The following is a 62,715-nucleotide window of genomic DNA, read 5'->3' as shown; positions in this document are numbered from 1 at the left end:
GCCTAATTTTACATAGGATCACACAAAAATATAAAACTTTTAAGATAAATGCCACTAAGAATCTTATTTGTAAATATGAATTAAAGATTCATATCCCATCTACTGATAGAATAATTTCATTAATATATTTAAATAATTAAGAAATTCTTGTAGTTCCAATTATTTACAGCAATCCCTAGAGCAGACTGTTATAGCTTCTTGTGCTGATAACATTTATTTGGTTTCTCCTGACTGAAATTGGTATTATGGTTGTTCTTTGGTGTTTGGAATGATATTTATTTCATAATAAGATTATAAAAACAAAACCGTAAAAGACAGCCAAGAATGCAAATTAAAATAAGCAAAAATAAGGTAAGAGAACACCTGTCATCTCTTGACAGATTCAAATCTCTGGGTCCTAATGGATTACATCCCAGAATTTTGAAGGAACTGACAGACATGATCTCAGAACCACTGAATCATATCTTTCAAAGTTCTTGGAACGCTAGAGATAGTTTTTGATCTTCAGAGATGCATATGAAATGTGCTGTCTTCTCATACTCAACATGTATGGGTCCTTAGATTTCTCTTCTTAAAGCTTTGCTTTTAGTACCGTAACTATAATTATAAACCATCTTTGAACATATTCTAAGTCGTTAAAGAGATAGAGTTTGATAATAAAGTACATGGAGGTGTGACCTATTCAGAGAAACTATTACTTTCAGTGTAATATCTTTGATAAAGCATGTTTACGTTTTTTTTGTAAGCACATAGCACTCTGAGTATTTTCTGCTTGAAATTAACTCCTATTCCAAAATTTACAGTTGATTACTTATATTCAAATCTTATATTCAAGAGGAAACAATCACATAAGATTATGAAGAAAATATGACTGTATATGAAAGGTCATTCTTGACAACCACAGTAGTATGGTAGTTAAAGTGCTGGACTGTCACAGGGTGACCTAGGCTGTGGTCTACTCAGCCACATAAACTCACTGGCTTTGGATCAACCACACTCTTGCAGCCCAGCTCACTTCTCAGAATTATTGATGAGGGGAAAGGGGAAGGAGGAGCCTGCAGCTGAGTTATTATATGGTATGTAATCTAACAAAACAGTCTGTACCAACAGTCATTGAAAAAACAAGTACATGGCTTTTATATGTAAAAAGCCATAGATGTAGTGGGTCAGATCAAAGTCCACAATGTTCCTGGTAAACCAAGCAGGACAGGAGGGAAAATAACTTGCTAAATTGATCTGACCAACAACAGATGTTTTAAGAATATTGGATCTTACACAATATTTATGTTTGGGGAAATAGTGACCCATTCTCATCCTTCTCTTAGAAAAACTATCCTCAACATTTTAGAATAGAAATCCAGTTAATGACACAAGATTATATACTCCAGTTCATACATGGTCCTGGTGAATCAGTAACCTTACGTTTAATTTGGTGATATCTGAAGAGGTGGGAAAAAATTTTGCTTAGCAAAATATGTAGCCCTTTCCTCCATAATAGTTTGCATATCCATCAAATCATGTCACTATAAACCACATGCAAATTAAGTGACATGAAGTCATCGTCGAATCTTAGCAACCACCTACATAGATTTTCTCCATGACATCCAAATCCATTGTGAAAGTAATTTTCAATTTTATCAGAGCCCCAGATAAAATGCACAGTTCGGAATGGTTGAAAGTAGGGCATAATTTATGTTTTAATAGAAAAACATTTTAGTTATCTGATCAACTAACACTTTATTTCCGTCAGAAACAAGCGGACGTCAACTGTATCCGCGCAAAAAACACAAGCGGCGATCCTTCATCAGAATAACTGCATAAATGTCAGCATATGGTACAACTTTTGAAGTTATGAACAGTGAGAAGTCGGTAGATTTAGAGAAACGCGACCGCTGCTTCCCCACCCTTAGAAAATATTAATATTTACGTATTAACCGCGCCTTAAGTCCCTTGGCATAGGGACAGATTCCTTTGACTCCGCCCTTGCCTGGTAACGTCATAAAACTGCTGCCTTATTCACCTCCCGGAAACGCGATGCCGAGATGTGGACTTTTTTAGACCGCTCTTTCCTTTACAGGCTGTAGTTTTCGAGTGTTCTGGAGGCGTTTTGTCGCATTGGTCCCCGCACTTTCTGTTCTCGGCGCGCAACTACGTAATGTGGAAAAGACCTTCCGGACCGTCAGATACGCTGGGCGGAAGATAAGGTGGAGTTGCTCCTGTAATCTGGATCAGCCTAAGTTCTGGGAACTGCTGCAAGCGAGTTTTAGGAAACTCGGCTGGCGCTCATTGGCTTCCCCGGACAGTTTGGGCTCTCGGCCGCTCATTTCATCGGTATCATTAGGTAGGCTGTGAAAATGTTCGCTGTGAAATCCCATAGAGCAACTACTAAATCCTCGGGAAAAGAGCCAGTAGGCTCTGACCACGTGTTAGTCTTTCCAATCTGAGTGAGTCACCAGATGTGTTGCGATTCCCAGAATTCCGGTACTAACTGGAAGTTTGGAGTTTTCAAGGAGCACATCTGGAGAACAGGTTTCAGGAAAGCATGCCATTTCTTACCTATAAGTTTTCTTTTTAAAGTGTTGCAGTGCTGTTGTGATGGTAGCTAATATATTAACTGCATTTTATTTTTTTTAGCTTTAATTGAATTTCAATGCATTTCAGTTTGGAGGGTTTTGTGCAACTTTTTTTTGGAGCTCCCAATATTCACTGAATGGCCAATTGCAAGTTTTCTTTAAAAAAAAGCTGTATGTTTTTGCTGAGGGCAGTATGCCTCCAGGTGTCATGTATGTCAATCCCTTCAGCCCTACCTAGGTATATGGTTAATAATATAGGATGGTGGGAATTGGAGTCCAACATTTGTAAGGCAACTCTGGCCTACAAGGTTCTAACTATTTTCAGAGGAATTTTCAGGCGTTTAGAATGACTGAGATGTTATTGCAGAACCATTGCACCATATCTTCCAAAAATCCTGGAGCACCGGAAAAATACCTGAGGATTGGAAAAGGACTGATGTGGTTCCCATCTTCAAGAAAGGAAAAAAAAACACCCAGGAAATTACAGACCAATCTGTCTAACTTCAATACCTGGGAAGATCCTGGAAAAGATAATCAAAAAACAGATCTGCGAACAATTAGAAGCAAACAAATCATAACCAGTAGCCAGCATGGGCTTGTTAAAAACAGATCACGCCAAACCAATCTTATTTCATTCTTTGATAAAGTGACTAAACTAATAAACCAGTGAAATACTGTGGACGTAGTATATCTAGACTTCCGCAAGGCATTTGATAAGGTAGAGCACAACCTACTCCTAGGCAAGCTAGAAAAAGGTGGAATAGAGAATATCACCACCAGATGTATCTGTAGCTGGCTGGAAAACGAACACCCCAGAAGACAAACTTGGGATCCAAAAAGATCTTGACAAACTTGAACAATGGACCCTGTCCAACAAAATGAGTTGGAGAAAGCAAAGTGTTAGATTTAGGCAGGAAGAATCAAAGGGACAAGTACAGACTGGGTGAGACCTGGCTTAAAAACAGTAACTGTGAGAGGGATCTTGGAGTACTTGACTATGAGCCAGCAGTGTGCAGCAACCACTAAAAAAAAAGCTAATAAAATCCTGGGTTGTATAAACAGGCATAGAATCAAGATCATGCGAAATATTAATACTGCTTTATAAAACCCTACTAAGATCACACCTGGAATACTGCAGCCAATTTTGGTCACCATATCACAAAAAAGATGTTGAGAGTTTGAAAAAAATTCAGAAGAGGAACTAAGATGATCAAAGGCCTGGAGATTAAAACATATGAAGAATGGCTACAGGACTTGGGTTTGGATAGTCTAAAGAAAAGAAGAAATAGGGGAGACATGATAGTAGTATTCCAGTACTTGAGGGGCTGCCACAAAGAGGGGGGGGTCACGTTATTCACCAAAGCACCAGAGGGAAGGATGAGAAACAATGGAAACTGAACAAAGAGAGAAGCAGCCTAGAATTAAGGAGAAACTTCCTGACAATGAAGACAATTAACCAGTGGAACAGCTTGCCTCCAGAAATCGTGGGTGCTCCATCACTGGAGATTTTGAGGAAGGTACTAGTCAGTCACTTGTCTGAGATGGTATAGGTTCTCCTGCTTGAGTGGGGAGCTGAACTAGAAGATCTGCAAGGTCCCTTCCAGCTGTATTCTATTAAGATGAGCCTCTGCTTCCTTTCTCACTTGGTGATACAGTTGCAAAATTGGACATCATGTGCCATTCTGAAAAAAGAAGTAAGCAAGCAACAGTTCTCCCTGCTGAGATGCATATAATTCATGACTTAACTACTTGCCTTCCATCTTAGTTTGGTGGATATTATGGTTAAATATGGAGCAGCCATCGTTAAGTAGGAATACCATCTCTGCCAAGAAAAGAGTGTATGTGGTTAAGGGTATACCTTTACTCAGATGTTCTAGTCTGATCAATTTGTGGACTGGGCTTTAGGTTGATCATTCTTTATTTGGTATAAATTCTGGCTTTTTGATACTTAGAAGAACCATTAATGAAACTTTTTACCTTATCTGTTCCCATTAGGAAAAACTCTTTGTTTTCCTTTTGGAAAAAAAACTAATGGCAGAGGACATTAACAGGAAGTAAAAAAGCCATCTTGTAACTATAATTGAGAGCTGCCTACCTTTGCTGGATTGCACTAAATCAAAAGAAGGCATCATCTGTTTATCCATTTTAAAAAGTAGTGTAACCCTGCTCTATCAGCAGCTTTTTCATCTTAACAAATTCAAGAATTGCAGCTGCTACCTGAGCCGGTCAGGTACTTCCATACAGATAAAAACTTTGGTAATTAGCTGGAAACAGCTGATCTCTGATAGGCCAATCAGCCAGCACTCCCTGATTGGCTGCAATATGGCCCCTTGAACTGAGAACAGGAAGGGGGGGTAAGGAACTGGAGGAAAAAGGCCTTTGGGGGGGGGAAAAAGGATTTACATGGAGTAGGGGAGAAGCAGAGGGTCACACTGTTAAGGCTGTGGACACGTTCCTAGCGAGAACTGCTGCATCTTGGGCTGTGGACTGCATCCCTCTGCAACAGTCCTAAAACAATGGCGGAGTTCAGGAGTGACTGCATTCCTGATCCAACGCGGTTTCCTGATTCATCATCTCTGGCTAGAGAGGTGGGCCCCATAAACCATCTTGCCAATCTGCAGAGGGAGTGCCCGGGAGGAAGTCAGAAGGATTGGCCATTTGACCATGAAACACTTTCTGTGACTTATTTGTGTCTTCTATTTGAGACCTCTAACGTTTTGGGCCCATACATTGGCTGCCACTTAACCACTGACCAGTAGGTAGGTAGGGATTGTGCCTCAGTTAAGATCCATTAGCATTAGAGACATTAGGACATTCAGTTTAAATGACATTGCCTAACATAAAGGGTAATTTCTTACTGTACTATCTATATTCACTGTATTTTGCTGCATTATTGACTGTATTCTCACTGCTCTAGTATTTATTGCTGCTACCTTAGTTGTACTTAATCTCATTTTATCTTAAGGGCTATATCTTAATTAAAGCCCCACAAATCTCACAAAGTGTGTTGGTGTGTTTGGTCAGGCGGGCTGTGTATCTGAGAAGAGAAAAAGAAGGTTCTGATCTTCAGCGTCTACTTTGGGGTGAGCACCTTAATAGTTTTTATTATCAAACATAATTTGTACCAAACTGCAACTGTGAGCCCTATCCTCAGTCGGTTACACCTTTTTTGTGTTAAACAGCAGAAAGTATTTCTTGGTGGAACAGAAGCTCCACCTACCTGCTGTAATAGAGTTGCTCACGTAAACCAAGGGATTTTTCCACCATTTTCCATAACAGCAGGCATGTAGCCTATGCCATTTAGAAAGCTCTGGTTCCGCATGATCGTCGTGCTCTACAAAGCATCTGCTACATTTTTGTTACTTTTTGGAATGAAATATACAGTAAAATTTGTGACGTTTTAGTGCTTCCATAATCAAGCGTTAGAAGCTCTTCCTGCTATTGGCTCAGAATTAGGTCACTTTCCTTGTACAGTGATCAGATGATTGTCTCCTCATTGATTAAATGTTGAGATGCTATGTCAAAATTCCTCTATAAATTAAGAACATAAACAGGAAGCATTGTAGGATAGCCTGCCTTCTTTTGCTGGTGTAAGCTTTTGAAAGAAGAAATACAGTAAATTATAATTTTCATAAGCTGATATTTCTATGCAGCTATAACTATTATAATCAGATTGAATCTATCAATGGCAGTAAGCATATGGATTTTACAGGAGGATTTGGATGAGGCCATGACAAGATGGGCTCGAGCAAGGGTCACGCATAACAAGAAGGCTCTAGACGCAACACCCTGGGATGATCTGAAAAATGGGCCTGCTGGAGCCGTAGAAACAAATAAAAAGCAGAGCTTTCCAGATAGTTTTTCTTTAAAGAACAACCAAGTGAAAAAGAAAAATAAGAAGAAAAAAGACTACCTGAATGAAGATGTCAATGGCTTTATGGAATACTTAAAACAGAACTCACAGATGTTGCACAATGGCCAGTTGATTGATAGTCATCAGACAGAGGAAGAAATAGCAACAGCTTTGAAAAAGGACAAGCGGCGAGAACAGAGGAGAGTGAAACGCCAGGAAATTAAGAAGAATATAATGGTAAGATACTCTCTTATTTTACTTTTTTTGCCTCCAAAAGAGGCACCAGGTCTTATTTGTGTGTGTGTGTGTGTGTGTGTGTGCGTTTTCCATTCACCTCCAGTCCCAACAGCCCTGCCCTGCGGGCCCACTTATTCTGCACTGAAGGAGCAGCTTCATTCTGCAGCTGAGAATGGAGCTCAGCCTACATTTCACAGTCAGAGGGCTTTCCGAAAGCTCTGTGAAGCCGAGAACTGAGCTATGGATTGAATCCATAGCTTGGTTCTGGGCTGCACAGGCTTCTGGAATGCAGGCCGGAGCTCCATTCTCAGCTGCAGAATGAAGCTGCTCCTTCAGCCCCAGAAGAAGTAGGCTGGTCCATGGGAGGCCTAGTTGCAGTGGTAAGCCCTAACCCCCCCACCCCCACCCTAGCTTGATTTTTAGCCATGCCCCCCACCCAAAAACTAGGGCATATTTTGGGGGTAGGGCTTATACGTTTACGTTTACGTTTTACGTTTTATTTAATTTATATACCGCCCTTCTCCCTGGGGACTCAGGGCGGTTCACAGGGCATATAAATAAAAATACAGTACTATACAAAAGTTAAAACAAAGATTAAATCAGTGCCCAAATTAAAAAACAATAATGCAATCTAAAATGACAATTTAAAACCCAGCGCCCCCATCAGGCCAGACCAGCCAATTCAAACAAATGGGTCTTCAGGCCACGACGGAAAGTTCGGAGGTCCGATGCCGTCCGGAGCTCCACCGGCAGTTGGTTCCACAAAGCCGGGGCACCCACAGAGAAGGCTCTCCCCCTGGGGGCCGCCAGTCGGCATTCCCTGACTGGAGGCACCCTGAGGAGGCCCTCTCTGTGGGAACGCACAGGGCGGAGGGGAGTTGAAGCCGGCAGCAGGTGGTCCCCGAGGTAACCCGGACCCATGCCATGTAGGGACTTAAAGATCATAACCAAGACCTTGTACTTTCAGGGGTACACGGTATATCATTCAAGGGAAATTGCATTAAAAACAAGTACTGATTTTTTTCAACTGGATATTTTTCAAGAATATTATGTCATGGTTCCGATGAATAAGACAAATCAAACGAATTGCAGGCATATTATTTATCTAAAAAGTCTTAGTAATGAAACGAAACATCGGCACTCATGGAGGGATGCCAGAATCTGAAATCTCCTCCCCCCAAACCCATCGTCACACACACACAATCCCCGCCCTTATCTACATGTCATAAATCACATTATCCAATTAGTTTCACATAGGAGGTCTCTCCTCCCATTCTGTACCATGCTTATCTTCTCAAAATAGACGTTAGAAAAATTCCCTCCCTTCAAGATTCAAAGTGAAGCAGTTTAAACAAAAGGCTGTCTCTGACATTGTCAGTGCAAAAACATGTCAATATTTGCAGCATTGACATATTACTTGCTGTTTCTAAAACCTGCTCTGAACAATTGGCACATAAAATTCTTAATTTGGCACTTAATCTCTAAGCTGATTTTATATTTTCTGCCAGATAAGCTGAGTTGAAAGGAGGCTTTTATTTGTAAAAGAACAAAATGTGAACAATTGTGTTCTACTCTTAACAAGTATTTTCTGGCTGATAAAAAAAATGCCGTAGCCTGACAATAACTTTGATTAATCAGTCTCACTTTTATTTGTTGTTTCATTTTTGTGAGGATACATCAGGGCCAGACAGAGCGCAAGAAGTAGGAGCAGTACTGGAAAGAAACAAATTTGTTCAGTATTGATTATTGATTGCATGCCATTAAGTTGGTGTTGACTTTTAGTTACCACTTATAGACTTTCTCCATGATGATCCTTACCAAACCTTGACCCATCATCAGTATAATTGAGTGTGCCCACCATGCTGATGGTTGTCATCTTTTTCTTTCTACCTTTCCCAGCATTAGAGACTTTTCCAGAGAGCTGAATCTTTACATAATATAAAGTAGGCTAATTTGAACTTGGTCATTTGTGCCTCAAGTGAGAAGTTGGGTTGATTTGTTCAATGATCCATTGGTTTGGTTTCTTGGCTCGCTATTGTTTAATATGCAGCTTCTGTGTTCTGTAAGAAACTCATAATAGCAGATAGTTCCTGGTCATAAGAAAGTTCCTATACAGAAATGAGTAAAATCAGAAGAATGCTGTCTGTATATTAGTGCATGCAGCTTCTAAATACCTCCAAGTGCTATTACCAGATTGGAAGGGCAAGTTGTTTAAATGGTTGGAAACTAATCACATTAAATATATTTAAGTTTAATGACATTTAAATAATATGAAATGTTATTTTTTGTTCTGGCCTACTCATCACTAGTGTTCTGGAACTTATATATATATATATATATAGATATAGATATATAATTTACAATGCTTAAAAAAAAAGGTGCCGGAACTCAGAGGTGCTGTCACTGGAAGTGATGCCGGTGTCTTGCTACGGTGTCGCCACCCATCCTTTGCACCCCCACCCCTGCGGCTCGGAGCCTTATGCCGTGGGGATTTCCCTCCCCACAGCGGCCGTGGGGATTCCCCTCCCCGCAGTTGCCATGCCACGGCCCGTGCTGAGCCCCTACCCGGAGCTGCTCCGAACCCCGACCCAGAGCTGTGTTCCTCGTGGCAGTGGTCTCTGGCACCAAACAGCCTGTTTCCAACCACATCCAGAAAAATTTGTAACAAATATTGGAATTCTCAAGGCCATGTTTGGTATTTCCCAGCAATCTGTTACTGGAAGGAAAAAGCAATCCCTGCTGCGTTACTTATCCCAGAGAAGCATTTGCATGTATGCAGGTATCCTTAGGGTGCCATAGTTAAGGATGAGAAATATTGGTTGCAAAGTTAGCATTTCTAGATATAATACAGATATTTTGGACTTATTTTTGTTTCTTTGCATGTTTGATATTTTTAAAAAGGCATATGCTACTGACTACACTTATGCACATATGTAACATCTTTTGCTAGGATGCATGACCACTGCTTGTCCAGAATGTGAAAAGTGAAAGATTGTGACTAAACAAACTTTTAATGTACAGATAATACCACCAGAAATTATTTTAGCCTTTTTAATAAATGTTGTTATTGATGTTAAGCTCACCATGGAAAACATTGTATATTGTTATGTATATACTAGGTTAATTATTTAAAGACTGAAGTGCACCATAACTAGATTCTAAAGAATCTATTTTTCAAAACACACAACAGTCCAAACAGTAAAAGTAAAGTCCAAATTAAGAATATTTCATTCCTAAGAATTGTTTAATTTAAAGTGGTTTAGTTGAAATAAATTGTTATAGATTCAAAATAGTTTTCAAGAGTATTTACAAAAGATACTTTTTTTTCTAGCATCAGCTAAATTAGACGTATTGCATTGAGAAAAATGTTTGTCATTTCTTTCCTGTTACCTTTATTGATTTCATTGCAGAGATGTTAACATAGGAAATAGATTATTTTGTTATCTAATTTTACCTTCCAAAAGGCAGAAGCAGATGAAAAATGTGAGGTTCTTTCCTCCTGGCTTTTTTGAATTAGCTGTTTTAGATTCTAAAAGTTTAGTTCCTAAAGAAGTAACCTTGTAAATAATTTTAATGTCCTCCTCTAGTGCAGGGTAGGCAACCTTGGCTCTTTTATGACTCAAGGACTTCAACTCCCAGAATTCCCGAGCCAGCATGGCTCAGCTTGGAAACCTCTCTCTTTCCCCTCAGTGTGTCTGGCTCAGGATTTCTGGGAGTTGAAGTCCATGAGTCATAAAAAAGAGCCAAGATTGCCTACTCCTAAAGACAATAGAGGGAGTTTTTTTTTTTTTTTGCAAAAAAAGGTGCTGGAATGCTGTTCTGAGCGTTCTATGAGAAAAAAGCCCTGTATGTATGTGTGTACTCAGAGGCAATCGAACTCCACAAGAACGAGTGCGAAGCAGCTCGAGAGAATACGGCCGATGGAAACAAACAGACCAGTTAAACGCTTGGCACGACTTTTAAAAATCAACCAGAGACCGGCCTTTTCCAACAAAGCCGGAACCACTGTGATTATACATGAATGAGCTTGTCACAAATAGGCCACACAAACATTCCACAATTTGACCATTATAACTGCCATATAAGTGTATGTACTGACTCCCTTATCATTCAGCCCTTGCTCTGATGATGTCAACAGCTTGTTGATGAAAGCTCAGCAATAAAGGAAGAATTTTTTCTTATATCCCAGAGTTCATTGTTTTTAGTTTATTTTTACTGATTTCAAATGTCTACTTCACCTGGGATTCCAGTTTTAAAATTTATTAAATATACATACACACACACACACACACACACACACACACACACACACACATACACACGAATGATCAGGTGAGATGAATGGCTTTTCACTTGAAAAAATCTTCAGAGTAAGGGTTAAATTACAATTTTTAAATGAAATGCAAATGTAATTAGTACAGAAGTGAATAGTAATGGATTCAGACAGTGCTATGAAGAGGAAGTCTTCTGAGAAAAATCCTTTCCCTGAAGCATTTCTATTGGGAAACTGATTATATATGTATGTGGCTTCTACTTATAATATGTCATGGTAAGATTAGGTTGAAAAGTGGTTAGTGTAAAAATGTCTTTAGTCCATAATGGATTCACATGGTAATTCTCCTTTTACTATCAAAGGTGTGCTTCCACTGTCGAAAACCAGGACATGGGGTTGCAGATTGTCCAGCTGTCCTAGAAAGCCAAGATATGGGAACTGGAATTTGTTACCGATGTGGCTCTACTGAACATGAAATCAACAAATGCAAAGCAAAAATAGATCCATCTCTTGGTATGTGTAATAACTATGGCTCTCAGCATGATAAATGTTTATCATCAATTATAAGGGTAATATTGATTTAAATATTCCAAATTAGGATTATGACACAAAGTATGTGAATTTCTTTCAGGGGAATTTCCATATGCAAAATGCTTTATTTGTGGGGAAATGGGCCATCTGTCAAGGTCATGTCCTGATAATCCTAAAGGACTTTATGCTGAAGGTAAGGCTACTTTTTTGTTTGAAATCCCCCTTTAAAAATAAATAAATAATGGATTGTTGACATGCTTCAGAATATTTCTCTTATCTTGACAGCTTGAGTGAATGCAGTTGCTTTATAAAGAAATACATTGTGTAGATCTCTCCTCTTTTGATAAATTCTACAAATTCTCTCTTTTGAAGAATTCTGCAAGAAATTACTTTACACAATTATTTTATACATGAGCAACATCCAATGATCTTTTCCATGTTAGTTCTATTCCAAGAAAAACTTTGTATCCTTTTTGGAGATTAGATCATATATGTGGGTTTTATTTACCTTTTCAAGTTGAATTCATTTAATCCTGCAGCAACATGAAAAGTTTTGAAATTGTCTTAATACAATTGGAGAGTTAAAGGTTCACATATGTGTATCTTATTGTGCTTATTTAGTGCATCTTTTAGCATATATTGAAAGAATGAGGGCTGGATATGTTTGACAAGTTACTTAGTAAAGACAATACTAGCTAAATAATTTTAATGAACTTTCAGTAGTACATTCTATTTATATGATAGATTTTCCAGGAATAGAAATGTTAGAAATTACTATATGAGAACGGTAATTGACAAAGCAATCCTGGGATGTTTGTATTAACTTATATCTTTAGAATGTCAGGAATTTTTCAGAATTTAAACAGGACAAATACAGCAAACAGTTTAATTTGCATTTCCTTTCTTAAAATGTTTTAAAAAGATTTGCAAAGAACATAAAAACCAAGAGTAAAAAAAACAAAGTAATAAGAAAAAGTACTTTCAAATTTTTGCAACAATAAATTTCAGAAAAAAAGAATTGGGTAAAATTCTTATTAATTTAAACTTCAGGGAAGAATTTAATTTGGCAAAAAAAAATTAAGCAGAAAGAAATCTTTGATTTAGTCTTTTCAAGAAAAGAAATCTTTTAATCTTTAATCTCCTTAGTCAAAGTGAACAGCTATCGGGAAGGATTTTCACAAAGTACCTTTTCTGTATCCTTTCCCCCTCCTCTTTTATATTTAAGCATCTGAAAATGCCCACCTAGAGGAAGTAGTAGGTGAAGATGTAGTAGATATAACTGTTAAAATAGCTAAGCAATGGGATAGATTAGGCTGGGTTAAAAATAAAGTAAAACACATCTTAAAATTCACTTGTTTTTCCTTACTGTGTACATTGTGTGGCTGTGATGGTGGAAAACAGATCATGGATATTGAAATAAGTAGATAAAAGGAAAGGGGTCTTCATAATCTTGGAAACTTCTCCAGAACTATAGTTAGGAGTATGGGCATGGGGCTGCTATTCAAAAATAATGTGTCTTTATCCAGCCAATGTTAGGCATAGAATTGCCAAAGATGTTATTGTCTATCTGAATTTCTTTCCTTTTCTCCTGTACATGATAAATGCTAATCTACAGAAAGTGTTTCATCAACTGTTATAGTCTGTTACTAATTATAAATAATTATGAGTCTTATGTTAAAGGCCAGAATCTTTAGATGCTGAAGTAGAATATATTGTAATTTTCATTGGCAAATACATTTATGTTAAAAAAATCAGTTTCTCCCCCATTGTAATTTATGCTTCATTAAAAAAAATAAAGGTACAGTTATCATACATGGCATATGCAATCCAAATATATTTCATTAAATTCAATTATTTATATTTATGCTTTTATAGGAGGGTCTTGTCGGATTTGCGGATCTGTGGAGCATTTTAAAAGAGACTGTCCAGAAAATCAAAGCTTAGGTGAGAAGCTTGAAACTTCTGTTTCTTAAGAAGGCAGTTATATAGAGAGAGGTTTCTGTAATGAACTCTGGCTAGATAATTACAAAACTCACTGAACCATCCTTGTTTCAGGTTGTATCGATAAATTTAATGTGTGCCACTCAATATTATCCAACTTTTAACACGTCATTAGATATCTATTCCATTTAAATGTGTTCTAAGACATATTGGCTATTACAGCTGGAGAACAACACTCACAATTCTGTGTGTGTGCACGTGCAGGGTAGCCCTCAATGTACAACAATTCATTTAGTGACCAAAGTTACAACTCCAATGAGAAAAATGACTTATGACTGCTTTTTACACTTATGACCACTGCAGCAGCCCCATGGTCATATGATCAAATTCAGATGCTTGGTGACTGACTCAGATTTATGACGGTTCCAGTGTCCTGGGGTCATGTGATCATCTTTTGTACAAAGTCAATGGGGAAGCCAGATTCACTTAACCATGTACGTGTGCGCACACGCACACACACACACACACTGAAGAATTTCAGAAGTGGAATATCTTGTTCATAGTAATAGTATCAAGAAATTGATTAGCCACACATTGTGGAATTCTTGTTACAAATTGTTGAAGGAGTCATCTACATAAGTTTTATTTTTGAGTAGAAAGAACAAAATTGGAATAAAATAATACCATTGTAGCTTTTGGTTTATCAATTGCGTGTAAAGGCTGGAAATGTTAGAAAATATAAATACTGATATTTTAATCAACTTGAATTCTTAGAAAGCTTATAAGTTGATCTAACTTTAACATGGATAAAAATAAAATATTTAATCACTATTGCATCAAGTACAAATTACTGGATTATATATCCTGGAATAAAAGACAGTTGATTTCTCATACATTTTTTCCCCTTCCTCCCCCCCTTCCCCCAAATAGATCGAGCAGTAACTGTTGGTCGATGGATAAAAGGAATGAGTGCAGATTATCAAGATGTTCTAGAAAACCCTGGGCCACAAAAAGGAAAACCAAAAGTACCTAAGATTGTTCATTTTTGACCATTCTTGTTCTCTATAATACTTCTCAATTTATGACTTAAAATAAAAACCATACGCTTTTGGAGATCCCAAAACTACGTGTTGTTTTCTAAGTATTGATCTAGTGATAAAATTTAGCCTAAATAGAAACAACCTGCAGAAGAACGAAAAGCCTTTCAACAGGATATGGCGAAAACTGGCTGGCCCGTTAACTTTGAAGTGGAAAGAAATCTTTCCAAATATTACATAAATTATTTGGCCTTTGCTCAGTACAGGTAATATTCATCCTGGACCACAACTGGAATTGGAATTTTGGTCGCTCAAGTGGTGTGGTCATTAAGCGAATATTTACTTATGAAAATGCTATTTCTAAATAAACGATGGCTAGAACCTAACAGAATGTTGTGTAAACTTTATTATCATATTGATCAGGTATTATAATATAAAATTATAATTAACAATCATTTTTATTAAAGCTAGCACATTTTTTAACTAGCCTGATTCAATATACAGAACTTTTGTGCCAAAATGACTTGCACAGAAACACAGTTGCAAGGTTGTGAACTTTATATGGTTTAGGCTGTCCTAATATACACACACATTATAATAAATATCAGGTTTAAGTTCATTTTAAAATAAACATTTGCATCTAAAATAATATTTGTAATAATATAGATTGCATTTACAAGGATTTTTTTAAATCATTTTTAAGATGGTTGTAAAATTTGGAAAATGGTTAGATGGACAAACATTCAGTTAGTCTTGGATGATACTGCAATTGTCATAGTGATGATTTCAAATAAGTAGATAGCAATAGCTCTATTAGACTGAAAGTTCATCCACAAAGTTTTCAATGATTTTTAGCATTTTCAGTACTGTATTGGTGTACTAAATGTAGCTCGTTTTGCTGCTCTCCGATTCTAAGAACTGGATGCACATAGATGCCATATCTTCAATTGATTCCCATAGAGAAGCCAGGTTTCCAGCACAGTAAGGCATGATATTATGTATACCATGGAAGAAGACAGAAACCTTTAAAATATATAGAAGGTCACTGTGATTTAATCCATGCTATAACCAGCACTCACATTGCACTAAATATGGACGATTCTAAACTTCATATGGTTACTTAGCTTCTTTCTAAACATGACAGGCATATTAGTTTTAATCATTTCCTAAGGGCTCCATTTTTAGAATGCTAGTGTTCATTGGAAGGCCAAATTTAAGTTTATGCTTGGATATGAAAGTTCACTGATAATCAGATGGTTCAACCCAGCTAATCTCAAAAAGATTTTGTAATGAGATAATTACAATATGAAAAATTATATGGAAAGGAAATTTAAATATTTCTGCACTCAAAAAGCAACTTATTCACACAGATGCTACTTTGAGAAGTTTAATAGCTTCCCTTTAAAAAAATTTCAAGTTATATCATCCCCTTTCTTTTGTACTGTAACTTGTAAACTAATATATAAATATTTCATTTATGTAACAGTTCTAAAAGTGATAAAAAGGAAAAATGTGTCATTTTGAATGTACTTCTTTATAAAATCATGGAGATTATTTTAAAAAAAACATGATTGTGTATCAAATACTTCAAGAATCAAGTCTAATTCATAGTATATTTGGTGAATATTTCCAATATAATCACCAAGAATGCGTATGGAAATTTAAAACCCCCCACAAATGCTGGTGAGAAAGAGACAGGAATTGAAAGAGTCCATTCAGCATTTTCCTTTCTCCATTAGAACAATTTCTTTAGTTGAAAAGCAGAATCACAGCTCTGTGTGCTGTTGTCTTGAATTGAATTATTTTTATATCTCAATTGGGCGGGGGGGGGGAGAGAGAGAGAGAGAGAGAGAGAGAGAGAAACCAAAACCTACAAAAAGATTGTAACTTCAAACCACTTACCAAAGAGGAATCCTCATGGGTGTGGATGAGGAATCCTGCACACTGGATTTCATTCTGGTGGTAGTTCTGATTAGCAGGCAGAGCTTCATTTAAAGCAATTGACTTCACAGCTATTATGTAAGGATCTCTAAATTGAATAAGTAGTATTATGACCATTAAGAACAAAAATATGTTCATAACGTGGGGAACAGCTAGTTCAAGGCTGTAATTTTAATTATAAGGCAAGATAAATGTCTTTGCTTATGTAGCTGCACATTAAGTGGACAAATGTATGACAGTTGTAATGTGCATAGATTGGTGGCCAAGATTAAAGAAAGACCTTTCTACTATTACTTTCTTTTTCTCTCTCCATTTCTTCTACTGCTGCTCAGCACTGCATCTTGAAAAGTAGCCATGGTTGCCTCTATAATGCATTACTAAAGAAATGGCTAAATGAAGAATTAAGTATACAATTATAGCCAGAAGACTGGTTTGCTGGGATAGTTGCCCTGGGTTCACTTTTTTGGATTGCTAACAAAGAATTAAGGGAGACTGATAGCAATTTACACAAATATGAGCTGTCACTACTGTGACCACTGCCTGTGGATGGCCTTGGGTTAGGCTGAAACAGGAAATAAAGATTTGTCCCATGTTTGGGGCCTAGCAAGGTAATCTAAATACTTAAATATATATATCAACTCTAGGGGCTGGTGCTCATCTCTGTTTCAAAGCCGAAGAGCCAGCGCTTGTCTGAGGATGTCTCCGTGGTCATGTGGCCGGCATGACTAGACGCCAAAGGCGCACGGAGCGCTGTTACCTTCCCACTGTAGTGGTCCCTATTTTTCTACTTGCATTTTTACATGCTTTCGAACTGCTAGGTTGGCAGAAGCTGGGACAAGTAACAGGCGCTCACTCTGTTATGCGGCACTTGGGATTTGACCCGCCAAACTGCCGACCTTATCGACAAGCTCAACGTCCTAACCACTGAGCCACCGCGTCCCTAACACACACATACATACACACACGCATACATCAAAGATTTTCAAATTTGATACTTACTCTGTTTTAGAAGGTTCCCTCTGAGACACAAGAATTAAAAAATCTCTCTGTTTATTTCTGTTAGCTGATGCAGAGGATGTAATGTGGTATATTTTGTCCTCTTCAGTGACACACTCCACGACTCTACAATTTCTACAAGCATATAAGGCACATAGAAATGTTTGCATATCACTGAAAAGTCATTGACATTATGTAACCTTTAGATCTCAATTTGTGGAAATTAGTTCTATTACAGGTTACATTGTTGAAGCTACATTGCCTCAGGCTTTTTTTGTTGGAGGAATTAAAGAGAGTTTTTTTTTACAAATCCAGTCATTTATTTCAAATTAAAATATTGCTGTGATTTCACATATCATGCTCAGTCTTCTTTATTTGTATTCTCATTAAACTAGTGCACATTATTGAAGATTTGTCAAAATGCCATCTTTTTTAAAAATCAGACTATAAGAACTAATACTAAACAAAAGATACAAAATTATGCTTACAAGTGGTATTTAGTCCAATGCTTATGAAGTGAGAAGTTAGATAAAAGGAAGAATGCCAGTTTTGAAGGTATCTGTATTTGCATTTCAACCTTGATTGACAGAGCATTTTCCTCCTCCTCCAAAGTGTACATTTTTGTCTAGGGAAAAATGTATTTTTAATGCTGAATTATGCAATCACTCAAACTAAGGTTACAAATCATTTAGTTTTAAAAAGCAATTTCCAAATAAGTATGCACCATTCCCTAAAAAGGAGTACCGGTAAGTCAAGTATTATACAACAATAAAATATAATATTGTGACCAATAATTCAGTTTTTATAGATAAAATAGATTTAGGTCAGAATCTGATATATAGATTAAGGAATTGTGCCAAGAGAATAAATAAATAAGTAGAAGAATTGCATTCAGTGTAAAGTAGCTGTTTTACCTTGATTTAAAAAAAACGTTAACAATGGGACTAATACCATGTATAGATATGGAGATAAAAATATGAAAGTTTCTATTAGGAATAACCTGCTCCCTAGCAATTTGACCAACTTTTAAAATAGTCTGCTGAAGATTTGCTTTGTATTCCCACATGAATGGGAATACAAACCTATCACCAATAATTTCTTTTATATGGGGGAGAAACTAAGGAGTTGTCAAAAGAGGACTTTCAGGTTATATCACATATTAGCATATTAGAATGCAAGATTAAGATGGATTTTTTAAGATGTTCCTTTACATTTAGTTTTTAGTAATAGCACACTGGCTAGGGAATTCTGGAGTTGAAGTCCATAGATCTTAAGTTGTAATTGTTGAGAAACTGTCTAAGAGACTAGTCTCTGGAATCAGCAACAATTCTGTCTTATCTGAATTCAGCTTCACCTTGTTCTCCATCCATATTGCATCAGCATACATATAATTAGTGCAGGTTCGCATCCCACCAGGCTCAAGGTTGACTCAGCCTTCCATCCTTCCGAGGTAGGTAAAATGAGGACCCAGATTGTTGGGGGCAATTAAGCTGACTTTGTAATAATGCCGCTTGGGGGTGTGTGAAAGCCCTAATAAGGAGGCATATACATAGAATGAAGGCTACTGCTAAGCTTGTAAGCCGCCCTGAGTCTTTGGAGAAGGGCGGGATATAAATGGAATTTTGTTGTTGTTAGCTGCGAAGTCGTGTCCGACCCATCGCGACCCTATGGACAACATTCCTCCAGGCCTTCCTGTCCTCTACCATCTTCTGGAGTCCATTTAAGCTCACGCCTACTGCTTCAGTGACTCCATCCAGCCACCTCATTCTCTGTCGTCCCCTTCTTCTATTGCCCTCGATCTTCCCCAGCATTAGGCTCTTCTCCAGGGAGTCCTTCCTTCTCATTAGTCGTGTCCGACCCATCGCGACCCTATGGACAACATTCCTCCAGGCCTTCCTGTCCTCTACCATCTTCTGGAGTCCATTTAAGCTCACGCCTACTGCTTCAGTGACTCCATCCAGCCACCTCATTCTCTGTCGTCCCCTTCTTCTATTGCCCTCGATCTTCCCCAGCATTAGGCTCTTCTCCAGGGAGTCCTTCCTTCTCATTAGGTGGCCAAAGTACTTGAGTTTTAGCTTCAGGATCTGGCCTTCTAAAGAGCAGTCAGGATTGATCTCCTCTAGGACTGACCGGTTTGATCGCCTTGCAGTCCAAGGGACTCGCAGGAGTCTTCTCCAGCACCACAGTTCAAAGGCCTCAATTCTTTGGCGCTCAGCCTTTCTTATGGTCCAACTTTCACTACCATACATTGCAACTGGAAAGACCATAGCCTTGACTATACGCACTTTTGTTGACAGGGTGATGTCTCTGCTTTTTAGTGTGCTGTCTAGATTTGCCATGGCTTTCCTCCCCAGGAGCAAGCGTCTTTTAATTTCTTGGCTACAGTCCCCATCTGCAGTGATCTTGGAGCCCAGGAAAATAAAATCTGTCACTACCTCCATTTCTTCCCCATCTATTTGCCAGGAATTGAGAGGGCCAGATGCCATGATCTTGGTTTTCTTAATGTTAAGTTTCAACCCAAGTTTTGCACTCTCCTTCTTCACCTGCAACAAGAGGCTCTTTAGTTCTTCTTCACTTTCTGCCATTAGAGTGGTATCATCTGCGTATCTTAGGTTGTTGATATTTCTTCCGGCAATCTTAATTCCAACTTTTGATTCATCTAGCCCTGCCTTTCTCATGATGTGCTCTGCATATAAGTTAAATAGGCAGGGCGACAGTATACAGCCTTGCCGGACTCCTTTCCCAATTTTGAACCAATCAGTGGTTCCGTGTCCAGTTCTCACTGTTGCTTCTTGACCCGCATATAGGTTTCTCAAGAGACAAATAAGATGGTCTGGTACTCCCATCTCTTTAAGAACTTGCCACAGTTTGTTATGATCCACACAATCAAAGGCTTTAGCATAGTCAATGAAGCAGAAGTAGATGTTTTTCTGGAACTCCCTAGCTTTCTCCATGATCCAGCATATGTTGGCAATTTGATCTCTAGTTCCTCTGCCTCTTCGAAATCCTGCCTGCACTTCTGGTAGTTCTCGATCCACATACTGCTGAAGTCTAGCTTGTAGGATTTTAAGCATGACTTTACTAGCATGAGAAATGAGTGCAATGGTGCGATAGTTTGAACATTCTTTGGCACTGCCTTTCTTAGGAATTGGAATGTAAACTGATCTTTTCCAATCCTGTGGCCACTGTTGAGTTTTCCAAATTTGCTGGCAAATTGAGTGTAGCACTTTTACTGCATTGTCTTTTAAGATTTTGAATAGCTCAGCTGGAATACTGTCACCTCCACTAGCTTTGTTGTTGCTCAGCTTTTCTAAGGCCCACTTCACTTCACATTCTAGGATGTCTGGCTCGAGGTCAGTGACCACCTCATTGTGATTATCAGGGACGTTAAGCTCATTCTTGTATAGTTCTTCTGTGTAATTTTGCCACCTCTTCTTAATCTCTTCTGCCTCTGTTAGGTCCCTGCCATTTTGGTCCTTTATCATGCCCATTTTTGCATTAAACGTTCCCTTCATTTCTCCAATTTTCTTGAAAAGATCTCTGGTCCTCCCTATTCTATTGTTTTCTTCTATTTCTTTGCACTGTTCATTTAAGAAGGCATTCTTATCTCTTCTAGCTATTCTCTGGAATTCTGCATTCAATTGGGTGTATCTTTCTTTTTCTCCCTTGCCTTTCGCTTCCCTCCTTTCCTCAGCTATTTGCAAAGCTTCCTCAGACAGCCATTTTGCTTTCTTGCATTTCTTTTTCTTTGGGATGGTTTTGGTTGCTACCTGTTGTACAATGTCACAAACCTCTGTCCATAGTTCTTCAGGCACTCTGTCTATCAGATCTAATTCCTTAAATCTATTTGTCACCTCTACTGTATATTCAACAGGGATATGGTTTAATTCATACCTGACTGGCCTAGTGCTTTTCCCTACTTTCTTCAGTTTAAACCTAAACTTTGCAAGGAGAAGCTCATGGTCTGAGCCACAGTCAGCTCCTGGTCTTGTTTTTACTGGCTGTATAGAGCTTCTCCATCTTTGGCTGCAGAGCATATAGTCAATCTGATTTCTGTGTTGACCATCTGGTGATGTCCATGTGTAGAGCCGTCTCTTGGGTTGTTGGAAAAGAGTGTTTGCTATGACCATCGTATTCTCTTGACAGAATTCTATCAGCCTGTGCCCTGCTTCATTTTGCACTCCAAGGCCAAACTTGCCTGTTATTCCAGTTATCTTTTGGCTTCCTACTTTAGCATTCCAATCCCCCATGATGATAAGAACATCATTTTTTGGTGTTAGTTCTATAAGGTGCTGTAGTGCTTCATAGAACTGGTCAATTTCATCCTCTTCAGCACTGGTGGTTGGGGCATAGACTTGGACTACTGTGATATTGAATGGTTTGCCTTGGATTCGAACTGAGATCATTCTGTCATTTTGAGGATTGTATCCCAGTATTGCTTTTCCTACTCTTTTATTGACTATGAAGGCTACTCCATTTCTTCTGAAGGATTCTTGCCCACAGTAGTATACCTCATGGTCATCTGAATTAAATTCACCCATTCCTGTCCATTTTAGTTCGCTGATACCTAAGATGTCAATGTTCAGTCTTGTCATCTCTTGTTTGACCACGTCCAGTTTTCCTTGATTCATGGATCTTACATTCCAGGTTCCTATGGAGAAAAAATCTTTACAGCATCAGACTTTCCTTTCACCACCAGACACATCCACAGCTGAGCGTCCTTTCGGCTTTGGCCCAGTCGCTTCATTCTTTCTGGCGCTACTAGTACTAGCCCTCTGCTCTTCCCCAGTAGCATATTGGACGCCTTCCGACCTGAGGGGCTCATCTTCCAGCGTCATATCGTTTTGCCTTTTGGTACTGTCCATAGGGTTTTCATGGCAAAGATACTGGAGTGGGTTGCCATTTCCTTCTCCAGTGGATCACGTTTTGTCAGAACTCTCTGCTATGACCTGTCCGTCTTGGGTGGCCCTGCACGGCATAGCTCATAGCTTCATTGAATTACGCAAGCCCCTTCGCCACGACAAGGCAGTAATCCATGAAGGGGATAAATGGAATTAAAAAATAATAATAATGATCTTTTCCAACAACTTTAAATGGGCATTAAATCACAGGAGAGATAAGACAGAACCTTCCTCCCTCCTGTGAAAATTCCTAGGGTGCTATGCAGATGTCTCACAGTAGCACCTAAAAAACGTAAGAGCAGGCAATACTTTTCCCCTGCAATTCTGAGCTCATTCAAGTGTTTCAAAAGGATTATAGCATGAAAAGCCATGGAGAGATTCATGAACACATAACGGGGCCATAACGCTTCCATTAGAGCAGCCAAAACTATCTCTGTGCCAAGGCTGGGTTTAGATCCAGACATAAAATTCAGCATCCTTTACGAATTCCTGACATTGCAGTCCCTTTGTCACAAACTTGTCAAAATGCAGAATACTGAACTTTAGTTTACAATTGTTTGTCTTTTAATGTGGTGGTAAACTTCAAGTACTTAAAGAAGAATGAATAATCTCAGGGATCATTAGTAGAATAAAGTTTTATAAGCCAAGGCAGGGTATGATCCAATAGACAAGTAATAACTCATTTTATTACTTTAATAGGTATCACAGAAATATTGAAAATTTATCTTTAATATGTAATTTACAGATTCAAAAAACTCATTTAATGGGCAAATTTTTTCTCCTTAAATTAAGCATAGCTTATGTTATCTACTTATTCTTCTATGTTTAGTAATCACAGTGAACTTCTAGAAGACCCTTGTTTAATTTTATTCATATATATGAATCTCTGCAGTGAATACACTAGAACTATCTTCCTCAATTTGAACCCTTACACATGAAATATGTTGGGATTTCAATATGCACTAGCCAAGAATGATAGTATTTGTAACCTTAAAACATATCAAGGGCATTAAATTGGGGAAAATTATTCTGAAAATTCTGATCAACTTTCTGCCACTGTTTCCTGCAGATTTGGGGTCTTTAAGTTTACTTGCTACTAACATGAAAGGGAATTAATTATATTTATTTTAGCAATTTTTTTCTTACAAAATGTTTTACTAAGATAATGAAATATTTTATTTCCTATGCTTAGCAAATAAAACATTTTCCCCGAACTATATAAATAAGACTAATAAGAATCATAGTACAATATATCAATGATTATATTTTTCTCAATTACAGGTAGTCCTTGAGTTACGAGTGTAATGGAGCCTGCCCATTCCACTTGTAACTCAAAAACTCGTAGAATCTTGTTCGAGATCATTCCCTTGCTCATTAAGCGAACGGGAGGTATCTTAGGATGGGGAAGGCCACGGAGGGCCTAGTGCTGGAACAGCCCCCAAGGCCTCCCCGACCCACTAAGATACTACATGCTTCCCCCTCCCTGCTGTGCTGGACTCATCTGGAAAAGATCCGTCTTCTCTCTGCTGTGGTTCCTGCTGCCTGCCTGAATTTGAGGCCGGGGAATACTTCTGCGACCCCCCCTCCCCGCTGCCTGATCTGGGCTCCGGAGGCCTTTTCCAGGCCCAACTGGGCCGCAAGGGGGCTGCAGAAGCATTCTACGGCCTCAAATACGAGTGGCAGTGGCCTGGAAAAGGCCTCCAGAGCCTGCATCAGGCTGCGTAGGGTGCATGGAAGCAATTTCAGGCGGCAGCAGCCTGGAAAAGGCCTCCGGAGCCCAAATCGGGCCGCAGGGGGCAGAAGCCTCCCCTGGCCTTAGATCTGGCCTGCAGCGACCTGGAAAAGGCCTCCAGAGCCTGGAACAGGCTGCGTAAGGTGCATGGAAGCATTCCCCAACCTCAATTTCAGGCAGCAGCAGCCTGGAAAAGGCTTCCGGAGCCCAGATCTCGCCGCGGGGCCCCCCGGAAGCCTCCCCTGGCCTTAGATCTGGCCTGCAATGGCCTGGAAAAGGCCTCCAGAGCCCCAGTCCAGCCTCTGGAGGCACGTGAAAGCATCCCACAGCTTCGGTTCCATTCTCTGTTGCAGAGAACAGAGGCCTAAAGTACCATGAGATCATGCGAGATCAGTAGCGTAAGATCTTGCCCCACTGATCTCGCGTGATCTTGCGTTACCTTAGGCCTCCATTCTCTGTGAATGCACCGAAGGCCTAGAACAGCCAAGAAAGCGAAGAATCTCAATCTTCACAGGGTGAGTTTTGAAGGCCTGGTGCTTAGGGAGACCCAGGTGGGGGTGGGGAGGGAGGGAATAACCAAGGTGAATGTTGCTGAGCCACTGTAGTTGCTTGTAAGGGCAAATGACTACCGTGGTGCTGCAATATTGGTAACTTTGGGACTTGCTCATAAGCACTAGGGGCATCATCATGTAACTTTGAACAAGCGTTAGGTGAACACTCGTCACTCCGGTATTACCTGCATCTTTCACCTTTTTAGGTTAATTCTACAAAAGTAAAAGTCTACAGCAAACCCTAAACAGTTATATCTTATGGACTGCAAAGAAATTAGTTTGTGTTAGTTCTAGCTCAACTCCATTGTCTTAATGTAAAGATAAACAAATTCATGCCTGTAGAAAGTATTTTCTATAGTGGCTGAAGTAATGTGATGGTTCTTAATCACATCATTTTTCAGCCTTTATTATTCCTAACCCGTAGGTACTGAAAAGGCATGTTTTGAACATTGAATAGTTTAGTAATGATCATATTTTGCTTTACAATATATTCTTGGTAAGTGAATCCAATGGGAAAGAGTACAGTTCTGTTATTTGATGAATATTTCTGCAGTTCTCTATAGTGTAAGAGATTGATCAGAAGCAGGAAGGTAATGGATCTTTTGTGATTGAAAGGGACTTTTGTTGTCATCACGAAGAAAAATAGGAGAAACCATGAACAGATGACCAAGGGAGGGAAAAGAGTGCTTCTGTAATGCATGTAATCTCCTTTATGTTAATTCTCATGTCTTCAGTTACTTTTACTCCCAGTAAAAGAATTCTTTTTTTTTTAAAAAAAGAAACAATTAAAACTCTGGCCTTTACATGCACACAATTCTTAAGACTATTGTAAGAAAATACATGGGTAGTACCTACACGATTTAGAGTCATACATATCTCCCATCCAGGCTTTACTGCCAAGAATGTCAATGCTGTAACATTGCTTTTGATTATGAGTGACTGAAATTTAAAACAGACAATAATTAATTGTAGCCAGGTAGAAAATACAGATTTTTTTCTCTCTACAGTGTTGAGAAAGATAGTGATCCAGCTTGCGATCTTTTAAATGATAAAGACAATACAAATTAAAAGTAAACCTCTTATCTGTTTCTCTGATAAATTAAATAAACATGCTAACAGGACATTCTTTAAGTTGCAGTCTTGTTGATATGTGACAGTGCCAGGTTGAAGAAGCCTGCAGTAAGTGATGGACTAAATCTGAGCCCTAAGAAGATGCTCAGAATTAAATTTGACTGCATTCAATACAATAGAGCTAATTTTAAAAAAGTATAGAATTGCCACCATAATTTGCACAATTTGCACATTAGGAACACATATAACAAAATCCTGATACAGACTTCTCTGCATCACATGCCTCTGATGGAAGATTTTAATTTCCATTACTTAGTCACAAAATCAGTGCTATAAAACATACTTACTGTCTTCTCTGCTTTCAGCATTATATTAAAACTTGTTAATTTTAAAACAATTCTGATAATAAGTAAACCCAGTTTGGTAGGACATAAGAATATTCCAAAAACACAGTACTAAGCCCTAGATTTTTGATGTTTTGCAAAAAATATATTAAATCAGGGTTGGCCAGCTTAGGGCTTCTAAACACAGCTTCATTTTTCATGCTTCCAAAAAAATACGCCACCTACTTTCCCCCCCCCCAAAAAAAGGATTTCCATGCCAAAAAAAGCGGTGTGTGGGAAGAAAGGCATAAACTTTCAGCCTTGGAACTTCCTGTAACATCACTTCCACATCCCTGGCAATTGAGGCCAAAAATTTAAAAAGGAGTCCTAACTTTAAAATGATTGCTCATCCTGCCCTAAATGAACCAATTTATTTGGTGGATATCATTGTGAAAATAATATAAATAGTACCTTGCTGCTAATGTCCCAGAAATCAGGTGTGAAATTGGTTTCTTTCTTTAAAAGAGCATATCTCCTGAAGGTAATACAGAAATGGAAAGCCAAAAGTAAATTAAGGAAATACATGGATTTCAAAGAGCATCCTATACTTCCAAATAGATTTAAACTACCCTAACCAAATATTTTTAAATTACTGTTTATAAATGTTAATTTTTGTTTACATTTACAAATGTGACAAACAATCACTGTAATAACAATCAATGAAAAATACAGAACTGTAATTGCTAAAACCTATCTTGTGCTGATTAAATCCAGCATGCAAGGTGAGGATAAAGCTCTCAGAAATGAATGTGTAAATCTGAATGTTCATTAGATAGTAAGAAATTATTACCACCATCTATGTCTATCCTGATTTTTGCAGCTGAAATTTAACAGTACTAGATAAAAAAAATGGCAATCTTAATTAAGCATTAAAATATGTCTATTGCTGATTTTTAAGAACACATAGTAATAAAGAAGACTATCTGGCAAAACTGGAAGCATTACAAAACCACAATACATATTTTGTCCCCTTTCACTTATAACCCCATACACGGGAATATGTTCCTGAATCTGTTCTGCTCCAACATTCCAAAATATTTTCCATACAGCCTATCAGGAATATGCTTCAAACTGAATATTTGTTTGATATTACATGAATTAAGTAGTCATTTCTGGAAGAACTGAGAAATAACAGTGATTCCATTATAAATAAGTTATTAAACATGTAATCTTTTACCTGAATAATCGAATTTTCTTACGTGCAATAGCTCCATGGTACCTTCTTAAGCCATCCTCCAAATGAACAAAGCAGGAAAACAAGAAATTAGCTATAATATGTGAACTTTTCTTAAAAAAATAATATTAGTTAAATGTCATTGTTCTTAACTTTCATGTTCTTAACTTTGTTCTTAACTTTTCACAATTTGTCATGTAACAAATTGTGTGTGACATAAACATTACAATAAAACAAAGCAGGGGATGAAAACAACCATTTGAATAAAATGTATAAGTAAACTATGAAGCACTCTGGAAAGCTTAAGACCACACTATAATTAATAAAACAAAATTAATTAGCTCTTTTTCACTGACCTAAATGATTATTCAAGTAAAAATTAATCTAAACAACTTTAGAATCAATGCCTCACAAAGAATTCAAATCAAGAAAACCTTTCATTTTGTTATTTACAATATATCTTAATTTCCTCTGCTAGTCTATTATTGTTGCAATTATAAAATTCCAAAAAGCAATAATCTTGCTTTATCTAGTCATTATCTATAGTCTTCCTTTCCAGCTGAAAAAGAACTCACCTTGGTCATGGAACTTATTCGGGGAATAAGAACATTTCCTTGTTTATTTATAGCATTGAAAATAAGAAAGGCACTGTTAATATGCCGTGCTTGACCATTGGCCCATTCTTCACAATTATATGCTTCAACCCGAACTCCAACCTCAATACTGGAAAAAAAGTGTTTACTTAGTTTTAAAAAATGGGATGAAGTCTTCAGCAGTGATTTATTGGTCAGTAGAATGCAGCCATCCTGTAAGAACTAATTGAAATAGGTAGATAGCTTTAAGAGAGAATAGAAGAGAACATGCCATTATTTTTCAAATACAAAGAAAACAGAAGAAAGGACAAGTTATTAACAGGTTTCAGTTACAGTAGAATTGGTGTTAAATGTCTGTTCAGATAATTGTCTTAAGATGACTCTGTTACTGGAGAAGTGGTAGATTGTCTTTTGTGGGATATCTTCAGACAGAAACTCAACAGCCAAGTTTTAGAGACAGCCTCACTGGATTTCCTATTTCAAGGAAATGATTGGCTTAGATAACCTAACACATGAAGTTAGGTTCAAAACAAAGGTTAAAAGACTTGGTTTAATACAGGCCAAAATAACTTGTAAAGGGGAAAGGGCCACATTACTACTGAAAATTGTGGGCTACAAAACAATAGCTGAGGTGCCAAGTAGCTGTTTGGTGACTAGCAATGTGGCTGCAGTGATGCATCTGGCAGTCTTGCTGAAACCTGAAGATTTTAGAGGTGCTCAGCAACATCTTTTGGGGCTGCAAAATTGGCAGCAGTGGATCCTTTCTGGCAGTGGATCCAATTTGGAAGAAGTGGATTTGTTGAGTTTTCAAAAGGCACTGAAGGCACACAAAGAAGTAAATAAGTTCTACAATAAGATGCAAATTTCACTGAGTAAAATTGCACAGAATTTAAAATCTCTATTAGTATTAATTTTTTGAATATGCAGAAGTATATTTCATGTAAATACAGATTTGCATTATCTATCCATTATCTGTCTCTTTCCTTTTTCTGTGTTTCTTTTAAATACCAAAAACTTCCATGTAAATGTTTTGTTAACTTAAAAATATTATCAGAAAGAGACAGAAAAATATGGTATAATAAATAAAAATTCCTGCAAGTCTTTCTATACATTTCCTTCCCAAAAACACTGAATCATTTTCAATTATGTCAGTTAAAATAATCCAAAAAGATTTAAATCTACAACTGTACTTGATAAAATCTATTTCCTCTGGAGACTATTTCATATTTTATAATACGTGAATACAGTATGTTTGGTTCCATGATTATAGTGACAAAGCTTAAATAATTTACGTACATCTTTAATCCTTTCTATATTTAGAAGCAGAATTAATTTTGCAAACTATGCACATTTACTTAACAAGAATTATTTTTTTAGTGCAGAATACATTTAAACTATCTGATTTATACACAACTTTACCAGTAGATGTTTATTAAGATGAAAAACAGATTACAGTATTTAATCAGTGTCATTGTATAATATTATATTCTAATTTGTGATATTAGGTGCCTAGATAAATGATTTTCTTTGCTATCTAAAGCACCACATAGTATATCAAATATAAAAAGTAGGGCCTGGTAACAAATATATTCTGCAAATATCTTCTCTTATCATAATTAGATTTGGTGATGTGCTGGATTCTGCTGATACGCTAATAAAATTCAGAACAGAAACTGGACTTATTAATAGGCTGTAGCACTATGCAAAGTATCATAGAATCATAAAACTGTATAATTGGATTGGATTTTAGGGAAATCTAGTCCAATGTTTCTCAACCTCAGCAACTTTAAGATATGTGTGGATTTCAACTCCCAGAATACTGCATCCAGTTTTGGTCACCACAATGTAAAAAAGATGTTGAGAATCTAGAATGAGTACAGAGAAGAGCAACAAAGATGATTAGGGGACTGGCTAAAACATATAAGTAACGGCTGCTGGAATTGGGTATGTCTAATTTAATGAAGAGAAGTTCTAGGTGTTACACGATAGCAGTGTTCCAATGTCTCAGGGGTTGCCACAAAGAAGAGGGAGTCAAGCTATTCTCTAAAGCACCTGAAGGCAGGACAAGAACCAATGGATGAAAACTAACCAAAGAGAGAAGCAATTTAGAATTAAGGAGAAATTTCCTGACAGTTAGAACAATTAATCAGTGGAACAACCTGCTTCCAGAAGCTGTGAATGCTCCAACTCAGGAAGTTTTTAAGAAGAGACTGGACATCCCTTTTTCTGAAATGGTATAGGGTTTTCCTGCCTGAGCAGGGTGGTTGTACTAGAACTAGATGACGTCCAAAGTCCCTTCCAATTTTATTATTATTATTAATTCCCCAGTAATAATTCTGGGCCATCTCCCAGAATTCCCCAGCAATCTTTCTGGGGCATTTTATGTTCCTTATGGATTGTCCTGAATTACCTACAGTATAAGAAAGACAGCCATACAAGTCCAATGAATAAATAAATGTCCACATAAGACAAAATTGCTGAGGTTGATCTACTCCAGTCCTTTCCAGTGCACAGGAAAACCAATTATTCTGTTGGAAAAATGCAAAATTACAATGCAAATAGGGATAGTCTTGCTTGAAACTTGAAGCTTTGACATTGAAGCATTCTGTACAAGACAGTATAAGATTTGTATGGATGGATACATAGATATCAAGATAGATAGATATCAAGATAGATAGAAATAGATTGATAAATGGTGAATATTCATAATATAAAGATACAGTATTTTACCTTTTCTGAAAAGTATTATTAACTATAGCATTGAAAACAAGGCGATCACCAACAGTTGAAGGTCCTCGGAATTTAAACATATCTACAGATTTCAGAGTTGGATGCAGATGACAAAGGCGGCTGAATCAAAGCAAACAAAATATGTCAATGCAACTTTTTAAGATTTCTACATAAATACGGCACAAAACTAGAGACTAGACAGTCACTTGTCTGAAATGGTATTGGTTCTCCTGCTTGATCAGGACTGGACTAGAAGGCCTCCAAGGTCCCTTACAGCTCTATTCTATTCTAAACTTAATTTCAAGTTTAAACTAGCTCTGAGAAAATAAAATATTCAATGGGAAGTTGTGAAGTTTAAGAATTGTGTTTTAATGTTCATATTTGGGAACAATCCTATATCATTTTTATAGATACAACATATTCTCTCTTAAATTTTAATGCAATCTCATAATTATTCAATATTGCTTGGCTAATAAATCCAAAGGGATTTTAATGAAGTTTATTTGGGGCTACTCCACATTTAACAAGATTTACTGAATCTTTTAGAAATGTTGTATATAAACAGTTGTAGCCTCCAGTGATTTACATAAAAATAATTTTTAAAAAATGGCCCAATGCCATAGAAGAGGTATTTAATGTCTACAAAGAGAAAGTCATATGAAAACAACGAAATGGGAACTTCCCATGCCAATGTAAGTAGCCCAGCTGGAAAAAGGACTGGGATTTTATTTTTCCAATGAATAATTAGCAGACTAGTAATGGCACATCACCAACTATGTTGCTCAGTTTTCTATTACTCAAGTTTCTTGAAAAGTTTGGTGAAATCAAAGGAAAATGTTGACCAATAAGGGAATTTGTCAGTAACAAATTCTTAAGCAGTGACTAACATCTATATCATTAATGATCACACAATCATCTTTTGTATTTTTACAAATAGTCACCAATCATTTCATTTATATGTGAAAATAAATCTTCCGTTTATATTTATTTTAATACATAAATGTTCTATAACATTTGGGCTAAGAACCTACTGTTTGTGTAAGTCTGAAATTTTTAACCTTTGTTTAGCAATGACATTGTTTTGGGCCATTATTTATCCTTAGTGGAACTCAATTACCTCTTTATGATGTACCAGAATTCTTAAATGTGCACAATTATCTATTTCTAATTAATATAACTAAGCATCATTATATTGCATTCAAATTACTTTGGATTTCATTAGGAATAATTTGCTCCTCCTATTTAAATGCTAAATATCTAATTTGCAACACTCACAGTTAAAGACACCAGCAGATTAATATCAGACTAGATGTGAAGGATATTTAGGTTTGTTGTTTATTTTATTCTTAACATTTTTATTGAAAGTTAAAATAATTTTATTAAAGTAAGCCTTCGTGCTTTTATATAGATGTTATTATAAATGATTACTTCCAGATCTAATGTTTGCTTGGTATTATGATGGTTAAAAACGAACAAAGGATAAAATTCCTCACCAATGGACTTTTATTTGTATAGTAGAAATATTCTTCACAGCTCCCTAAACTGACCAGTCCTCTAGGGTAGATTTTAATGCTGGGAAACAACAAGGCAGATGAGAAACTACTCTTTTTTATTGATGGTATTAGTTCCATCACTTGATAAACTGTGCTACATATCATCCATAAACTTTAGATAAACCATTCTGAGCTTAACTTCACTTTGTGTCTTGAGAACAGCCTTTTATTTTTAACAGCCTTTTTTTATTCCCCGGCAGCCATAGCAACTCTGCCACTTTCCAAAGATCAAATCTAATTGTCAGTTGTTTTACAAAAGCTTTGCAGCAAGGTCATTTATTTCTCAAGCAGAATAGACAGTTTTTGGTTACCATTTAGCAATATTTTTAATGCATTTGCATAAAATACAGAAGAATTTTAACCTTACAGGTAGCGCTCCTTATTTTTCTTGTTACAACTATTTAGTTTTTTACAGCCAAATATGACCCCTTTTTTGTCCAATCAGATTTATTCCAGATATTGGTGTATATGCTTAATATTGCTTTCTTGGGTCTCTGATGTCTAGAACTTTTGATAGGCTTACAATTTTAATAAAATGATTTATTTATCTGGTAACGAAGCAAAAGCAGTTATAATTGTGCATAAGTTCAGGTTACAAATCAGAGCTACATGAATAATGAATGGGAATGACACTTCCAACATCCTAACAATGAATCTGGCCCACTGGAGTGTGAAGGGAATTCTAATAGAAATTCATGTCTCTCACATACAAAGAGAGAGCTGCATGTACCCAGCAATTGGTGGCGGCGGGGGGAGGGGCGGATAATGGAATTCTCTGTGTGATGAGATGAACATTCAGTGAGACACTCTTTCCTCTTATTTTTGCATAGTAACTAAATGTGTCTGATAATATCTAATACAGAAGAATGTTCTATAAAAAGGCACCTTGCTGAAATAGTAGCCACTGCTTCCATCCAAGCCATAATTTGACCACCAAATGTGTTTCCTTGATGATTGGCATGAGGAGGCAGGACAAGTTCAATGCTCTGCACATGAGTGCAATCGGAGTAAACCACATCTTCCTCTTTACTGCAAACATAGTCTAGAACATATGATTCTGATGTTAGGAAAATTACCAAACACTCCAGGTACATTTACATTTCAACCAAAGTTACAATGTTTTATCCTAGTACAGCCTTTCAGAAATTCATAGACATTGATAATATTTATATTGCATTAGAAAAATCCTATCACTCCCAAATTCTTTTAGAGCACAGACATTTCTTATTTAATTTAATTTAATTTAATAATATTTCTATACCGCCCTTCTCCCTGAGGACTCAGGGCGGTTCACAGGGCGAAAGTAGAATACAAAATACAAACATTAAAAAGAAATTAAATAATTTCCCAAGTTTAAAACAATTACTATTCAATTATAAAACCCCAAAGATAAAATTAAGAATACAAAAAATAAAAAACCCCACCAATCCCCATCAGGCTAGGCCGGCTTGTACAAACAAAAATGTCTTGAGATCGCGACGAAAGGAGCGAAGATCGGGCGCCATCCGGAGCTCTACTGGTAACTGATTCCACAGCTCCGGAGCGCCCACAGAGAAGGATCTCCCCCTGGGGGCCACCAATCGACATTCTCTGATCGGTGGCACCCTGAGGAGGCCCTCTCTGTGGGAACGCACAGGGCGCAGGGAGCTTGATGCCGGCAGCAGATGTTCCCTGAGGTACTCCGGCCCCATGCCATGGAGAGCTTTGAACACCATTACTAGTACCTTGAATCTCACCCGGAAGGCAACTGGTAACCAATGCAGCTCACGGAGCAAAGGTGTAACGTGGGAGTATCGGGAGACTCCCAACACAACTCTCGCGGCTGCATTCTGTACCAGTTGGAGCTTCCGGGTGGTCCTCAAGGGCAGCCCCATGTAGAGAGCATTGCAGTAGTCCAGACGAGAGGCCACGAGCGCATGAGTGACCGTGCATAAATCATCCCGGCTTAGATAGGGCCGCAACTGGCGCACCAGGCGAACCTGGGCGAAAGCCCCCCTAGTCACAGCTCCTATATGGTCTTCCAAGGTGAGCCGTGAATCTAGGAGGACTCCCAAGTTGCGAGCCCTATCTACGGGGGGTAATAGTTCACCCCCCATAGCAAGAGGTGGAATGTCCGAATAAACCTGAGATGAAGGTATGCAAAGCCAATCAGTCTTGTCGGGGTTGAGTTGAAGTTTGTTTCTCCCCATCCAGACCCGAACCGCCTCCAGGCAATGGGACATCACGGTGAGGGCATCACTGGGGTGGTTTGGGGTCGAAAGAAAAAGTTGGGTATCATCAGCATACTGATGATACCCAACTCCAAAACCACGAATGATCTCACCCAGCGGTTTCATGTAGATGTTGAACAGGAGAGGCGAGAGGACCGACCCCTGAGGAACTCCACAAACGAGAGACCTCGCGGTCGACCTCTGCCCTCCTGCCAACACCGACTGCGAACGTCCCTGGAGATAGGAGGAGAACCACTGTAAGACCGTGCCTCCCACTCCCAATCCCCTGAGACGCCGCAGCAAGATACCATGGTCGATGGTATCGAAAGCCGCTGAGAGGTCTAATAGGACTAGAACAGAGGAATGTCCCCTGTCCTGAGCCCTCCAGAGATCATTCACCAGCGCGACCAATGCCGTCTCCGTGCTGTGCCCGGGCCTGAAACCCGATTGGTACGGGTCTAGATAATCCGCTTCATCCAGGACCAGAGGGAGCTGATGTGCCACCACACTCTCAACAACCTTCACAAGAAAGCGAAGGTTGGAGACAGGATGGAAGTTATTCAATACAGCTGGGTCCAAGGCAGGCTTCTTGAGGAGGGGCCTCACCACCGCCTCTTTCAAGACGGCGGGGAAGCTACCCTCGTTCAAAGAAGCCGATATAACTGCCTGGAACCAGCTGCGTGTCCTCTCCCGGGCTGCATAAACCAGCCAGGAAGGGCACGGGTCCAATAAACATGTGGTGGTGCTCAGCCTCCCCATGATCCTGTCCACTTCCTCCGGAGTCACAGAATCAAACTCATCCCAGGTGGTATCAACAAGACTGCCCGTGTCCTGATCGCCAGACTCTGCCCAGTCAGAGTCCAGACCGGTCCGAATCCGAGCGATTTTGTCCGACAGATGCTGGTTAAACTCCTCGGCACGACCCTGCAAGGGATCCTCCCTCACCTCCTGATTTAGGAGGGAGTGAGTCACCGTAAACAGGGCGGCCGGGCGATTATCTGCGGATGCGATAAGGGTGGCGAAGTGGTTAGACCTCGCCTCCCTTATCGCAGCGAGATAAGACCTAATGTGGGCTCTTAGTCGCAATCGGTCGGATTCGGATCGGCTGGATCTCCAACCGCTCTCTCTCTTATGTGGACTATTATTACAGGAAATCCTCCAGTTATGAAGGCAATTGCGACTGCAATATATGTTGTTAATGCTGCTGTAAAGCACAATATTATATGACTGCATCACCTAGCAACAGTAGTCCAAGCTTCTGTCATAACTTCAACACTATACAGGTCACATTAAGAAGGAAGAGGCAGGATCTTGAGACAATTAGGCTGGCATGTGAAAGCTGGGGGTCAGAGCTATGGACAGATGGGGTTTGCTGTGGGCAGGTGGGGGGTGCCAATGGCAGGGACTCTGGAGCATGGGAGGATGTTGTGGATACCAAGGACAGGCACTCTGGAGTGCAGGCAGAAAAACAGGGCCAGGAAAACTTTGAAATCGTAATCATGTGATTGCAGCTCACTGTAACATTATAACTGCCAGCTAGACACTGAGCATCCAAGTGACTATGGGGACAATGTGATGATTGGAACTGCAAGGGCTGGTTGTAGGTTCCCTATGTTCAGCGCTGTCACAACTTTGAATGGTTAGTGAATAACCCAAGGACTACCTGTATTGATTCTTATCTCTAAAGATATCATGCTATATATCTTTAGAGACTAAATTGATTAGTTAGAATTATAGTGGCATTTAAATGTATTTTAGAGAAAAAATTGGAAAGAAAATAGGGTATTTTTCTATTATTAGGAAGGAACATATTCCTGTTAAATGTGTGTTTTTGTTTTAAATGTCAACCAGGCTAATCTGTCACACGATTCCACCTGACCTAAATTAAGCCTTTGGCTTCTGCCCCAGTTTCATCAGTTTTATAATCCCAGAGTTGTAGTTGGATCTACCTGATTGCTTTGCATTTTGGACCTACTTATCAGCCTGTTAAATTAGTAATTTCAACAATATACGGTAACTAAGCCTTATTTCTTTTTTGTGAACTCTGTACTTTTTGAGGAAAAGCAATCTTAGCACTTAATAAATTTATCCTTACTTTACCTACTTTTGTTCAGAGGGACCTAATTCTCTTAAAAGTGAAGACCTAAAAATACATAAGCTGCTTTCTACAGATATGCCTTGTATAAACAAAGTGTGTGTGTGTGTGAGGGTGTGTGTGTAATTCAATAAATTGAAATAATGGACTCTATCATTTGTCTTGATTCTGTTTCAATGCATGTATTATTAGTTCAGAAACTTATGTTGATGTCAGAGTATGGAAACAAAACAATATGCAGCTGCATTGCTCCATTACATAATAAATTCCAAAGGAAAGAGGCACGTTCATGTGATGTATCTAAGTGTGTATAAGACTTTTTTAAAAAATGGAGATGGCACTGAAAAAAGAAAAATGCCAATAATCTGAAGAGAAGTTGTAGGACAGCTATGTTTATTAATAACATTTGTTATGATATTACCAGACATTTTTTGAACTAGAGAAAGCAAGAAGCTGATAGCAAGTTTGTTTATATTGCTCCTAGTTTTTTGATATCTAAAGCAGGAATATCACCTCACAGATAGGCATGTGGCTTGCCTTTATATCTTTTCATATTTTATATTTTTCATAAATGATACATTACACAACGCTGTGAGTTCCAGGGCTTTTTCATTTAAACGTTGCAGTCAGGGAAATGTTGGAACTTCTCCCCATTTTGGAGAATTGGAAATGAGGAACATAACATTTGTTTTACTGACCATCATCCACGCCGCATTTATCCATTAGAACATTAAATACACGTTCATGATCCAGTCGAATTTTTCTTCGGTCAGCAGCCAGAGTGTGCTCTACGAAATCATGCACAGTGAGAAGCTTGACTGGCTTTAAATTAATCTAAATTTAAAAAAAAAACAGCATCAGCAAGTCATAGTAAAATTATACAATGAACCCATTAACAATAAAAAATTCTTTCTGTAGTAAGCTTAAATAATGCTAAACTAAAATATTTACTAATCTAAAACATAGTAATCATTTAATAAGCAATTTCTAATAATTTATACAATATTCTAAACATGGAAACAAAAATCATGTGAGATTAGCTTTTATTAAAAAAAACTAGAAATGCAAGATGCTAGGGATTATTCTACATCTTTAAACTCTGCAGCTCAGTTTGCAGCCCACTTCACAATGTCCTTAAATAGCTAATGAATTATTGTACTTTGATTTCAATGATCCTCATCAGCTTTAGTGTACAGGTGATTCCCCCTAACTACATCCTTGCAACAAATGGAAGTCATGGAGATATGAAAGATCTTGCATTCATTCATTGCCTCCCCAGATTTGTTCAGGTGATCTTTCAGTGCTGTAGTGCAATGCTGCAGATTTTAGAGATATCCAGGTACACAAAGAAATCTAATTGCCTTTCCATTCTTTAAACAAATCTATCGTAGCAGCACATGTTAATTGAATATTGTCCTAAACCAGTGATGGCGAACCTTTAAAAGACCGAGTGCCCAAACTGCAACCCAAAACCCACTTATTTATCACAAAGTTCCAACATGGCATTTAACCTGAATACTGAGGTTTTAGTTTAGGAAAAAAACATCTCATACATTAACATCTTTTGTCTTAAAAGAAAACCACAATAACAGAGCTTTCAATGATACAAACAACTTTTTATTGAAAGGTAAAAGTTTGCATTTGGCATGCTTTTGAACAATTAATGTGATTTTTGCTGTTGTATGCATACTGATAATTTGTCTAACCTTAGCTCATATTTTGTAACAAATGCAGCACTCAGGTCATCTGTTAGTTTGTTTCTGGTGTCAGATTTGATATAATTCAAAGCAGAAAACAGCTGCTCACAAGCATAAGATGATCAAACAAAATAAGAAAAGCAATCCCAAGTGCTTTTACTGACTTAAAATTATTTGGCAGAGAACTAACTGTGCTGTCCTTTGTCATCCTTGTTTTCACAAGATTGCTCTCAATAAGAGTGAGGCACGCTTTGGCTCCATTTTCGCCAGTAAGAGGCTTGAGAAATGGGTTTTTCCTGCGAAAATTTAGCCAAAAAGCAAGGCGCGCGTACCCACAGAGAGGGCTCTGAGTGCCCCCCTCTGGCACATGTGCCATACGTTTGCCACCACTGTCTTACACATTCTAGTTTACCAAGATCACTGGCAATGGTATATATGAAAATGGACTGTTTTTTAAATAAAAATTTAAATATGGCAGCTTAGGAACAATGCTAATATCTGCAAGCAAAATGAATGTTTGATATTAGTGAATTATAAAAACACATTATTTGAAAAAAGAAATTTCCGGAAGTAATACAAGGTGAAAGAAAATGTTTGGGAAAGTTCAATGAAGTTATTACTCAAAAGTAAAATGTAAAATTTTTCATTATTTTATTGTCAATAATAATGGCTTTGTGGCAAGTTCACAAAGTTAGAGAACAGAAACATTAGAATTTTTCATTGAAATGTTTACCTTCTCTTCTCCTACTGGTTTTGCAACGTATGTAGAGAAAGCCACACAAATTAGTTTTTGAACATTAGTTAAGGGATCCTGTAACGTAACACTGACACCAACCTATGTGTAGATAACAAAGCCATTGTTGAATTCTAGGCAGTTACATAATTGTGAACAAGTGTATTAGTAACAACTATTCTTTTCATCTTAATGAAAATAAGAAGCTCTATCTTTTTCATATATACACCATAACCCCAAGTGACTATGCAGCACTATTAGGATCCCCATCCCAATCCGGACACCATCCTGGCCTGATAATGATTTTACATCCTCCATGGGAAACCCTCGGCTGCCACCTCCTTCCCTCCCACCACCCTGTCCATCAACTACTGGGGGTCGGAACTCTGAATGGCCCAGAGCTTAGCATGGCGGCAGCGGGGATGTGAAAATGGGAAGCTCCTGGCTGCCGCTGCCACCATGCACTCTGCCCACCCACTTGCTTGCTCGCCTGCCCATCGACCCGGCTCTCTTTGCTTGCTTGCTCACCCTCCTGGGCACCTGTAGCAAATTGTCCCTGCAGTGAATTGCCCATGTTCAGTTGTCCTGCAACAACTTGGCAGCAGTGAGTTGGCAGAGGCATCTTGGTAGTAGTGAGGGGGCCATCCCAACCTGGCCACCCCCAGCTGGCCATCCTGAGTTGTCCCATTCCATGCTGTAAATGCCACTGCTAAGCGGGGCATTCATATTCACATCATATCCTGCTTTACAATCACATCACTTTGTGATGGCAATTCTAGTCTTCTAGACATTTGTATTTATTACAGTAATTCAATTTGTTTATTTAAGCTTTATCACATCTTTTATTAGAGGTTTACTGCTATAGCCTCATTATTTTAACTGCACAAACATGTCTTTATAGGACATAGGGCTGAGAATGACTGGCACAGAATCACTTATAGACTAACTTCAGTTTCTATGAAACTGAAAATGTTGAAAAAATGCTTTGTTCAATTATTCAGATATTTAGTATAATGCTGAATTTGGAAAATAAATCTATTAAAAAGGTTTGAAATGAATGAAGAAAAGGCTATCTGTGATGGAATTTACCTGAATTCATATCTTCACTAGATTCATCCTGCCTAAATAATAAAATATAGTATTTCAACTTAAATCAAATAAATACAATATCTTACCTCCATACTGGTAGTGAATGCCCTGTTTACCTTTGCTGTAATGCTGATAATCTGCCCAACTCTGTTTTTTTTTTAAAAAAAAATTACATAGTTACAAAACACATAATTTTATGTTTTGCAATTGCAGAAACTCTAATGTACAGCTAAGTGTTTTGGAAATAACTGTTATAGAAATCATATAATTTCAAATGTCCTATCTTAATATTATGGCCAGAAGTGAAGGGGGAAGGGAAAAAAGACTTTATGGGTCCCAAAAGAGTAAGGATTTCCTCTGCACCAGAAAAATATTGCTGCAAACCAAGGTTGTTGTCCTTTTTCCTTAAATGCCAGTGACAGAGATACTAGTCAGGCAAACTCATTCCACAATTAGTCGCATTTAAAGAAAGAACTTTAAATCTGAAACTAGGATTCATATTTAGAACTATCTAGGTAAGAACTAAATGCCAGTCTGTTTTGTCTGTTTAGCTTAATGTCATGAAGACTGACTGGCAACAGCTCTCCAAAGCCTTAAGACTTTCCACTTTGTATACTATGTTTGTTTTACCTGATCCTACAGACCAACAGTTCCCAACATTTTTCACACCAGGAACCCGTTTTGTGGGAGAATTTTTCCATGGACCAGGGAATGGGGATGGTTTCACTTTTGCATGCACATCTACTGCTCACCTCCAGCTGTGCGGCCTTGTTCCTAACAGGCCACAGACCAGTACAAGTCTGTGACATGGGGGTTGGGGATCCCTGTCGTAGAGACTGAACCCAGGAACCTTTGGAAACTTTACCAAGCCGGACCATTAGTCGCTACATAATTTCAATCAGAAGTATTTTGCTTCACTTAGGGAAGGTAGGAAGTAACTTTAGGACCTTGTTGAAGATGGTATATATTCTCCTGCTTGAGCAAGGGGTTGGACTAGAAGACCTCCAAGGTCTCTTCCAGCGCTATGCTATGCTATGCTATGCTATGCTATGCTATGCTATGCTATGCTATTCTGTCATTGCTTTTGTTCTCTAGAGCCTTGGGTCTCCAAAGAATGTACCTTATCAGAACACACTACATAAACCCTATTTAAATTATTGTGATACCCCATCCAATGATATTCTATGTATGTTTATCATCCAATTTCTATATTGATATTTTTTATTTAAAATTAGAGACCAAAGAAACAGATAAAAAAATTGACCAAAATACCAAATTTAATCCAGTGCTTTCTAATGATCACAATAGAAAAGAATTTATATATTTATAAGAAAACACTGATGGATCTAATTAAACATGCACTATTCTTCTGCAGGAGGGAAGTATGTAGTGGGGTGCCCCAGGGCTCTGTTCTGGGCCCAGTGCTCTTCAACATCTTCATCAACGATTTGGACGAAGGGATAGATGGGGAACTCATCAAATTTGCAGACGACACCAAGCTTGCAGGAATAGCCAACACTCCAGAAGACAGGCTTAAGATACAGGAGAATCTGGACAGACTTGAACACTGGGCGCTATCTAACAAAATGAAATTCAATGGTGAAAAAGTTTCTACATTTAGGCAAGAAAAACCAAATGCACAGGTACAGTATAGGTGGTACCTTGCTCAATAGTAGTAACTGTGAGAGGGATCTCACTTAAATATGAGCCAGCAGTGTGCTGCAGCTGCCAAAAAAGCCAACACAGTGCTAGGCTGCATTAACTGAGGAATAGAATCAAGATCACGTGAAGTATTAACACCACTTTACAATGCCTTGGTAAGGCCACACTTGGAATACTGCATCCAGTTTTGGTCACCACAATGTAGAAAAGATGTTGAGACTCTAGAAAGAATACAGAGAAGAGCAACAAAGATGATTAGGGGACTGGAGACTAAAACATATAAGGAACGGCTGCTGGAATTGGGTATGTCTAGTTTAATGAAGAGAAGGATGAGGGGGGACATGATAGCAGTGTTCCAATATCTCAGGGGCTGCCACAAAGATGAGGGACACAAGCTATTCTCCAAAGTGCCCAAGGGCAGGACAAGAAGCAATGGATGAAAACTAATCATGGAGAGAAGCAACCTAGAACTAAGGAGAAACTTCCTGACAGTTAGAACAACTAACCAGTGGAACAAGCTGCCTCCAGAAGCTGTGAATGCTCCAACACTCGAAGTTTTTAAGAAGAGACTGGACAGCCATTTGTCCAAAATGGTATAGGGTTTCCTGCCTGAGCAGGGGGTTGAACTAGATGACCTCCAAGGTCCCTTCCATCATCATCATCATCATCATCATCATCACCATCATCATCATCATCATCCCTGAGGCTATTTGTTTCAATGTTGGGAGTGTACTACTTCCTTCCACCACAACCAAAGTGCATATTTTTAACACAGACCTTGGGAATTAGAATACAAGGAACATTGCCCTGTCACAGACCATTGCAGTTTCATTTGTAACTGATGAGAATCTTTTCAATGTAGCAGTCTGGGAGCTCTTGCTAAGGATCCAGGAACAAATGGAAAAAGAAGAAAAGAACCTAAAGTACAAATATTTGTGCAATAAAAATGTAAAAATAGGAAATGATTCTATAATGTAGGGGGGAAAGGCCCTCTTTTTTTCTCTCTCTTCTGAAAGGTTGAAAATTCCATGATCCAAAGACACCAAACATAGCTATCCTATATACAAAATAGAATAGTACATAATTGCTCTAAAATATTGCCATATTATAGCCAATTTGCAACATGTATTATGTTCATTTTTCTAGTGAAAAAGCATTTTTGGGTAGGACTCAATTGTCCTGAGAATTTAGTAACATATTTTTTGTTCAAATTTCTGAACCACCCATCTCCTTCAGAGATGGATTCTGGGCAGTGTACAATAAAGTATTAAAATATAAAAACAGTATATAAAAAGATGATAAAACACTATTAAAATTAGTTAAAAGGCAAAGGGGGGGAAGGATTTCCTCAGGGCACTAGCCACAGCTGCACTCCTCATTCGAGACCACAGAGCCATGCTAACTCCTTTTCAAAAGGCCAGGAGAGTGAGGATCTGCCTTACCTCCAGGGGAAGAATATTCCACAGGGTGGGGGCAATTGCAGAAAAAGCTCTTTTCCTTATAATTTACTTTTTCAGAAATCTAAAGAACACACCTAAAATTTATCAAGAAAAAAATCCCTATTTTGGAACACTTTTTGTTATGCTATTGGCAAGTATACCCACCTGTCAAAGGAATCTTGGAAATTAATTTAAATAAATCACTATTGTCCTTTTAATCCATACAAGTGGCTTACAATCTGGAATGTAGTCTTGGCTTTTGGTTAAAATCAAATGTAGCATGTAGGGATGCACTCTGTTTTTGAACATTTTGTTATTTTCCCACCTAGCATCAAATTAAGCTGCAGTCACAAACCTTTAAGTGTTCAATTTTGTGGAACATTTTTACATTTTGTTTTCTTTTTCTTTCACTAAAGATAATTATGCACAGCAGTGCTTCTGGGCTATGTAATCTTAGGTTCAATGCAACTGGAGATGTCAAAATAACTGAATCAGCCCTTTTCCCTTTCAAATGGACTGTACTGCTACATCTGCTGATTCTTCTTCCACTTTTTTCTCATTTCAAACCATTTGGAGGAAATCAACTGGAGTCCATTTAGAGAAAATAACAGAGAATGAAGTTTCTTTCTTCAGTACATGAAAGGAAGTGACTTTCTTGAATAACCATTTTATAAATTCATTAAGCATATACAAGAAATGTGACAATGACTTTTAAATTTATCAATAATGTTCATTATCAGTTCAAAAAATTAAGAATTAAATATCTTTCTAAAAATAATTTAAATTTATTTTTTAAGAATTAAACTGCAAGAAACAAATTAAGTTGCAACTCTCAGATTTTCACAGTGAATGTTTTATTTAATTTTAAGAGTAGAAAAGATCAATATTTCTATAGAAATTTAAATTTTCTATTTTCTTTTAATGCTTTTACAATGAATCATGATCCAAAGTGTCAGTATTTCTATGTTTATCTATACTGATTTAAAAACTATTAAATTATAGTAAGGTTTGATAAGATGTACCTGGCTGTCTCTTCAAACTGTATGTCATCCACTGATGCTGTTACACAGGGAATGCCAGCATGTTTTTCAGCTTAGAAGAAAACAGAGTTTATTAGAGGTAAAATTAAATACTGGGGGAAAAAGTTACAGACATCGTATAAATTTATATCAGCATCCAATAACTTTTAAGCAAGAGTTGGTTTATCTTAAGATATTTTTAAGATATATTAAAGAATGCATTGTTGTATGATAGTTTGTACAATATAAAATAATCCATTGCTGCATGCAACATTCCAATAATTTTCATGAGAATAACATCTACTTATTCAGGCATCTCTGTACAGGCATGCCAAGAACTGTGTTACTATGTCTATATGGTAGGGGGAAAAAGAAAAAAATATGTAATGTTTGTACAATACTAATGCTAAAATGATGAAGAAACTGTTCACACCCTTGCAGCTCAGATAAAATGACCAGTGGACTGACTGAATAATTATAATTTCTGCCTTTCTTTTTCTTGGGTGCAGTTTATATAAAAATTGGGGTGACAAATCAGCTCATGAAATGAGAGTTCTCTGACTGCAGATAAAGGAATACACTTCCTTCTTCCAAGTCAGATGACTCCCTTATCACAGCACTAAATTTCAGAAACCTTATCTGTGGTCTGAGATAACTGGGTTAAACCTGGGAGCTCATACGGGAAAAGCATGCATTTACATTTCATTGTGCTATGCTTCTTTTCTGTTCCTATTAAATAGCTAATATTGATCCAGCAGCACACAAATATAATATGCAAATACCATAAAATGTACTTCTCCCTATTTGGAAAAAAATACAGTCTCTCTCTTTGCCATATTTTGTTATCATGATTTTTAAATGATTTTACATTCTAATTTCAATTTATTCAATTGAGTGCTTCAGAATGCTTCCTTCCATTTCTAGGTTCCCCCCAAAAATCAGTTTTACTAAATATATAATTTTCTCTTGAAAATCAGAATTGGGTAGGAAAGAATGATTAAAGGGTTAAGACTTTATTGTACTGAAGAATACTAAATACTAACTGTCAAAAATAATGTTTTTGGGAAGCAATTTACAATGTTCAAATCATGTACAGTATTGCACAAGTTACCATAAAACTGGGTAAGCAATTTAAATATTACACAGATTTTAAATATTTAAATAAAGCAGAGTAGAATAAATTAGGAACAACTAAGACAATCATAAAAGAACAACCAGCATTAGAACTGTTCTATGGGGAAAAATCTTCCCCTCCATACTGCTTAAAGTAGAAATTTAGGATGCCTACTGTGTAAGTCATTAAAAACATACAAATCCAAGTCTGCAAAAGATTACTGGGGTTTTCATTGGAATTCTTGCTAATCGTATGAATAAAAGTGGACTTGCACTTAATTAAAGCTTTTATTCATAATGTTCTGCTCAGTTTTTGTAAACATCTCTCTCCAAGAGAGTGCAAATTCTTGGTTAGCTAAGGCTTGATCCAGCTAAACAGTTACAAATCTGCCTTATATAAAAATTTAGATAAATATTTATGCTCAATATTATTTCTTAGAAGGGACCTTGGAGGTCTTCTAGTCCAACCCCCTATTCAGGCAGGAAGCTCTATATCATTTCAGACAAATGGTTGTCCAATCTTTTCTTTAAAACGTCAGTGTTGAAGCATTCACAACACTGTGAATGGAGGCAAGTTGTTCCACTGGTTGTTCTTTGTCATCTAAGGAGCTACAAGAATTTATAATTTTCATAGTAAAAGGGAAGAGAACTTTATGTAATGCCAGCTAAGTTCTCAGTTTAGTATGGCAGGTTGATTCTGAATCATGTTTAGCCTATCAAAAAGAAGAATTGGGGGGGGGGGACACCATAACTGCCTTCTAGTACTTGAGGGGCTGTTCTAGTACTTGATAGGTCACAGAGAAAAGGGGTTTATTTATTCTCCAAAGCACCAGAGGACAGGACAAGATGTAATGGGTAGAAACTTGTTAAAGAAACATCCAACCTAAAAGTAAGGAGAAATTTTCTGACAATGAGAACAATTAATCAATGGAAAAGCTTCCCTTCCAGAATTATGGGTGCTTCATCACTGAAGGTTTTCAAAAACAGACTGGACAATCATTTGACTGGAATGGTATAAGGCAGGGGTCAGCAACCTGAAACAGTGAAAGAGCCACTCAGAACCGGTTCCCTCACAAAAGGAAAAACTGGGAGCCGCAAAAAAATGTGTGTGCATGCGCGTACATGCGCACATGTGCAGAACAGGGTTTGACTGAAGAGTTGAACCAAGGCGAGATATGCACCTACCCTGCATATTTGAATTGTTTGGTTGAGCCTTGGTGGAGCAGTGGGCTAATGCCTCCTTAAGTAACACCAGCTGCCTGCAATTAGTGCAGATTCGCATCCCACCAGGCTCAAGGTTGACTCAGCCTTCCATCCTTCCGAGGTAGGTAAAATGAGGACCCAGATTGTTGGGGGCAATAAGCTGACTTTGTAATAATGCCGCTTGGGTGTGTGTGTGAAAGCCCTAATAAGCAGGCATATACATAGAATGAAGGCTACTGCTAAGCTTGTAAGCCGCCCTGAGTCTTCGGAGAAGGGCGGGATATAAATGGAATTAAAATTAAAAAAAACTTTTTTAGTCCCACTTTTTTTTGGGACTGCACATCGCAGAAGACTGGGAGCCGCAGGAGATGGCTGAAAGAGCTGCATGTGGCTCCGGAGCCACGGGTTGCAGACCTGTGGTATAAGGTCTCCTGCTTTGAGCAGGATGTTGGACTAGAACACCTCGAGGTCCCTTTCAACCCTACGATTCTACAGTATGTTCTATGAAGTATTTAATTATGTTTTATAAAGCCTACAAAGCATACACTTCTTAAAATTACAACCAGCAGCTTAGTGTAGATATAAGCAAATCCATGTTGAATGTGTAGGTAAACTGTAAGAACAAAACACAAAGAAATTAATATAAAAATTATTTAATGGAGCTAGAAACTGGAATTAGTGGGTTTGCAATTAAAATATCCCAAAAGGAAGAAAAATTCTTAAAAGAATAATTGTCAAAATGACTTGATACTGGTATTCTTGATTTCCTTCTACATTGCTGTAATAGTTAGTTATAATAGATTAATGTCAGTTTAAATAAACAATTATAATTAATTAATATATTAATATACAATTGAGATATCTGCCATTTAGATTGGAGGCATCTAAAAAGTCAAGAAGTAGAAAATGGGAATCCACAGTTCTAACATGATAATAAGCATGTTTTCCTTTGAATTATTATGATTGGTTGCATAGTCTGCCAAATGTTTAGTCTAGATTTGGCTTTTTTTGTCCCCTTTGTTAAATAGCGGGTTCTTTGGTGCAGAAATGAAGACATGAAACTGAGTACAGGATAACTCATCGTTTATTTTATGCTGGAACTGTACTGAGGCAAATGGCTGCAACCAGCCGCAATATATAGTCTAGCCCCTAGGCGGCAGCCAATAGGTTTGAATCAACCATTGCCGCCTGGGGATAGCCAATTGCAGCACAGGAGACTGGTAGTCTGGGTTGCTGGAAGGCGTTAGCTGCTCCAGCAACCCACGTGGTGTTTCACAAGAGTCCAGTACATAACACCCCTCCCCTCTTAGATCAGACTATGATAACATCAATTAATCTCAACGATTGTCAAGACTCATTATTCAAACACACAAAAGTAAAGTGATAATAATAAAAAAACAAAAAAAACAATGTAGGTTACAATGAGATTAAACAACATCTCAATGATCAGGCTTCCATTTGCAGTAATAGGCAGTTACAACATAGCTCTAGTTTCTGTAGTCTAGTGGCAACAGGTTTTACAACAATATATAGCTCTTTATTTTACAACGTAATCTGCAAGATACAAAAGAGGCTTGTGTGCCCTAGAGGAATGTCTCGGAGTTCCCATCACTTTGTGGTCTACCAGCTTACCCAGTGGGCTGGGTAGATTTGTGTCTCTTTGTGCTCCTGAGTCAAGGGGATTCGATGCACTCTGGCTGGCTTCTCTAGGTTGGCCCACCCAATCTGTTCAGCAGATTAGGCACAGTGGTTGCTGACGGTCAGTTGGCTTGCTTCTTCAGGGGGTCCATGTTCCACTCCAGAGCTCCCCAGTTCTCCCTCTGGTTCCATCTCAGTTAAGAAGGAAAAGTCCTGGTAGTCCATGTGAGGCCTGGCTTGGCCGCAAGTTTGAGGACCTTGGGAGGGACTTATGACGCAGTCCTCGCTTAGTGGCTGTTCTGGAAATTGTTTCCTGAGCTGATCAATGTGTCTTCTGACAACTCGCCCTCCTTCCAACCCCACTTCATAAGATAGGGGTCCGGATGCCTTGGTGATTTGACCAGGAACCCACAGATTCCCATGACCATAGTTCCTGGCCCAAACCCAATCGCCCATGTGCAGTCCCCTTGGGGGTTTTGGTCGAGAGGCTTCTTCTGCCACTCTGTTTGGATGCAACCTGTCCAGTTTAGTAATCAAATGCCTCCCCCAAAGTAGTTCTGCAGGACTTTTACCTGTGGCAGTGCAGGGCGTAGAATGCTGGCAGAGTAAAAAATCTGCCAATCTGTGATGCCAATCACCTGTGACAATGCGCTTGAGTGCCTCCTTCGTTGTCCTCACCATGCGTTCAGCTTGACCATTAGAAGATGGATGAAAAGGTGCAGACGTTGCATGTCTGATGAGATTAGCTCTGAGGAAAGTCTGAAATTCAGCAGCAGTGAATTGGGCCCCATTGTCTGAAACTAAGACATCAGGCAACCCATGTGTTGCAAAGAGTTTTCTCAGCACCTGGATGGTCCTAGCAGTAGTCATGTTAGGAACTGGAATTACTTCCAGCCATTTGGAGTGGCTATCCACTACTATAAGGAAGAGCTGTCCTTGAAAAGGCCCAGCGTAGCCTATGTGAACCCTAGACCAGGAAGTGTGCTTTTCCTCCCACCTGTGAACAGGAGCCTGTGGCATTTCAGGCCTAGATTTCTGGCATGTATAACAACCATGGACTTGAGCCTCAATGTCCTTATCAAGGCCAGGCCACCAGAGGTAGCTTCTAGCTAAAGCTTTCATTCTGACAATGCCTGGATGGCCTTCATGTACTGATTGCAAAACCCTGTCTCTTAGGGAAGTGGGAATTATGACTCTGTTTCCCCATAATATGCACCCTTTATGGGCAGATAACTCATGCCTCCTGACAAAATAGCTCTGAAATTCCAACCAGCCCGTGTATACCCATGACAACACTACACAGTATTTTATCTGTGGCAGTTTCAGCAGCAATGTCCCCTGCATGGAGAGGAAACTCAGGTATGTCCTGTATGGACAATATTCTAGCAGCAGGACCTGGATCTGGATCCATTAGTAGCAGTGGTAGTCTGCTGAGGCCATCAGCATGGCCCATTTCCTTGCCCTGTTTGTGAATTAATTTAAAATCGTATGCAGATAGGAAAATAGACCATCTCAACGTTCTTGGAGAGAGTATGTGGGGGGTTTGTTTGTCTGTTGTGAACAGTCCCAACAGAGATTTGTGGTCAGTGTAGACTGTGAAATCCCTGCCATATAAATAATCATGGAAATTTTTTATTCCAGCAACAATGGCCAGGGCCTCTTTGTCAATCTGAGCATAGTTGCGCTCAGCAGAGGACAAATTCCTTGAGTAAAATGCTATAGGAACCTGTTTCCCATTTTTTTCTATGTGGCTTAAAACTGCCCCCACCCCATAGGGAGATGCATCACATGCAAGACATACAGGTTTAGACTCTTTGTAATGAGTTACAGTGGACTTTTCTGACAGTAGTGCTTTTAAGTCCTGGAAACATTTTTCATGTAAGTTAGTCCATTTCCATGGAGCTTTCTTGTCTAGAAGCCTGTGGAGGAGCTCTGCTATTGCTGCCTTATGAGGTAGAAATATGTGATAGAAATTTAGGAGACCCAAGAAATGCTTGTAGCTCTCCTTTTGATTTGGGCCTAGGAGCCATTTTAATGGCCTTCAGTTTAGAATCAGCGGGGTGAATGCCGTTAGCATCAATGAGGAAACCCAGGAATTCTGTTGAAGAAACCCCAATATTACACTTGTTCTTTTTTAATTTGAGCCTGCTTTGTGAAGCCTCTGCAAAACAGCCCTGAGCCTACTGGACAACACTTCTGGGGATTCCCCTGCAATAAGAACATCATCAAAATAAGACGCCCTGAATACCCTTGAGTGTACACTCCATGATCCCAGGGAAAGTACCTGGTGCACCACTGACTCCAAACTGTAAGCGTTTAACCTTGAATGCCCTTCTGTGAGTCACGATTGTTTGAGCCGCGGCTGTGGCCTCATCAACCAGCAATTGCTGATAGGCCTGTGCTAAATCAAGTTTAGCAAAAATAGTACCCCCTTGCAAAGAGGCTAAAATATGGTTGACCCCTGGGACCAGGTAAGCGTGTTGCTTGAGGGCCTTATTTAATGTGCATTTATAGTCAGCACAAATATGAATTTCCCCGTTGGCTTTAAGTGGAGTGACTATAGGAGTTTCCAACTCCCCCCCATCAACAGGCTGTAACATGCTCTGTTCTACAAGCTTATCAATTTTGGAATCAATTTTATGTTTTAAGGCAAAGGGGACCCTGCGAGGCTTAACCCTGATTGGAACTACATTGGGATCTAGCTTAAATGAGATAGGCGGGCCTGTGTATGTTCCTAGGGCTGAATCAAAAACATCCGCATATTCCTCGCACACTGACATGAAGTCTGCAGTTTGTGTCCGGTTTATGCCAGTAATCTGAATACCTAAGGCCTCAAACCAATCGAGTCCAATGAGACTTGTTCTCTGGCCCCCTACTACTATTACATCCAGGTGTCCCCCAAACCCTTTAAACTTTACCAACAAGGTGGCTTCTCCCTTAACTTTAACGTGAGCATTTTGAAAATCTGTTAGAATTATATCTGAGGGTCTTAGTTTGGCCCAATTGTTACTGCGCCTACACACGAAGTTAAAAGTGTCTTGAGAAATGATTGAGACTGCAGAGCTGGAGTCTAATTTCATCTTACATGGAACTCCTTGTAGCTCTACCAAGAGCTTAAGTTTGGACTTGAGGAGGCGTTGAGCCCCGGTGTGGCATACGCTTCTATGGCTTCTGAAGAATCCCACACTAACTGGACCCTGGGCCCCAGTACCTCTTCTAGTCAGTTCTTCCGACTGGTGTTTGGGTGGCTGGTCTCTCTGGCAGGCTCTGCAAACAACTGCGATGTGGCCTGTCCTTCCGCAAGCTCTACACGTGGCTGAACAAAATCTGCAGTTGGCGCAGAAATGGTTGCCACCACACCCCTTACATCTCAGTAAGAGAGCTGCCCTGTAATTGTCTTCTCACGGCTGGCCGTTGCGGTGTGGCACGTTGGGTTGCTTTTGGAGTCGGTTGATTTCAGGTTCTTCTTTCTCGAAGAGTCCTTTGGTGCGCTTGGAGTCCTCACGGTGGACCGTTTCTTCTAACTTTGTCAATTTGGTGGGCTGTACGGTTTGAACGGCGGCCCCGGCAGTTTCGTCAGCCATCACCTCATCCTGTGCTTCAGAAAATGTTAAATTAGGCCTAGCAAATAGTCTCTGCTGAAGCGTTCTGTCCCGTAGGCCATAGACGAGCCGGTCTCGTAGATGCTCTTCTAAATTTGAAAACTTACATAGGCGTGCGGCCTGCCTTAGGCCCGCAATGAACTCTGATGCTGTCTCCCCGGGAAGCTGCACTCTCTGGTCGAACTTGAATCGCCAAGCCATCTCAGACATCCTGGGCTGGAAGTGCCCAGTTAGCCTCTTTTTGAGATCTGTGTAAGAGACCGCTTCCATTGGTGTCGGCGCGAAAAGGTTCTCGGCTAAATCAAAGGTAGCTGGGCCACATACGCAGAGTAGCGTTGCGGCCTTCAGTCCTTCTTCCGCAATCTGGTTGGTTCTGAGGTAATTTTCTACCTGCTATAGATATGATGGCCATTCCTCTGGGTGTTTTATGTCGAACTCTCTCAATTTGCCAACCTTCGGCATTCTTCTTTCTAGTTCCTGAGATATTCTGGATCCTGCTTCTAGGCTTAGGGAATGAGTCCTCTGACTACAAGGCCGCTAGTGTAGCTTGCTAGCCAGCCTTGAGGGGGGAGGGGAAATGCCTCTTCCCTGTGGCATGTGCTGCCTTTCCCTCATGGACTTCAGCTCTTTAATCAGCAAAGCAGGATCCCACCTTCGTTGCCACTAATAAATAGCGGGTTCTTTGGTGCAGGAATGAAGACACGAAGCTGAGTACAGGATAACTCATTGTTTATTTTATGCTGGAACTGTACTGAGGCAAATGGCGCAACCAGACGTAATATATAGTCTAGCCCCTAGGTGGCAGCCAATAGGTTTGAATCAACGATTGCCACCTGGGGATAGCCAATTGCAGCACAGGAGACTGGTAGTTTGAGTTGCTGGAGAGCCGTTAGCTGCTACAGTAAACCAAGTGGTGTTTCTCAAGAGCCCAGTACATAACACCCTTATCAAGTCCTTCCCAAGGGCCTGGAGTAGGCAGATGTTGCTATTTAATCATATTAAAGGTATGTCACAAGATGTAAACTGTTTCAAGCCAAACTGCTTTTTGCAATTGATTGATGGTGATTTTGTTAATGTGCACTGGGCTAGGATGTGGGAGATGATGAGTTCACATTCCGCCTTAGCTATGAAAGCCAGCTTGATGATTTTGACCAATCATTTTCTCTCAGCCCAACCCATCTCACAGGGTTGCTGTTGTGGGAAAATAGGGGGAGGAAGGTGTGTTGGATATTTTTACTGCCTTGAGTTAATGAAAACACAATAAAGTCAGGATACAAATAAATAAATAAAATGGCAGTTTTATTATTTATTATAATTATATATAATTTATTGTTATTCCTGCAGCTTTTATCCAATTAAACTGTCAGACATTAAATCACCATTCCCCAATCTATGGACATCCATATGAACTGGGACTGCAGTTCCAAGATGCACCAACCAACCAAGATAAACCAATATGCCCATAATCTGTTAAGCACTGTCATATATAGTAATGGTTAAGGACCAAAGTTGTAAAGTAGTTATTCTGTAAATAACAGGGATGCTTATTGTTGCTGGTTTCTTAAAGTCTGTTAAAAATATTGTTTCCTCATACAGTACAGAATGTTCTTTAGTCCAGATGAATTATTTCATGAATTCAATTGCACAGTATTTGGATTGCCCAGAAAATTATCAGGGGCTTTATACTGAATATTCCAGAGTGGATGGGTAGATAGATAGGTAAGTGACGTTAATGGTAAAGTTACAAATAACTACAATAATCGAAAAATGAAGAATTATTGTCCAACCCAATTTAAAATGTCTGAAAAACAGAACTACTAACCTTAGCAAGAATCCTTCAGTAAATAATAGCAGACAAAAAAAAGTCTGTTTGCTAAAGTTGCCAAGCCAAGGTTGAGAAATGCTGGGTTATATAATAGTAGTTTGTTTTCCTTTGCTGTTTTATTTGATTATTGCAACAAATGGTTTTCTGCGGTCTTCCTCCCCCCCCCACCCACCACCGAGCCTGCTGATGGGATCCCCAATGCGCGTCGCTCTAAGAAGGAGGTGCTCCGTGAGAGGAAAGAGGGGCTTTGCTCTTACCGGCCAGGCACGCCGTGGTATCGATCCACTTGAGAAGCTGACCGGGGCTGAGCTCGCCGAGGTGGTTCGTGTGAGCGGTAAGGAGGGTATGGCACATGTGCACTTGCGCGCTCGCCATGGCACCGTCTCCTTCGCCGGCGAGCTTTCTTTTGCCGCGGCGCCTCCGAGAGCAGATGCCGCCCGGAGTTTCGCATTCCCTCCCCCGGTTCTGTGGCGCTCAGGCGTGATTAATGTGCTCCGGCACGCTTCTGGGCCTCTTAAGCAAGCCGGTCGCACCTTCCAACCCGGCTGTTCGCTTTTACCACGGGTGGAAGGAGTGCGGCAGTTTCACCTTTCCCCTCATTCCCGAGCTGTGGCAGGTGGCTGCGAACGAGGTATGGCTGCGTCGATTCAGCTCCTACGAAATAATTGGAACGAGTAGCGAGGCGAGGCGCATCGTTTAAGCCAGACGATTTCAGCTACCGCGCTGCTTGACGACTTTTCCTGGAATTGCCTTCTCCAACCCCGAAGCCTTTCAAGTCTGTTCCGATGCCTCTTGCAACAACTCCCATGCAGGCTGTATAATAACAATAACAGAGTTGGAAGGGACCTTGGAGGTCTTCTAGTCTAACCCCTTGCCCAGGCAGGAAACCCTATACCATTTCAGACAAATGGTTGCCCAATCTCTTCTTAAACTTTCAGTGTTGGAGCATTCACAACTTCTGAAGGCGAGTTGTTCCACTGATTGTTCTGTCAGGAAATTTCTCCTCAGTTCTAGGTTGCTTCTCTCTTTAGTAGTTTCCATCCGTTGCTTCTTGTCCTGCCTTCAGGTGCTTTGGAGAATAGCTTGACTTCCTCTTCTTTGTGGCAACCCCTGACATATTGGAACACAGCTATCATGTCACCCATGTCACCCCTCATCCTTCTTTTCATTAAAGGTACTGGAGTTTGTAAACCCAATAGCTCTGAAGAGGTCTGTCCTGAGAAAATCCTGGTGTAAAGTCCACATGTTGAAAGTTAACCTTAGGAAAACATGATGTTATGCATCCTTTTTCCCCTCAAGGATCCTGTCCAAGATTCTTAAATACCAGAGACTGATTTAAGTAAGGAATTCCCAGTCTTTTTGGCCATCAAGCCAGATTGTTCCCATGCTGGAAGTCATCAAGTAAGTGTAGGGGGAAAAAAGTGTAAAGCTGATCATCTAGTCAAACACCTGGAGTGTTGCTCAATGTGCCACAGTTTGGTAGCTTTAAACTGGAATTTGTATTTCTTTTCTTCTCGGGATGTCCCACTGATTTTGTGCCTAAGGCAAACTCTCAATCTTTGGGCTTCCAGCATGGGCTATCTCTCAGTTAATCAGCTATGTATGCTCTGAAAAAAGTTGTCAAGCTTTTTCAGTGAAATTTAGGCTGCACCATATACATTTTTACCTGTTCTTATAGAAATGTAAGAAATGTCACTGAGTTCTATAAACTTTATTCCAAGATCAAGGATTAAAGGATTGCAGGTTTATGAGATTAAAAAGAAACAATCTTAAATATAACTATTATACTTAGGATGCTTCCATCAAGATATCAGGCATTATTCATTTTGTATTTGAGATTTCTTTTACTTTTGTTTCTTTAAATGTTCTGCATCTATCAATTAGGTGTTTTTAATACAAAAATAAGAGTAACTACAAATACCTCTTGGCAAAATCTTTGCCACATTTCAAAAAGAAAGGGGGAAAAATCAATAAAAAACTGACAGGCAATAGCTATTGCAATAAAATATGCCAGCTCTTTTAAAAGTAGACTCAATGAACAGACCACATACTACTTTTATTGCAAAGACATGGAAGGATTATCCAAGATGAAAGTCTCCCTAGAACAGGATTTATGGAACAGATTTATTACAGGTAAAATTAAGAAGCTTGTAGCAGAGAATCAATATTATCAGTAACTACAATATATCAAAATAACTCAAAATATTAATGCCATAATTTAATATATAAATATCTGTCAATAAAATAGAGTTATACAGGTAGTCCTCAACTTACAACAGTTCATTTTGTGACCATTCGAAGTTACAATGGCACTGAAAAAGTGACATGATTGTTTTTCACTCTTACAACCATTGCAGCATCTCCATGGTCACATGATCAAAATTTAGATCCTTGGTAACTGATTTGTATTTATGATGGTTGCACTACCCTGTGGTCATGTGACCATCTTTTTTTGACCTTCTGATAAGCAAAGTCAATGGGGAAGGCAGATTCACTTAACAACTGTGACAAGATTGTAAAATTGGGCAAAACTCACATAACAAATGTCTCACTTAACAACAAAAATTTTGGGCTCAATCGTAAGTCGAGGATTACCTGTACTAACAACAATATCATACATCTCAAATCTATACCAAATCTTCATTCAAGCATTCCAAATTCTTTGCAAAACCAGTTTTTAAGAACTTTTGAGTTCCAGCTGTCTAGGGTTGGGGTTTGGGTTAGGTCTCCGTGAACTTGGAGAGTAAAATGGATGTCACCAACAGATTCCCAGTGCATTGGTATGGGTAGGAGGGAAGCAATGGATGGAAACTAATCAAGGAGAGAAGCAACCGAGAACTAAGAAATTTCCTGACAGTTAGAACAATTAATCAGTTAAACAACTTGTTGAATGCTCCAACACTGGAAGTTTTAAAGAAGAGATTGGACAACCAACTCTGCTATTCTATTATTAGGAGGACGGAGACATTTTGGGCCTACCGTTTCTACATTTCCTAGTAAAATCTATGGGAAAACTCCATTGGAGGGTAAATCCATTTAAGATTAGGGTTAGATCTCCATGAATTCAGAGAGTATAATGGACAGATTCCTGTTACGATGAGGAGGGCTGAAACTTTCCCAGGCCGCCCTTTAAATCTATCCTGGTAAAATCCATTGGAAAATCCCATTGGGTGAAAACTCCACATAGGTTTATGGTTAGGTTTCCATGAACTCAGAGAGCAAAATGGATGTCTTTTTTTCCTATGAACTTTTAAAATCAAACTTATTTTGAAACACACAGAATAGTATCAGTTGATCCAAAAAAATGCTGACTGAACATAGACAGTGTTTTGCTGTTTGCATCCTAGCCAGAATGCTTAAACTACTTACCTTTAAATAATTTTAAACAAGTCTATTTTAATGTTGCTTTTAGGACCACTTCTGGATATCTTTTAAAACAGATAGCTTTTAAAATACAACTTATTTTGGAAAATGAAACTTTATTCTAAAATGTATCCAAAATTGCAAGACACAACACGATTAAAACAGATAAATACATTTTATATACAGAAAGCATTAAAACACAATTGTTAATATAATTTTATACCATTTTAATGAGTTTCCATCAACAAAATTTTACAATTTAAAGACTTCAATTGAAAAACAGTTTTAAAATCATATGTATAAATTATGTCTACAACAACTCCAGTACAGGTAAAGTAAAATACAAAAATAATCAATACTGAAATTCAAATACAAAACCCCAAATAATGTTGCACAGGTACATATGTACACTTGCTGAAATCATGCAGTTACACAGTGCAACAAAATCAACTGTCTTAGTTTAAAACCTATCACAAAATGGAACAACCATATCTGCAAGCAGAAGAAAATATATATTTGTAATAAATCATAGTGCATTTAGAAGTTAAATTTTATAAAATGATTGCTGAGTGATTTATTTCAAAAACTTCCCAGTTGGTTCAGACATTTCACATAATTCTAAATTATACTTCTACGAAATTACAATTTAGAACAGTTTAAAAAGATTTAATGCCAAAACATTTCTGTTTTCAGCTTAGTTTTGACATCATATCTACTTGCAAGGTATCTGTATCACTTCCTTGTTGTCAAAGAATATGCTTATGAAATATTTGATCATAATAAAAATTTAGACTACAGTAGGTGAAATTAAAGACATACCAAGGAAGGAAGGAAGGAAGGAAGGAAGTTAGGAAGGAAGGAAGGAAGGAAGGAAGGAAGGAAGGAAGGAAGGAAGGAAGGAAGGAAAAGACACCAGACTTAATATGTCCAGTTCTGTGCCAAAGCACATACATACAAGCTGTATATGGTGAAAAATGTCTATACCTAAGACTTTGACCACAATGGTCTCGATTGCACAAAAACACATCTGAAAGGAATTTATGGCTTGAATGACATTTTAGACAATTAGGTGAGCTGGTGCAACGTAAGTCATTTGGGAGTGTGGTTTCTTGCACATTAGGCCACACTGTAAAAAGTTAATGTTCAAAGAACTGTGCAGTAAAATATTTAATATGCTCCAACAGGAAAAATATACTTGTTACAATTTATTTTGCCTGGTCAGAACTTTTACATTAGCTGCCATTGGTTTGCCACAATCCAAGTTTATTGATTCCACTGTAATTTGTATTTCATCAAATTTTAAGCACTTCGATAAGATTTAGCTATATGCTTGCAATTCTTGGAAGAATTCTTAGAATTCTCTTGGCGAATCAAGCCAAGAGTTGAAAATAACAGATAAACCAGGGGGAGAGCATGATATGCATGTGTGTAAATACATATATTGTAATATACAGTGGTATGTTATAGATCTACATACATACATATACATGCTGTATTCTAAATAGTGTTTCACAATCTGTACAAAAGGTCACTTAGATGTAAATTACTGCAAAAATAGGCCAATTTTTGTATGCACACAGTCTTACAGTATTTCTGGTACCTGTGATAGGACACTGAATGAGATGCTGGTGGTATGTAAAGTCAGGAAGAAAAGTTTCTTTTTAATAAAAGGAAGCAAAAGCCTGTAATTTTTAGTATAAAAAGTGGAGGAGAGGGATTGCTAAAAATAGAAAGTGTTAACACAATGCATATTGTAGATGATTTTGACTATAATATCATTTATTCCAAATTCTCTTAACTGTGCCCTACAAATTATATAGTACTGAAATTGTTTTCAAAAACAATAGCTTTTTTCACAGGTTTGTTGGAAATCACAGGAAATATTGCTGGATTGATTTTTTTACTGTAAAAATCAAACAGCAGTAAAATTTCTTCCATGATCTGGAATTTTCCTCTTTCATGACATGCTTGCTGATAAATAAAAAAACAGAGGAAGACAGATGAAAGAGAGCGATTTGGATAAAAACAGATGATGTGTTTATGATAAAATTATAATGAATATGGAAAGATGATCAAGCTCAGATCTCTCAGACTAAAAGATTTTCTGCATCGCCCATTGTATTCAATACTTTAGAATTACAATTCAATTCAGATTTTAAAAAAATGTAATTTACAGAATGTCTAAAACCTTTCTAGAGAAATAAATTGTGCAGAAAATCACTGTAAAACAGGTGAGACTTTAAGAGTATTTTCAATTCATTAAACCATTGTGGTAATATGTGGTCTCATATTAATGTTGTAAAGTACTGGGAATAAATTCCACTTATAAGTCTTATATTTGCCTCTAGAATGTTTCTTTTTAATCAGTATGAACATTACTCATATTGAGAGACATGACTTGTAAACTATATATTGTCTAATTTTTGTTTAAATTTTTGAAATGAGTGTTTACTAGACAAACCATTTTAATGTACAGCAGAATGTTAGCTTTCCATGAGATTCATACATACCTAAAGCAAACTTATTTTTGATTGTAAACCTTATACATACATACAATAGAATTTACTTCTGGACAGAACTGTTGAGGAGTTAAAATATAGTTGAACATATTTCATAAAATCTGTAGCTTCTTTAATACATTATATGGATTGAATGGACAAGTTATACTATAATAAATTTTGCCAGTAATTGTTACACGACTTATAAAGAATACATTTTGAAACTATTAAAGCAGTCACATTCTAAAAATTAGTTGTGACTAGGACAGTTTTAACTAAAGTAATATAATTAATTCCACTAAACTATATTTGGTCACACATGGTTGGACCTGTAACCAAAATAGTGTCTTCAAAGTCCATTCACAGCCCGAAATGCTGCCCCTGTTTATTGATATATTTTGATTCCAATTTCTAACGTCTTAATAAATTAACATACTAAAGTACATCATTTGTAAATACAGATAGTCCTTGACTTATAACCATTTGTTTAGTTACCATTTGAAGTTACAATGGCACTGAAAAAAATGACGGTTTTTCACACTTACCACCATTGCAGCATCCCTATGGTCAAATGATCAAAATTCTGGCTCTTGACAACTGGTATTTATGACTGTTGCACTGTTTTGGGGTCATGTGATCACTATTTGTAACCTTCCCAGCTGACTTCCAATGAGGTCAGTAGGGGAAGCCAGATTCACTTAACAACTTCATGATTTACATAACTACTGCAATGATTTGCTTAGCAATTGTGGTAAAAGGTTCGTAAAATGGGGTACAACTCACTTAACTCTCTTGCTTAGCAACCGAAATGTTGGGCTCCATTGTGGTTGTAAGTTGAGGACTACCCCTAGCAATTTCATTATCCATTCTGAATGTTAAAAAGTCAGCTTTATCTACTGTAATAATTGGATTACTGTAAAACACTTTGCTTTTACACTCTGTAGAATTTTGTTTTCTGTTCCACTATGGATGTAAGGGAGGATTCATAACTCATATTCCTCAATTCTGTCTTCTATTTCCTGAATTATAAGAATCTGAACTTCAGTGTCATGATGTGGAAATTCATGAGAAAACTTGTTTTTGAAAGTCTCGGAATTTGTTTAAAGTGAGAAATTAAGAAACTTACAGATTTAAATAATACATTTATCTTCCATAGAAAACTGTATCTAACACTTATTAAGCCTTAATACTTTATCATCCTCTTTGACAGTTTTTTGTTAATGTCAACCAGTTTTTTAAAAATAAATTATACTTAATAAACCCCTTGGGAAAACCATGTAGAATATGAACATAAGCATGTACATATCCATTTATATCAACCTTTTCAAATTCTTTCCTCTATTCCTTATGTTCTAACCTTTGTGTGATGCATTTTCTTTCAGTGAAAATACATATAGAGATACAGTACCATAAATTAATGGACAATAGACTGAAACAAGCTTTTTTCTGTGGAAATTTTAGTATTGATATTTCACTTGTTTTTCAAAAGAGTGATGCGATATGAAACAGATGTGGTATGGGGCACTTTGATGAGAGGAGGAAGACAAGACAGCTTCTCAACAGAAGTACTTGAAAATCTCTTTCATGGTAATTTCATTTAATTGCTTTCAGACAATAGCATAATAACATTTTTATTCAATACATTCATTAGTCTGTAATTTTATAATTGATGGCTTAACAGACTAGCAAGTTTCAAACTCACCTATTTATGGCTACTGGAGATTATAAATTGATAAGGCTTTTAATATTCAGAGATTGCAGCCCTTGAAGTATTAGGAATGCAAAAGAATTTTTAGGTTGTTTGTATGTATGAGTTTTTCTTGGGAACGTAACAGCCATTTTATGGAACTAAATAATGAACTTAATTAGTTCTTGATCTGATGATAAAAGTTGGAGTGTGTTTATTGTTACTTGCTGAATATAGGTACAAAGTAAAGCATGGATTAACCAAATAATTTTTCTATAATATTTTGATAGCAAGCACTGAAAATAAGCTTTACTACTGCCCATACTCTTGGTTGCAGAAATGCACATGGTTTGCTACATAATAAAAACTTGTACTTTAAACGTTCTAAATTTCTCTCATCACATATAAAAAGCTGAAACTTTATTTAGTTTACCTATATTCTAGGAAAATCCTGCATTTCTGCTACACTATAGTATAGTAGTCTCTAGTATAGTATACTATAGTTTCCCTCTTACTTGCAAATAAATGAAATAGTTGTTTATATCAATATTTTTATAATACAAAACTCTAAATGTGTAAAAATGTTTCAAACTCTAAAAGCCAGAACCACTTTTTTAAAAAACAAAAACAAAATCTGGTCTTAAACATCACTCAGTAGATATATACAAAGACAACTGGCTAAGGATCTAAAAATAGCAACTGTAGTAGTTATCCTAGGTCAGACATGTCAAACTCGCAATGTCACATGATGTATTGGAACTTTTTCCCCATTGCCGGCAATGAGGTGGGCACAGTTTCCTCCTGATGCGTCCAGCCTGCAGGCCAGCAGTTTGACACCCCTGTCCTAGGTGATGAAATAAAAGCTAATTTTCCCACTCAAATTGTGGGATTTAACTTTAGCTTGATAAGGCTCACTAAATTGTGATTGGAAATAGAGGACAATCATTTGCAAATTTATTAAACAAGCCTTAAGTACTAATCCTAAAAATCCCAATGCATATATAGCCATTATTTCTCATGCCAAATTCTATATCATATTATACATTTTTCTAAATGAAGCTAAATTGAGTTTTTTTTTAAAAAAATGTAAATGCTCACATATTCAAAGTATGGCCATAAGCACTTGAGATTTGATTACCGTACACATTAAATTAGAAAATGACTTATTTTAGTGGTACAATTGGAATCTAATGTCCAGAATAATTCCAATTATGAACTGATCATATTCTTTCCTAATTTTAATTTTGATCTATTTTGTTGTGAATTAACTTTAAAAAGGGAAACCATTTATCTTTTAAAAATAAAATACTGAAATTGCACAGGACATCTGTAGAATTATTAGAAATGCTTGTCTATCTAGAATGCCATTATTTAGAAAGGCATAAAATCCTAATGCCACAAATAATGGATAACATAATTGAAGCAGTCTTGAACTCGAACAAATCCTAGTTGATAGTTCCAATGAAAAAAGACCGGCTTCACTTAGTATAAGGAATTTTCAACAGGAGCAAGACTTGACCAATCTGTTCAACAGTCAGGAAATGTTCCATGTGAAAATGCATTAATGATATTCCTTGGCACTGAAAGAATTAGAGAATTTGTGTTTGCATAGATCTCCATATGTACATCAGAACTTTTAGAGAAGTGTGTATTTCATAATCACAATTTTACATTGTATTCAAGCTGGAAATATGAATTTTTGTATTTTGATATTAAATTGTAACCTGAAACACTTCAAGTTTCATCTTGTTTTTTTAAATATTTAATGTACC

The 62,715-nt window shown here is 38.1% G+C and overlaps 3 protein-coding genes across 7 annotated transcripts in view; 1 reads left to right on the top strand and 2 right to left on the bottom strand.

Moving 5' to 3' along the window:
• Positions 1-2,095: 2,095 nt before the first annotated feature.
• On the top strand, positions 2,096-14,777 carry ZCCHC9 (zinc finger CCHC-type containing 9). Of its 2 annotated transcripts, none has more exons than XM_083357264.1 (7): positions 2,096-2,341; positions 5,598-5,656; positions 6,286-6,663; positions 11,299-11,449; positions 11,568-11,660; positions 13,343-13,411; positions 14,339-14,775. In XM_083357264.1, exons 3-7 carry the CDS (start codon positions 6,304-6,306, stop codon positions 14,455-14,457), a joined length of 792 nt encoding a protein of 263 aa, XP_083213390.1. In that variant the 5' UTR covers positions 2,096-2,341; positions 5,598-5,656; positions 6,286-6,303; the 3' UTR covers positions 14,458-14,775. The 2 variants fall into 2 exon arrangements, with proteins under 2 accessions (XP_083213390.1, XP_083213391.1); XM_083357265.1 differs by having other exon boundaries at positions 2,131-2,341; positions 5,539-5,656; positions 14,339-14,777.
• Positions 14,778-15,986: 1,209 nt separating this feature from the next.
• Positions 15,987-53,843, bottom strand: ACOT12 (acyl-CoA thioesterase 12). The gene is made up of 14 exons (XM_083353512.1): positions 53,653-53,843; positions 44,018-44,087; positions 39,981-40,041; positions 38,806-38,907; positions 37,074-37,209; positions 32,956-33,127; positions 30,518-30,637; positions 27,770-27,917; positions 27,198-27,253; positions 26,432-26,495; positions 25,422-25,505; positions 17,871-18,007; positions 17,386-17,517; positions 15,987-16,474 (listed from the first exon to the last, which is right to left on the bottom strand). The coding sequence occupies exons 1-14, from the start codon at positions 53,768-53,770 to the stop codon at positions 16,258-16,260; spliced, it is 1,617 nt and encodes a 538-aa protein (XP_083209638.1). The 5' UTR covers positions 53,771-53,843; the 3' UTR covers positions 15,987-16,257.
• Positions 53,844-60,385: 6,542 nt separating this feature from the next.
• The window catches only part of SSBP2 (single stranded DNA binding protein 2), a 142,837-nt gene continuing 140,507 nt past the window's right edge, over positions 60,386-62,715 (bottom strand). For all 4 annotated transcript variants that reach the window (XM_083357252.1, XM_083357250.1, XM_083357253.1 and 1 more), the window contains one exon: positions 60,386-62,715. This exon is cut by the window's right edge and continues 4,554 nt beyond it. The gene's annotated coding sequence lies outside the window, so the exon portion shown is untranslated.

The sequence above is a fragment of the Vipera ursinii genome, assembly GCF_947247035.1.
Source record: "Vipera ursinii genome assembly, chromosome: 2".
Classification (NCBI taxonomy): Eukaryota; Metazoa; Chordata; class Lepidosauria; order Squamata; family Viperidae; genus Vipera; species Vipera ursinii.
The sequence above is the reverse complement of the archived record's forward strand: the minus strand, read 5'-3'. Positions and strand labels throughout refer to the sequence as shown.

Excerpts from the sequence above, each read along its gene's own strand:
- ZCCHC9 (XM_083357265.1), top strand. The coding sequence starts at position 6,304 with ATGACAAGATGGGCTCGAGCAAGGGTCACGCATAACAAGAAGGCTCTA. Across the intron at positions 11,450-11,567 it reads AAAAATAGATCCATCTCTTG|GGGAATTTCCATATGCAAAA; the intron begins GTATGTGTAATA and ends AATTTCTTTCAG. Across the intron at positions 13,412-14,338 it reads TCCAGAAAATCAAAGCTTAG|ATCGAGCAGTAACTGTTGGT; the intron begins GTGAGAAGCTTG and ends TCCCCCAAATAG.
- ACOT12 (XM_083353512.1), bottom strand. The coding sequence starts at position 53,770 with ATGGCGAGCGCGCAAGTGCACATGTGCCATACCCTCCTTACCGCTCAC. Across the intron at positions 33,128-37,073 it reads TAAATGCGGCGTGGATGATG|AATCATATGTTCTAGACTAT; the intron begins GTCAGTAAAACA and ends TCCTAACATCAG. Across the intron at positions 26,496-27,197 it reads AAGAAAATTCGATTATTCAG|GAGATATGCTCTTTTAAAGA; the intron begins GTAAAAGATTAC and ends TATTACCTTCAG.